This window comes from Saimiri boliviensis, chromosome 4 (assembly GCF_048565385.1).
Source record: "Saimiri boliviensis isolate mSaiBol1 chromosome 4, mSaiBol1.pri, whole genome shotgun sequence".
Taxonomy (NCBI): domain Eukaryota; kingdom Metazoa; phylum Chordata; class Mammalia; order Primates; family Cebidae; genus Saimiri; species Saimiri boliviensis.
Window position 1 is genome coordinate 165,968,788 of NC_133452.1, and position 71,369 is coordinate 166,040,156.

Here is a 71,369-nt window from a genome sequence, read left to right on the forward strand (position 1 = left end):
CAGAGGGGCCCGGCACGAAACCATCTGTGCTCATGGTTGCAGAGCTAACAGTTCCAGTCAGTGCTTTTATATGTGCTAAGGAAAGTTCTAGAGCATTTTTGAGAAAAACAGAATACTGAAGAATAAGGCAAGAGAATCAAGAAAGCAGGGACAAAGTGACAGAGAAAGAAAAAGTATGACTCTGGACATATTGTGGGATGGGGAAGACACCACACAGAGCCAGGTTGCTGCAGATTTTTTTTTAATTCAAGACAGTGATCAGAATAAGTTTAAAGTGGAGGAGCCTCAGCCTGAGGAGTAAGCCCATCATTCAGAATACAGGGACATCCTGCCCGGTTGCCACGACCTGAATGCACTGAGGGACAGGCAGCAAGGAAGGCTCCGGCTGGGTCTGACCCAGAAGGGTTTTAGGATCCACCGTCATGGAGATGTCCTTGCCTTCATGTGAGGTGGGGTTTCTGCTCCCACTCTGCCTTCAGAGGTCCTACATGAGAACTACTGGGTGGCAGGGGAATAAAGGAGAATTAAGGAGAGAAGCGTTTAACAATGCGTGCCTATCTTACAGGACAGAGGCTGTGAAGGACACCTAGGGTCTTGCTGCTAGCTCCTGCTTTCTTTAAACTTTCAGGAAGGGGAAAAGACAGATGTCACAACTTCTGGGGATTGCTTTTTTAGGGACACAGGAGAGTCTGAACCATCTACCCTAAAATACGATTTTCCTTTTGAATAGATATTTCAGGATCAAAGAGTTGGGGAGATAGATTTTCTTTTCCTTCATCTTCAGACACACACACACACACACACACACACACACACACACATACTATACATACAAACAACTATGCATATGCCAACAAATACAGTTCTACAGATCCACACACACATGCTAAGCAGCTGCTTGGGTAGTACGGGACGGTTTGGTCATCAGGAGGCTGGTTAGGCAGATGTGGAGCAAAGATGGAGGAAGAAGGATGCTTTGTTAGACATTCCTGCAGGCGGGAGGCCAGGTAGTTGCTTCTGTTAGTTGCTATCATTTCCTAGTGGGTTAGGCTTTAGGTACGCCAGGATGTCTGACTTGACTGTGCTGACTGGAATACGGTGGAACCAGCGCATGACAGGGACTCCATGGGGCCCAACCAGAAATTTTTCAAAGTTCCAGCGGATGTCATGGACTTTCATAGGCTCCCAGAAGAGTTGGTTTGATGAGCCCAAAAGATCAGAGGTCGGAGGGCAGGCGTTCTGGAGCACAGATATAAAAAGTAGAAGGATACATTTATGTCTACTTCCGTGTGGTAGTCTTATCTTCATACTAGAGAGTCTACTCATCTTTATGTATCTTAACATAATAACTACTTCGAATGCTTCCAATCAACTGCAGATACTGCAGTGTATCAATACCAATACACTAACTGCCAAACAACCAACAGTTAGAGAGTATAATAGTAAATAGACAGCATCCATTCCCTATCTTTCCTCTATTCCTTTCCTCTAGTCCAGGCGTCCCCAAACTACGGCCCGCCGGCCGCATGCGGCCCCCTGAGGCCATTTATCCGGCCCCCCTCCGCACTTCAGGAAGGGGCACCTCTTTCACTGGTGGTCAGTGAGAGGAGCATAGTATGTGGCGGCCCTCCAATGGTCTGAGAGACAGTGAACTGGCCCCCTGTGTAAAAAGTTTGGGGACGCCCCAGTCCTTTCCCTGTCTTTCCTCTATTCCTGTGATTTTATCACAGTGATTCAGTAAAAGACTGTTTTCTGTTCCCTTGGGCAAGCCATATCATTTCTACAGTTTGTTTCTTTTGCAGGAAAAAAACAATAGGTTGATATAGAGTAGTGGCTCCAGAGTTGGGGGCTTCATAGACTTCATAAGCCAGTAAAAGTTCAATAACTGTTTCGTTGGGAGATTAATGTAGAATCTCTAATACTCATTTTGCCAACAAGGCAAATTAAAAGTCTACTATAACCATAATCTAAAAATTAACGGACTTTTAAATACTATGTTGAACCACATACAATTGATTATAGCCCATTTTTGAGCAAGTAAAGGGCAATTTATGTGGGTAAACATAATAGTAATTTAATGTCAGAATAAATGCTGGTCTTATATTCAGTAAGTTGAGCTTCATTAAAAATTCTATGTTGTCTTTTTTTCCTTGTTTGCTGTGGATGAGTGAAAACTTCACCAGAACCAGCCTTGTTCTGCAGACCAGCATTTGGGGATGAGTAGACGAAGAGATCCCCAGGGGTCCTTCTGTCCCGGGATTCTGTGGTTCTTCTAACACCCTGTGACTCTAAAGGCATTTACCACATGCTATTCTCTATTATCCACGTCTGTCTCCTGATTAAATATGAGTTCCTTCAGGGAAGAGACTATACTGTATTAATGTTCAATCACTCATTACATAGTACATACTGGGGATTTGATAAATGATTGTTGAATGAATGAATCATTACCATTCAGTACAGGAGGTTAGTCCACGTCAGACCTATTGTCCATTGTGGGTTTCCTCTACTTAAAGCTAAAGCCTCACAGCAGATATTGCCATGAGCCTTGAACTTATCTGAGCATCTCTTTTCCAAGGAGTCCAACCCCAACCCTAGACATGAGCCCCACTGCTTTCAGGGCATCTCTATCTAGCCAGTCCATGCCAGGTTTATACTCACCTTCAGGAAAGTAAAGACCTTCTGTTCTTTTTCTCCATTCACATCCCCTTTCTCAAAGAGCTGGAAATTGGGTACAAAGCCGCTACCTGGACGCACATACCTGCAGTGAATCAAAGTGTTCCCAGCAAGATCCAAATTAAGACATGCATGGAAAGTAATGGCCACCACCAATTCACCATGACAGGAAAGTGAAGATAAAGAAGAGGATGTAGACAGGGAAGATAAGAAAAAATAGTCTGTGAGAAACAGAGCTTCATGCAACAGGCTTTATGGAGCCAATAGAGAATTCTAAGAAAATTGGAAGACAATATTTCGAGCTTAGGTTTCCTGACTCATTTCCATTTCTTATATTCTCTTCCTTCCCTTCTGCTTCTTTTCCAGTCAATCTTCCTTAGCCTCACCATCAAAGAATTCAAAAGTTAAGAGAATATTTTATCACTGCAGATAGGATAGATTGAACTCAAAACATAGTGATATACTTCAGCCCATTTATATACGGCCCATCCCAGAAGTTTCCAGAATGGGCAGGCATCTAGGTGGAATGTGGAACAGAAATCCTGACAGGGCCTCTGCAGGGTCCCATGCAGGCACTCACTTGAGACCAAGAAGTATCTCTGAGTTTGCTCCTGGTTCTTGTTTTCCAAACTGGTTGCAGGGAAAGCCCAGCACAATGACTCCAAGGCTCTTCAGCTCCTCCTGGAGTGCATTCAGTTCTGTAAGTGGAGAATGAACAGCCTGGGTGGGCTGCTCAGGAGTCCTGCCTCGGGCAGTGAAAGATTACTGGATGTGCCCATTTATGACATGAATAAACTGAGGACTATGAAGGGAAAGATTCATGATTGCAGAGATCAAAGGAGTAGAGAGGGGAAAAAAAGACTAGAGCACATGTTTCCAGAAATGCTTATAAATGATTGCTATTTTACAGTAGTTCCCATGCCTGGATACTCTTTACCATCCAATGAGAACTCTTATTTTTTCACACACACACACACACACACACACACACACACACACACACACTGGCTAGCCTTGTGTGGAAGTCCTGTTTGATTCTAAAGAGAAGCCAGATACGATTGCCACTGTCTTCCCTAGTTGGTGAACTGATTGATCAGAAAAACTTTGAAGGAAAAAGCAAACAAAATGGACATACTACCCACCTCTCCTGCCTCCCCACTGTCCCTCCCATACAATGTCCCATGGTGACACAACCAGATACTCCAGTTCCAGCCACGATCCCAGGAGTACTCCTTGGTGCTCTACCCTGGGAGTGGTAGAGAGAGTCAGAGAAATTTCAAGGCTATCTCTGTAACAGTCTGTACCCTCTCCTCAATTCCAGTGACTTAACTGCTGCTGGAACACTCCCTGGGACACCAGGCCACAAACTCCAAATTGCTCTTTACCACTGTCAGGAACCCTCCAACCTGTCTGTCTAGACTTGAACCATTGTTTCCATCTTCAGCTATTTTCAGGTTGGATTTATTCAGACTTCACAACCTGTACTGGCCTGTGTCATTTAGATTCAGCTCAGTCTGCTGGAAAGTCCCCTGAGAACCTCTTCTTAAACAGAGAGTGCCTTCCTATTTTTCTATAGTTATTTGGTTACTATTGATACTCATCTCCCTCTTATCTTCGGCCATCAAGAATATTTCCTTCCTATAGCAGACACACTGAACAGACCTTGATTCTATTCCTTTGACAAGTTTCTTTAACTCTCAGTTTCTTCATGTGGAGTAAAATTTGAATGAGATGCTCTTTAAAATTATGATGAACTAATTTAATAAATTATATCACAGCAACACAATGGAATATTATGCCTTAAAATGAATGAGGAAACTCACCATGTTTTGTTTTGTTTTAGACAGAGTCCCTCTCTGTCACCCAGGCTGGAGTGCAGTGGCAGGATTTTGGCTCATTGCAACCTCTGCCTCCTGGATTCAAGAAATTCTCATGCCTTAGCCTCCCGAGTAGTTGGGATTACAGGGGTATGCCACTATGCCCAGGTAATTTTTTCAATTTTTAGTAGAGACAGGGTTTCATCATGTTGGCAAGGCTGGTCTCAAAATCCTGTTGTTTGAGAGTGATCCGGCTAGCTTGACCTCCCAAAGTGCTAGGATGATAGGTGTGAGCCACCACACCCATCCCCAAGGTATGTGATCTATGTGAAAAAGCAATATGTAGAATTATTTCTATGTGTATTTTTGTGTATATGTATGTGCCTGAGAGAAAGAAAGAGAGAAATGTTTGCTGGTATACATATAACAGATTTCTGGAAATGTACACTATAAACTGACAATATTGGTTGCCTAAAGAGAAGGGAACATGGGCCGGGTGTGGTGGCTCACACCTGTAATCCCAGCACTTTGGGAGGCCGAGGTGGGTGGATCACGAGGTTGAGAGATCGAGACCATCCTGGTCAACATGGTGAAACCCTGTCTCTACTAAAAATACAAAAAATTAGCTGGGCATGGTGGCGTGTGCCTGTAATCCCAGCTACTCAGGAGGCTGAGGCAGAATTGCCTGAACCCAGGAGGCGGAGGTTGCGGTGAGCCGAGATGGCGCCATTTCACTCCAGCCTTTGTAACAAGAGCGAAACTCCATCTCAAAAAAAAAAAAAAAAAAAAAAAATCAAGAGAAGGGAGCATGGCAAGTGCCACTGTTAAACCTTTTTATAGCTTTTGAATTTTGAATGTTGCAAATGTATTGCCGATTTGATATGTACCAAATTTAAGTTAAAATTAAAGTAAATTAAAACAAATTTAAGAATAGCTTCACATTCCATAGAACTGCTGTTTACACATCACAACTTTTAAAATTTACCATATTTTTCCAGTTTAACTTTTTGAAGGGAGGAGAATTCCTGCTTGCTAAATGATACAGAGCTATTGTCTGGGCTCTTACACTTAGCTCCTGAGGTCCTATAGCGGACACACTTCGCAGACCTTGATTCCTTTGCCAAGTTCTTTTAACTTTCTCACTTGCTTTAAATGATATCAAATTGTTGCTTGGGCTCTTATAATCAAAATTTAGTCTGTAGCTTTTCAGGTTTTCCCTAGACTTGCTTGTTCATAAAAATAAAAAGTATAAAGTGAGGCCAGGTGTGGCCAGCACTTTGGAAGGTTGAGGAGGGTGGATCACTTGAGGTCAGGAGTTCAAGACCAGCCTGACCAACATGTGAAACCTAGTCTATAAAAAAAAAAAAAAAAAAAATTAGCTGGGCAAAGTGGTATGCACCTGTAGTCCCAGCTGCTTGGGAGGCTGAGGCAAGAGAATAGTTTGAATCCCAGAGGCAGAGGTTATAGTGAGTCAAGATTGCACACCTGTACTCCAGCCTGGGCAACAAAGGAAGACACTGTCCCAATAATAATAATAATAACAGAATGACATTCAAATTATTTTACATGTATGATTCTTATTCTAATCTGTACTTTTGAGAGCATCTTTTTATACAAAATTTCACCATTAAATTGGAAAAGTCTTTAACTTCTCTTGGCAAATGTGAGCCATGTGTACTTTGGAGGAGCAGGCATTTTATTAAAATTTTTGCTTAAATCATGTAGCATCCTCTGAATGTTAACTTTAAAATGTCGAAATTTGGTGAGCCAGATCTTTTAGACGTGAAATTACAATATGCTTGACTTTAAGTGTCATTTGAAAGGGATTGAATATCCATTAAGAAAATTGATAGTTTTGTATATTTTTGATCAGTTGAAAAGATAACAGTATCAATGTGTGGAAATTTTTTCTTAAGACTTGTTCATGTATAGGCTGGGTACAGTGGCTCATGCCTCTAAACCCAGCACTTTGGGAGGCCAACGCTTGCAGATCATTTGAGTTCAGGAGTTCAAGAACAGCCTGGCCAACATGGCAAAACCCCATCTCTGCTAAGAGTGAAAAAAAAAAATTAACTGGACATAGTAGTGCACGCCTGTAATCCCAGCTACTTGGGAGGCTGAGGCCCAAGAATCACTTGAACCCATGAGGCGGATGTAGCAGTGAGCTGAGATCATGCCACTGCACTCCAGCCTGGGCAATGAAATGAGACTCTGTCTCAAAACAAAACAAAACTTGTTCATGTATTATTTTGATCCATTTCTCTGTGATTTGCGGCAGCATTTGGTGCAATAAATCTTTTAAATTTATCTTGTACTATTTTTTAAAAGCATAAAATAAAGTTCTTGGCCTGTTCAAAGCTGTATCTATCTCTAGTATAATCTAGAATTTTAGATAACCTTTTCTGGATCAACAGTAATACCAAACTCTTCTCCGATAAGGGCACAAAGAAAATGGAAAACACACCTCAGCTACCACAGAAGGTTAGGCCAAGGTTGGAGAGAGACAGAGCGTTCTTCCACATTGCCAGTCACGCTAGACAGCCCTTGTACCAATCAAAGGCAGCCCAGACGGAAAACTTCATTTCCCTCTTTGTTATTTAGAGGTGCCTAGAGAACCCAAGAGCATTTTTCAGAATATCAAAGATCACTCATCTCTCCTGTTTTTATCAGAAGTAACCAGTGAGAAGCATAACAATCAGTCCTTGAAAGCCAGGTTCTGGCCTGGGAGTCACAGCTAGGCTTTAGCCCTCTCCTAGGAAACATAAACAATTTCACAGGACATCAATATCATGTAACATGTGACCATGATGAATCAAGACAAAAACAAGACCACTGTATAATTGTAACTGAACACAGACAAAGCATGGGCATTGTCCAGATCACAACAGTGACCAGCTACCACCATATTCTTGCCAATATGACTGCTGTTTCTTTACCAGTTACAGCTTTAGCCTTAGTTTCTTTCCCTATGTAGATATGATTAAGATACCAAATCATATAATTGCTCCCAGTTCTTGACACCGTCTAATCCCGAATGGAGCTTGAATTCCTTGAACCTGTCTCTAAACCACCTAACAAAAGCTCAGATTCTACAGTAAGTCCTTTCTAATACTTTCTTGTTAAGAAGCCCCACGGTCCTCTACAGTACATGTTCTCCTTCAGGGCACCAAGTAACACATCCAACTTGTTCAGCTGCAGGTATGCTTCTGGTGGTCTTTAAGTCTTTGGGAAAGTCTTAGTTCTCAAATCTGGAAATAATTCTCCTGATATTCTAAGGAGCAGAGGGAGCTGCATTTAGGGAGGTAGAGTCACCTGGCTACTTCTCCCAACACATCCTCCAATAACACGTTGGTAAAACCTCTGGAATTAGAACATGGCTAGCTGGCAGTTCTACTGCCAAAAGAGTTGAAATGTGAGTTCTTACCAGGATACTGAGCTGTCAAGCCGCAGTAGGTGGCTACATTGACAAACAGGATGGGCTTGCCTGCAAACTGCTTGAACTGGATGTACCCCTCGCCGCTGAGGGTGAAGGCTCCATACTCATAGATGGTGCCTGTCACGTTGTTGTTGCAATCCACCTGGAGTGTTACAAAAATAACCATATGCATATAAGATAAACAATAATTTCTAACATTTGTGGACTTTTTCAAAACAAAGACCCTTCATGTAATACCTTGAAATTCTAAGAAATGAAGGGAACTTTTCAAGTAAAATTTTTAGTTACAGGTGATGCCGTAGCTAGAATTTATGTCTTCTAAATTACAATCCATTGTGTTTGTGTGTGGCAAGACAAGCATTTCATAATATTCCTTCCATTCCTAGAAGATTAATGCGATTTACCTCTGATCCCTGACACCGCATTCTCCCCGATATCCTAATATCCCATTCCAGTCATGCCGTCCTTCTTTAGATACTCGTAACAGATTTTTGCAGGATTTCTCATAACATAAATAAGTTTTACACAAATATCTCACGTATATGTTCTTATATTGTAATTCCTACCCCCAAAACCAGGCCCATAACTTACTTCTCTAGATGCCATTGAAGGGCCCTTCCAGGCTTGCTAGTGGGGTACTCACTGGTAATACAGAAGGTGGAGCGGGAAGGTGCTGGGTAGAGAAAGGCAGGTCCCCGACTAGGGCTCCACCCTTGGTCCTGTGCCCATGGACCTAGGTGAGGACAGGCACGCCTGCCTTCTCACTCAAATGTTGGCTGCCACGCCCCCATCCTGTGCCTGTGAACCCCGTGAGCCCCGAGCAGGCAGGGACAGGCCGGCCGTGGAGAGCAGCACTGCAGTGGGGGGGGGGGGGCACACCTGCCCCCCTGAGGGCCGCTGGCGGCGGGAGGACGCGGAGTCTGGGCGGGTGGTAGGACAAGAGGCACGACTCCAGGGGAAAACCGTCTCCCTCTGGCTCCCCTATCTGCTGAGAGCTACTTCCACTCCGTAAAACCTTGCACTCATTCTCCAGAAGCCAGTGGGTGTGTGCTGCACGGTGCTCTCTCCGTTTAGCCGTCCGCAGGCAGCTTGTGTTAGCTCAGTTAGACCCCACGTGGAATCGGATCACAGGTACACCAAGGCAAGATCCTGGTATACAGAAAACCCTCTGTCCTTGTGGTAAGGCAGGGGTCTAATTGGGCTAATACAAGCTGCCTATGGATGGCTAAACTAAGAGAGCACCCTACAACACACGCCCACTGGGGCTGCAGCTGTAAACATTCTCCCCGAGATACTGTCTTGGGGTGGGAGCCCCACAACCTGCCTGTCTTTATGCTCCACTAGAGGTTTGAGCAGCAGGACACTGAAGAAGCGAGCCACATCCCATCACATGCCCTGTGATAGGGACTAGGGAGCTTTTCCGGATTCACTGGTACCTTCAAAGCTCATCCTTCACAATCCCTTCTTCTCATTTTCTTACTGCGGAGAAATAGCCAGGACTGCTCATGAATTAAAGTTCATAAATGGAAAGCACAGAGCAGAAAAACTTTCTACCCATAAGCATGCCAATAATAAAAGGCATACGGAACCTGGAACAAAAGGCTAAGATGATATGAGGCAAGAGAGGCTATATTCCTGACCGTGCGAAGAAACATCATAGAGTTTTAGAGTAATTTAAACTGGGCTTCACGGGATCTCAGGCCATGAAAGCCTGCCCCATGCAGTGAAGGACTTACCTGTGGGTGGGCTACTGTGGGGAGAGCGGGGCAAGACAGTCTTTATCATCTCGTAAGTCTGTCAGCAGGACACCAGGCCATAGACTCTCCTTCATTATTCCTTCTGAGTCCATACTTCTCTACACATTGTGCATATGCATTAGTCACAATACCTGGGAACATTAGCCTAAGAAACCCACCAGGATGGGGTTGTCATCTATGTGCCTGCATTTTCTTTGCCCTCATGACACCTTACCTCTGTGCTAAATAATTTCCAGCATTTGTCTTCTTGCTAATATAATTAAAAGCCATATGGAAATCACCATGTGAGCTGTCCTTCGTATGCCTCCATTTTTTTTTTTTTTTGCCTTTGTGCTACCTTAGATCTGGGTGCGAAACCTTCCAAAGGTTTGCTTCCCATTTGGATGTCACTCTGTGACATGAGCTGCAGAATCCCAAGAAAATTGCATACCTAAAGAGCTCAATCCTTCCTAGCCAGCTTTCCGTTCAGCTCCAGTTTGCTTAAGTCTGTTCGTAGAAGACAGAATATCCTAGAACACAGCTTTTAATTCACAAGATGATATTTTACAATAAGAATTCCACACCCAATCGGCAGCAGTGGCTGACACAGACCTGGATGACCCTTGGACGCTGTCCGTTCAAGTGAGCTGTGACCTTTCTTGAAGGAAGGAAGGAAGCTGTGATCTTACCACAGCTGTCAGTCTTATGGTATTTAATATGCATCATCTTACACTTCATGTGAACCCAATCACAGAGGTTAAAGCTCAAAGCTTCAGGTTTGGAGACTTGGATGAATATCAACTGGAAGCATTTTAGAAATGCAGATTCCTGCGCCCCCCTTAAAACTTACTGAATCAGAAACTCTTGGGTGGGGCCCAGCAACTATGCTTTAGCTCTCTCTTAGGTAAGCTCAAGTCTGGGAATCACTGCATTATATGATGGGCGTTTTTCTCCACCTTTTATAGAGAAGAGAAAGGGACTAACAAAAGGTAGATGATTGGCACATGGCTACCACTGAGGCTGCTTTTGAACAAATTCATCAGATTTTAAAGTTAAAATTTTCAGGTGCCTCAAGTGATCTGCTCAGTCTGCATTTTAAGACATTTGTATATATATATCTTTTACAGGGTTGGCTATTGACATGCAATGGGGGGACTTTCCTAAATAGCATCAGGAGATTTGGGAGCAACACCAAGATCTGAGAACAAAGCCTACTCGGAGCTGAGCTTTGTCTCTATCTCACCTCATTACCTTCCCTAAAATTAATATTGGCAGGCAACTATATTGGCCTTATGTGTTTTATTTTTCTAGGGGTGTAGGGCTGGGGCAGCTCCTTTCTCTGTGACCTTGAAACTCCTAGTGCAGACCCCAACACCATATTATCTCCCTCTCCTTCTGGGTTTCTGGTTGAGCAGCCTCTCCAGGAGCAGCCAGGGCAGCCTCCCTGTCAGTCTATTTGCTACTTCTTGCCTCATTTGTGGGGATCCACAGCACTACTCCAAGTTACAGACCAGCATGGAGGGGACAGGTTCTGGGCTATCAAGGGGCCACCAGGGGGAAGTAGCACAGGAGAATGTGCTGAGGCAGCCCCCTCCCACCCTACTCTGCATACATTCAGTTCAAAGAACTAGGTGCAGAGGAAAAGATGCAACTAAGACACAGTGGATTTAGGGAGCACCTCTGCTGCTAAGGACAGCAGGGTCAGGGTTTGTGAAGAAGGGGTGGGAAGGCAGATCTTGTCTTTTGAAAGCAGAGAGGAGAGGACTCCTCACAACTCTGGAGGCAGGTTGGTCATCACAGGCTGGAATCAGTTTGGATCCCCTGCCCCATGCTTACCTTCCTATCTTCAGACTTTAGGGTCTGCTGAGCAAAGCTAACCAGGAACAACGGGACAAGACAGGAGGCCTGGAAGTGCCGGATCATGGTTAGGAGGTTTAGATGACTCTGAGGTCGCCAGGATTTCAGCCCCTTTTGAGCCCCTGGCAGGGACCAGTTTGAAGAATCACCCTCCAATTGCAAAGTGGCATTCATACACACCCACCTCCACTCCCTACACACACCCTCTTCCTCTTCAGTTCTAAACCCCTTGTCATCGAGCCTGCTCCACCTGCCTTGCCTCTGCCAGGTTTGCACAAAAGGCATTCTCTGCCTCTGGAAACTAAGGTCTGGGTGGGGTGGAGTTCTTATGAACTCTCTTGGAAGATAAGGTTTTAGTTATCTCAGATTTCTGAGGTCTTTTCAAAAGTCCTATAATCTATGCCCTGATCACTGATACCTGATCTAGCCATGCAGGTTCTTAGGGCAGCATGGCAGATGCTTGCCTTTGATGGAACAGACCTGCACACATTCCCAAGCTCTTTAGCCGTCTGCTGTTTTAGCTCAAAAAAATGGCTGAAGCTTTGACTACGAAGCTATCAAAACCATTGAATGTAATACCTGTCAGTGCCACTATCTTGATTCTGAATCAAAGTTAATATGTCTGTCCCCAGTTTTCTCATCTGTGAAATCAGAATGATAATATCTACCTTGTAGGGCTGCTGTGGCAATAAAATGCGGTAATAACTATAAAGCACTCAGCACATGGCCTGACCATGGTAAACAACTAGAACTGTATTCACACAGCTTCATGTATGAGAAAACTGAAGCTCAGAGAGAGAGAGAACGTATCAAAAGTCATGGAGAGTGTAACAGAAGACAACTTCTGCTTTCTACTCCAGAGCCGTTGCTCTGGCTCCATTTGGATCATAATTGTTGTGATGAAATCTTTACTGTCTGAGACAATTTACATTTGCTCACCTTTTAATAATAAGTCCTTGAGAGGCCAGGAGACATTTCATTATAGACCTCATCAGTAGGTCAGAGGGCCTAAAACCCCAATTTCATAGGTTTTGATGTTCCCATATTCTTGATAAACTTTTGAGTATCCTGGGTCCTTGTCTCCAGCAGTGAGAAGTGAAGGTGCAGGAGCACACGCTGAACGGGAGAAAACAAGTAGCATTTCATGTTCCTGGTCCACCCGAAGGTATCTCGGGGCTGCAATTGCTCTTCTCCCATCCTCCTTTGGAGTCTTAGTTCCCTGTTAGCTCCTTCCAGGAATTTTGCTTTCATGCCTTAGCTGTCTCCTCACTTTCACGATCTTCTCCAGTCCCTATTTCCTTCACACACTACCTCTATGACTCTTCTAAAGGTCAGGTTTGTTGATATCGCACATGTTAAAGTGCCTCAATTCCTCCTGAATTCTTACACTTTTAGTTTGAAATTCTCCCATGAAGCACTCAAGGTCCTTTGTGATTTAATGTCAGCCACATTTCCAGATGTAACCCCCTTCCCTTCAGAAATGTTCTGATTCTGGCAGATAGAACTGTCTTCATCACCAAAGTCCACCTATCTGGGGTTTGATTCTTGATAATTCAGATCAAATCTTGGCAAGTACTTCAGGATCATTCCTGAGAGATTTTAGCATACACGAATTACATGTTTTTATTCAAAATGATGGATACAGCTTTGTCAAACAAGACTTTAGAGGTAACTTTCTGAGGCTTGAGTCACAAATCAGGTTCTGGTGAGCTTGACCAGTGCTGGGGCAAGAAAAGATCAGAAACACAGGTCAGTTTGTCTCCATCACCAGCAGTTTAGAAGACACACATAGACAGGATTCCAAGGAAGAGAAATGATTTGTACGAGGTCACAGGGTGTTGTGGGTTGAACGGTGCCCCCTGAGAAAGAAGTGTTGAAGTCCTAACTCCCAGTAATTCAGAATGTGACCTTCAAAATGGGGTCACTGCCAATGTGACTAGTTAAGATGAGGTCCTACTGGAGTATGGTTGATCCTAACCCAATATAACTGTTGTCCTGATAAAGAGGCAGCCATGTGAATACACAAAGGCAAGAGGAGGGTGCCCTGTGAAGACGGAGACAGAGGAGGGAGTTAGGCTGCTGTGACTAAAGGAACATCTAGGGCTACAAGAAGCTGCAAGAGGATTCCTTTCAGAGGAAGCATGGCCCTGCTAACACCTTGATTTCGCTCTTCTCACATTCAGAACTATGAAATGATAAATTTCTGTTGATCTAAGTCACCCACTTTGTGGTGCTGTGTTATGGCAGCCCTAAGAAACCAATAGACAGAGCAAGTGGGTTTCAGTTTAGAGACAAGAAGGAAGTTCTCTGATTTCTTTCCAGATTCTTCCATTGCCTTATGTCTGCACTTGTGATGTAGATATTTTCATTCTCAGCTTCTCTGATAAAAAGAAAACAAAAGTCTTTATTGTTTCTATATAGTCCTTCATCTTAGTTCTCAATAAAATTACTTCTTCATGTATCTGAACCCTCACTTAAAGATGCAAGTCTCCACTAGATTCTATCTGAAAGATTTTTCTGATGTAATCCATTTTCCTAGGTACCCAGGGCCTCGTCTCAGGGATTTCATTCTCTGCGTTACAAGTTGGAGACAGAGATTACAAATCCAGACCAGCCATAATTTTGTGATTCTATGCCACCCATATAGTAAATTGCATTTTCACATTCACCATCTCATTTTGTTCTCATCACAAGAGGAGAAATGAGGCAGAGAATTTACAAATGTGAGAGTAAGTTTAAAAATATATTTTCCCAATTTACAAATATGAGATAAGTTAAAAAGTATAAAGTCACTTGACTTCAAATCTAACTTTTCCTCTGTTTTTAAAAATCTCCTTTGAATTCTTCAAATATACTAACTGCATGTATTGTGAATTTGAAGACAGTGATGTTTTTGCTGTAGCTTCTTTTTTGTTTCTTTTTTCTTTTTTCTTTTTTGCTTCATTTTTATTTTTTTTTTCTGTAGCTTTTTTATTACACATTTATTCATGTTTGTGGCAATTAGCGCCTCATTTCTGAGGACCCCTCAGATCTCAGCTGGCTGTGCCCTGAATCTTTAGCCTTCATTAAGGCACTGGCCCTGACTCAAAGCTCTCCTCCAGGTTCTGCCACTGTTGCCCACATCTGCTCCGGGAAATATTTCTAGTGTTTGGTGAGACAGAAGGGGCAATGTAGGAAGAAGAATATTTACTTTCCTAGGTAGCACCCGTGTCTATTATTCCCACCTTAAAGTACCAGAAAAGTGCCGCTGTGTCTACACATAACTATGACCACCTAAGAGGCGCGCAACACTGACAAAAGGTAACTCATTTCGCCACAAAACCGGGTGACTCCCAAAAAGGCATAGCCCGGAAGCTTCGGTGACTTAGGCCTAGCTCCTCCCTAGGAAGGAAGGAATATGCCCGTCTTACCAACACTGCAGATCAAACTCTGCTGTTAACCTACGTAGAGGATTGGGACTAGGAAGACGACTACATTTACTTCCTTCAACATTTTATAGTCTTTTAATAGTTCCTTGTCTCTTGAGAAGTTAGAATCTCTTGATGATCTTATGTGACCCATTCTCACCTTGAGAAGGCTGAGATAAGAGAGAAACTCTAAAATTTTAGTGCTCAAATATTTGAGCTTCTTCACTTCATATATGGAAAGAAAGAGGTGCAGGAGGTGGAGTGATTCACCCTTCAAAACTTACACAGCCTTGGCTGGAGCACAAGCATTGGCCTCTATTGCTGTAGCCGTCAAATTAAGCTAAGGGAAACAGGAGATGGGGAAACTTGACTCTTCCCGTTTGATTTTGACGGCCGTGGGTTCTAGTCTGGTAGATCCCTGTAATGTTCAGTCTTCCCAGAGTCAAGTCCATCTGTTCCTCGGACCACGGCCTGGAAGAGGAAAGGTTGGCAGGAAGAAGTGGTGCTGGGTGGGGGTGGGGGGTGATTCAAGAGATAGAGTGGGGATAATGTGGAGAAGAAATACGGGAGCAATAGAGAGAGAGGAGAGAGAAATGAAAAACATAGAGGGGAAAAATAAACTATAAAGAGAAGCAAGGGAGGAAAACTAACATGTGTTAATTCCCTTTTTACTCTGTGTCAAGCATGCTTACATAGACTCTCTTATTTAATCACATCCAAAAGTATCATAAGGCTGATATTTTCCACCGTTTCATGAGTAACAATATGAATACTGAGTAAAAACATAATTTTTTCGCAGTTTCATACCTAGTAATACGTCAGACTGAGACTCACACTCAAGTTGCGTTCTCATCCAAAATCCAAATCTTTTTATTTTGATTTTTCCTGCAGTAGGGTATCTAATGGCTCCCAAAGGTATCAGGTTTTAATCCCTGGAACCAGTAAATGTTGTTTGACACGGCAGATTTTGCAGGTGTGATTAAGATAAGGCTCTTGAGCTGGAGAATTATCTTGGATTATGTGTGCAATCACATGTATCCTTATAAGAGGGATTCAGAGGGAGATTTTACTACAGAAGACAGGAGAGCTAAGGCAATGGAAGCTAGAGGGTGGAGTGATGCCAGGAAGGGGTCACAGCCCTTCCGTTTTCTGTAACATGAGCGTCCTTTCCTTCTAAGCCCTCACTTTAATGTTCTTATTTCTAACAAAACTCAGTTCAAGGCATTTTAGGCTTTTTTTGTATTTTTTTTGTAGAGACCGGGTCACACTATGTTGTACAGGCTGCTCTTGAACTCTTGGGTTCAAGAGATCCTCCCACCTTGGCCTCCCATTGTGCTTGGATGATAGCATGAGTCACCACACCTGGCCTCTAGGCTTTTCCTATGCTCACTTCAAAATCCTTCCACCTTCTACCTATTATCCCATTCCAGACGCACTTTGACATTTTCGTGAGTTTGTTACAGTAGCATCCTTTTTGGTACCATAGTCTATACTACTTTTCTGTAGCTACTGTAATTAATTACCACAAATTTGGTGACTTAAAAGAATAAAACTTTATTCTCTGATAGTTTTGGAGGCCTGAAGTCCAAAATCAGTTCGACTGATTGCATCAAGGGCAGGACTCTGGGGATGAATCTCTTTCCTGTCTTTTTCAGCTCTGGTGTCACCGGGCTTTCTCTGGCTTGTGGCTGCATCACTCTCACTGTTGCCTCTGTGGTCACATTTCCTTTTCCTCCTCTGTCTAAAGTCTAATCTTCCTTAAAGTATTTAAAAGCCGACAAGATTGTAATGGATCAGTAGAAACCAAATACTAACATTGTGTTTTTCTTACGAGAGCCAGTATCTCTCCAGGTTGAGCTAAACTTCCGATTTGAAGGCCTCCTATGGCTAAGACGGTCTGTGATTCTTCAGCCAGCAACTGGTGTCCAGTCGTTCAATTCAATTCTGACTCCAACCTCCAGCGTTCACATAGACCCCGTAGGTTAAAGGTTTGGTCCCACAACCCTGCCCCCATTTCAGGTCCATTCGTAATTCTTGGCTGGACCACCTGAACTTCTGATCAAGTAGATTGGAGGTTTCCATAATCTCTCCTGCCTGTTCAGTCTTGCTAAAACGACTCGCTGAACTCGGCAAAACATGACTTCAGTTTATTGGTTTATTATTATGAAGGCTACAACTCAGGAACAGCCAAATGGAACAGATGTATAGGAGATGGTCTGGGAGGAGTGGACGTGGAGATTGGTGTCCTCTTAGGGTACCCTCCCAGCACTTCAGGTGTTTACCAACCCGGGAGTTGTCTAAACCATGTTTTCTAGAGGGCAGTTATAGAAGTTTCATTACATAAGGATCATTCATTTAATTATTGGCCATTGGTGATTGAACTGAATCTCCAGCCACTCTCCTCTCCCTAAATCTAAATCACATCCTGACTGCAGCTGTGGTGGGGACACAGTTGTAGATTTATCTAGCCCAGGCCTTGTGACTCGAATGAAACAATCTCTAAACTTCACTGAGCATCTGCTTCTTACGTATATTGTTGCGGCCTGAAAAACATGTACTGTAAGACATATGTTTGAACGCAAAATTTATTGATTCTTACTTTTGTTTCCCAGTCTTCTAGAAGTAACCATTGGTCAGATAAGTTCCAGTGATGAGAATTTCTGAAAAGCTGAGAAAATAAACTGTCTGCCTTAAAAGGGACTTTGGTGATTTTTCTGATCCAGCTCCCTGTTTGTGCAGATAGGTAAATTCAGGCCTGTAGAGGAGTGGTCTTCTCCTTGTTACACAGTTCTGTTAAGTTGTTGGTCGCGGTTTGCAGTGTCTGCTGGTGGCATGAGGCATATTTATCCTTTCCTGGGGTGGAGCAAGGATTTGAGTCACAGACTGCAGAATTTCCAGGTGGGAGGGCATCTGGGTTTGAATGGTGTGGGTTACTCAAATTCCTGTGCGTGGGTAAGGACACAGTGCTCTCTCCCCCACGTCCCTCCCTATCCATTAAAGCAGGAGTAATAGGAACACCACCCAGGGGAGTGCATATTATGTCTCTCCCCACCTCCCCACCCCAGCCTCCAAGAAACAGAGTTCTTCCTGGAGCAGGTTGGAGGAAGAAAGCTTGGCATTAGCAACAGACCCTTCAGGAAGACTGTGAGTCAGGGCCAACCACCTCAGTGAAGGCTCAGGTTTAGGGCCAGAGCCAGCTTCAACCGTGGGTGAGTCCCAAACTTCATCATGTTTAGGGAAGAAGGTAAGAAAGTTAAGAACATGTGAGAATGAAAATGCGACGCAAAAGGACAGTCAGTGATCTCTCCAGAATTTGCTTTCATTTCTGACCACATACGTTATGAGTAATTGAGCCTCAAGCGTGAAGCAGCAAGTGGATTTGAAATTGAAACTCAAGTTTATGGTCTAGATTTACACTATTATGAGACTTTCATCAAGTCGCTTTTCCTTTCTGACCTTACTTTTCCATTGCAGATTCGAGCTAAAGATGCCCATCCTACTTCTGTAACTGGCTGATTATGAGGACTAAATGAAATTATTGATGTGAAAGAGGCTTGTAAACTATAAATTCTCTCTATATAAACATAAGTAATAGTAGCTTAAAATGGCAGACTAGGAGTAGATCCTGTGCTTCATGCTTACAAAACTAGATTAAGGAAAATCCTGGAGGCCTGGATGGAGATGCCAGTTCCAGAGGGAGATTGTCTAATTCACACAAAATAGTCAAGTAAAACCAAAGGGTGGACAGAGATCTTTAAGTCGGATTTGGGTGGTTGCAGAGGCTGTGGTTTGAATCTGAATGAAGAGGTATACTGCCCCGAGAAAGAATCAAACCTATTACCTTTCTAATCAAAGGAATCCAAAACAAAAAGGCCGATGTTGAATTTCAGGTAGGGTTAAGTCATTGCCAGAAAGGAGGACAGGGAGGCAGAAAGCCTTCATTTCAGTTTGTGAATGGCCACTCACCCACTGAGTGAGCTTGGGCAAGAAACATACTTTCATGAGAATACTACCTCAAGGAAAGATTCGAGTCTGGTAGGGAAAAGTAGGCAGTAATGATTTTTCCCACCCAGGTATCCCACCAGGCTTAAGATCATGAACTGCTTCTGATTACAGGATTCTTGAAGTCTGGGAAGTGTCAGACTTTATGGCTTAATTAAGGCCTGGCTTGGCTTTTCAGCATTAATCTATGGCTCAGGCTACAAACATTTGCACCTAAAATCTTGATAGGTAGTTGGGGCATGGTGGTTCACACCTGTAATCCAAGCACTCTGGGAGGCCAAGGCACGTGGATCATCTTAGGTCAGGAGTTTGAGACCAGCCTGGTCAACATGGTGAAACCCTGTCTCTACTAAAAATACCAAAAAATAGCTGGGTTTGGTGGTGGATGCCTGTAATTCCAGCTACTCGAGAGGCTGAGGCAAAATAATCTCTTGAACCCGGGAGGCGGAGGTTGCAGTGAGCCAAGATTGCGCCAGCCATTGCACTCCAGCCTGAGCAACAAGAGTGAATCTCCGTCTCAAAAAAAAAATTTTTTTTAATAGGTAAAGTTTGATCAAATTGTATTTCCTGTTTTTCAGTGGGAATTCCTTGTCCTGACAAATTACATATGTATATATAATTTGCATAATGTATATAATTTGAACAAGGAGAGGTAGGTTCTCAAAGTTCTCAGCACAGTAGACCTCCAAGGTCAAAAATCTAAATCCGAGGAAGTGTGTGTTGAAGAATGGAGAGAATGTAGCTGTCTGAGATTCACATGGGGAGTGATGGGAGTCAAGAATAGAAGGAGGCTAAGAGCACATCAGGAGAGCTTCAAGGCTCTGGGCTTCCAGACTACTAAGAGGGGTGCTGGCCACTTTCACAATAGCAAAGACATGTCATCAACCTAAATGCCCATCAACAATAGACCAGATAGATACCTCGCTGGAGATTCTGGATCTGATGCTGTAATAAACTGGTTAGCATCCCTGGCTCTTTATAGGAGGAGAGCTATCATCAGACAGGTGGTTAGAGTTTCCAGTGGCAGGAGGGTAAAGGAAAAAGGATGGAAATGAAGAGCCTGAAAGAGAGAAAGCATGTAGGAGATGATTTCAGCATTCCAGAAAAGCAGCAGTAGGGATTTGCTATGTGGCTCTGGCTGAAGGTGAAGAGGAGGCAGCTGCTACATGAGGCAGTCAGGGGGTGAGGACAAGAGGTGCCCTCTGTGGGCCTCCTGCTGAGCATGAGCTCCCTGCACAGAATTCTTGCCTCCAGGGAAACTGAAACGATGGAAAAAGGGCTTGGGAACGCCATTTGATCTGACCATTGAGGCCCAGTTTATGATGAAAGTTTCTCTTCTGCTCTAGAAGTTAGTTATTGTGTGACAAGCAAAGATGAAATGGCAAGGAAAGTAAGGAATTTATAAGAGCAAGGGAGGGGCAGCTGTCACTAAACACAGGCTTTGGAAAAGTCAGGTTTTCTATCTGAGCACCAGCTTATTCATCTGTTAAATTAACACAGGGTGTTTTTCTTGGGCTGGGTCCAGTGCTGAGTTTAAACTAATCTCTCTTTTTTTTTTTTTTGTCCCTAAAATTATCCCTGTAAGTTCATATTAGTCAACCAGTTTTACAGATGAGGGCCAGAGGGACAGAGAGCAGCTTGCCCAAAGTCACATAGCTTGGGAAGGATTGAAGCTTGATATTTTAATCTGCACGGTTCTTTAAACTGTGATAGAGGGGAGGAGGGCAGGAGAGTCAGCATCTGGGGCCAGGCGGTGCCACAAAGCAGGAAACCTGAAGGGCTTTGGGTGTTTTGCGGCTGGGTCAGGCATTGCATGGGTTCCACCCTCAGATTAGAGGTCTCTAAGAAGAGATCAGACACCTGAGATAATAAAAAGCTTCTGTTTTCCAGGAGAGCTCATGAATGCCCAGATTCCCCCAGACTGGCGGAGAATTAAACCCAGTGAGACTTCAAGAATTAAACCCAACTCAAGACTTCAAAGAGGTGGAGGCAGGATTTTGTGTGAACCTCAAAGAGGCAGGGTTGGTGGAGGGGGCTGGTTGAAAATGAACTTAGAACTGGAGAGGAAGAACTTTTCATTTCCTAAACATGGAAGTTCAGCAAAGCTGGGCTGGCAGTGCTGTTCCTGTGGGAGGAGGAGAGACGTGTGGGGAGAGCAATGAAAGGAAACAACCGTGAGCCTCTTCACTAACCCACAGATTTTTCAGCGTCTCCTTATCTCACTAGAACCCACTTAGTTGCTGAATTCACTCCTTTCTTGCAGTTTCAAAGCATTAGAAACAGCCACACACCAACACTTTCCAGTCTCTCTTATCTGTTCTTCTGCCACTCCTTCTAAGAGGTAGGAAAATGGCAGTGGGTTGGGGACAAAAAAAATTTAAAATTTATATAAGAGAATCCGTGCACAGCCTAATGATGGTAAATGGCATAAATTTAAGAGTTTGACTCAGTCCTTTGAAACTGAGGTCCAAATGGGAAAAAAAATGAGTAATTTTTTAAGTTTTAAGGAGCTAATAATCTCATGAGGAATATCTAAGTTTTTCAGGAATACAAATAATATGCATATTAAGCATATTAAATATACTTATGATAGTGAGGGGAAGAAGAGTGGAGTTTGGGAATCAAAGGATATAAATAATAAAGAAAACAAAATCATTTGTCCTTACAAGGACAAATGATTGTGAACTTAGGAGCGTGATTAATTAAACATTAGCGCTAGGAGTCCAAAAATTAAAACCGCATGGAGATAAAAGGGAAGACTGTCTTGGTCCATGTCCTGTGAAATCCGCAGGGATTAGCCATGTTATTTATGTGAGAAACCCAGCAATTCCTGGGGCTCCAGGCGAGCATCCATCAATTCATATATTCTAAAATTTTAGCCAAGACTACTGAGTGGTTGTTAGAAATTGTCCCTGAAAGAATGGGGGCCTGCATGCCAGTCGAAAGGCAAAGCAACCTTATTCTTAGAGGAGCTTGTATCTCATTTCCCTGGTTCTTTTGGGCTCTGGGCTTCCAGGCTATTGAGAGGAGTGCTTGCCACTATTCACAATAGCAAAGACATGGAATCAACCTAAATGCCCATCAGTAATAGACTAGATAAAGAAAATGTGGTACATATGCACCATGGAATACTACGAGGCCATGAAAAAAGATTATGTTTTTTGCAGGGATATGGATGGAGCGAGAGGGCATTACCCTTAGCAAACTAATGCAGGAACAGAAAACCAAATACCGCATGTTCTCACTTATAAATGAGAGATAAATGATGAAAACACATAGACACATAGAGGGGAACAACATCCACTAGGGCTTCTTAGAGAGTGGAGAGTGGGAGGAGGGAGAGGAGCAGGAAAAATAACCAGGGAGTCCTAGGCTTAAAACCTCAGTGACGAAATAATTTGTATAACTAACCCCCATGACACAAGTTTGAGTATATAACAAACCTGCACATATATAACAAACCTGAACTTAAAAGTTAAAAAAATAGAAAAAAAAGAGGAATGCTTGCAATTTTTGTAAATGTATCATTATTTTTAAAAAGATGTTTACTTTTTTAAAGCACTGCATTCAGAATGTCAGATTCTTGTCCAGAAAGCTGGCAACATCAGTATTCCCCATTCCCTTACGTATCTCGTAAGAGCCTCCTATACCAGACTGAGCCCAGGCTGGGAACCACCATTCCTTTTAACTTCTGCCAATCTGATAAATGCAGAATGTGTAGTTTCTTATTTATATGTCTTTGATCATTGGTGAGAGAGAACATTGTATCCTATTACAGATGCCAGTTGATTTTCTGTTTCATGCCCGTGTTTTTCTGTTGGTCTGATAGTTTTTTCTTACTGGTATTTAAGCACTTAAAAGCATTTCTAAGGCTTTGTATTAATCTGCTGTCCTTTGCATACATTGTGACTATTTCCCTTCCTCAGGCCAGTTTCCTCCCAACTCTTTGTGAGAGATCCTAGATAGCTGGCCCATCTCTTGATTTTTTTAAAAAACTCAGATAATATTAGAAGTAACATTTGGAATGTCGACACCAACCCTTTTGCTGTGACTTTACTGCAGTATCCGGAAGGCTGTGTCAGCATCTATACACTTTCATCCACTTTCATCCCTTGAGGAAAAGCAGACAGTAGTCTTTGAGGACCTCAGAGGAGTTGGCATCACCCATTTATAATTTTCCCAGAACTTATGAGTCGCAAATCCTCATTGCACTGGTGAGCACTGAGTGCTCACAGAGCGTGTGTGGGAGAGGATGTGGTTTGCGTTGTGGGAGAGGATGTGGTTTGTGTTCTGTAGTCCTCACGCCCACCTCATGCATCAGGAATCCTTGCAGCCCTGCAATTGGCCTCTGGGGGCTTGGGCTAAGTCCCTGCCAAAATACCAAAAGACTGCAGAGGTGGGCAAGGACCTCAGGCCTCCAGACTAGCAGGCCACGAGCACTGGTCATGACTGTACAGTTAAGGGCCGTCCGTCTGCTCCCCGTTCTCCTAGCCTGCTTTGTGCAAGCAAGTCCCAAGCAGAAGATGAAGGTGTGTGTGCTTCGGAGACGTGCGGTAGTCACTCTCTGTCCTGCTTCTAGATCCTGCCCTCCAGTCCTTGTAAGACTCAGACTCCTGATGTCTTCTTCTTTGCTGGTTCCCCTAAACCTTGCTTTTTTCCTCCTTGAATTTTCCTCACTGCTGTGGATGGGTGTTCCTTGAGCTGAATATGACTAGGGAAGAAAGGGTGTCCATACTGTAGGCGTTTCTCCCCTTCTTCAGGGGGAGCCCCCTGGAGACCTCTCCAGCCACATCACTTCAGAGCTGGGGCTGAGGCTGGGGCAGCGATGGGCCTTAGAGTAGGTGGGGACTGGGGTTTAAAGGAGAGGCTGAGTGGTCTCGTCTCAGACACAGCTCCAAAGAACCCCTTGCAGAGTAGGAAAAAATGAATGTGGAAGTTTTAAGGATGGATAAAGTCAGAGAGTTATGAGAGAAACATAAAAAAAAAAAAAAAAAAAAAGGCAGAGCCCTGCGATTTGGAGTCAGGCATCTTGGATTCTGGCCTCAGTTCTCTGCCCAATTCATGGCTCATGACCTTATTGATAAGACCCGTGTGTCTGGCAGCAGAAGGGGCCATTTAGGAAAGGATAATAATGAATGAGGTAACTTGTAGGCAGAAAATAATCATGAAGTAAATGGGCTTTAGACGAGTTGACCTCTGTTTTCTCATTGTAAATTTGTCAGTAACAGCAACTACCTTATGGGTGGGTGAACAACAGTTGCTATGCATATAATACATTCTACAAAATGCAGCTCTAATTAGATCTCTCCACACCTTGCCTCTAATATTAACTAGATAACTTCCTGGCTGAACTTCTATTTTGAGAACTGATGTGTTTTTTTATGTTACCTGTGGTGCTTAATTGAGTGTGGAGACTCTGGGCTGCAGAGTTTGCAGCTAGAGATAATGGATACATGTTAAATGGACTTCAATAAATTTGAAACAGCAGTTACAATATCAGAATTAAACTGTACTATAAGGAGTCTTCAAATTAAGAGTCTCTCTAAGCTCTTGTATCCTGCTACCCAACGTGACTGTGAGTGATTGTCATTGCAGTAGCAAAAGAAAAAAAAGGGCAAATTCTCACAAACGTTTAACTTGAAACTAGGCAACATGGAGATAGGAACGAATGCTTTTACACTGTATTCTCTTTATAGATGCCTCAGTTTTGATGGTGCATATAAGCATGTATAAACTTAGGGAAAGGTGTAGAAACCTGCATAGAAAGATATCTTTTTCCCCAAGAGTAAGAAGTGAGTAGCTACAACCTAGTATGCTAATGATAGAATCAGTGGGCTTACAGGACTGGACAAAAGTTGTGTTTTGTTTTGTTTTGTTTTGTTTTGTTTTGTTTTGTTTTATATTATTCCTTCTCTGAATGGGGGCAGATGGTATTCAACCAAAATTCTTAGTAGACTAATGCATTTCCAGGAAGCCAAGTTTAATCCTACTTTAAGTCTGGACATTCCATATCAGATAATGTCTTTCGGTCTTTTCTCCCGCCAGTTCCTTTCCACCTTTTTCTCACTGGATGGTTTGGACATATAGCTTCCTTTTCATATCCCTGTTGTATATATTCTGTATTCCATGAGCAATTTGTGGCAGCTTCCTGAGTATAAGAAAAGGGATCGGCATGTGCTGGTGAGCACTGTGGCCTCAGTACACTTTGGGAACTGCGTGAACCACCCTGTAAGGGTCTAGAGACAGAGGAGGAGTAAGATGAGACCTGCCTTGTAGAGGAATTTAATAAAAGAACATGCAATGAGAACTTCAGGCAGGACTAATTTCTGTTATGTGGAACTTAACAAACACATAACAAACACATAAAAAATGTTGTGTGGACATCGGCTCAACTATTAATATGTTTGTGATATTTGAGAAGGAATGGGATAGGTGGAACGGAGAACGAAGGTGGATATTAGACACCTAGAGCACAATGGGCTCAGGAGATGGGTGACTGGCAGGTTGGATGCTGCCCGACAGATTTCAGGGACTCACTTGCAGATGGACCTTAGGGTTCTCCATCTCCTTTCTTGAGAGCTACCAAAAGCTGGGATTTCACAGTATTGGCTAACACAACTACCATATTGGTAAGTGAGTGACAGGAGAAAGTAATTCAAGGTGGGGATAATATTCGATTCTAGAACATTAAACATGGAAGCCCCTTTGAAGTTCTAGCAAGAATCTGGATAAATATCTTCATTTTACTCAAGGGGAAACTGAGGGCCAGGTATGGGAATTGCCGAGGTTCACCAAGGAATTTAACAATGGAGCTGGCCTCTGATTGCCAGGGCAGTGCTCTTTATACTCTGCTTGCTGATAAGTGGAGTAAGAAGTCAGAAGAACTGGGGAAAGCGAAGCAACCAAGGTATCCTCAGAATAGGTCAGCAATTAAAACCCGCCCTTCTCAGAGAGTCCAGGCAGGAGGCCTTCTATCCAAAGCCAAGGAGTAGCCTCTTTTTCACAGAAGCATGAAAGGCAAGTGTGCTTTTCACTTTGGCTCCACTTACTTCCAGCTCCCACCATCTCAACTTATGAATCAATACTCTTTTCCATTATCTGTGCATTTCCTGGCATCTCATAGCTTTCAAAATAGACCTGCCGGCTGTGGTGGCTCATGCCTGTAATTCCAGCATTCTCGGAGGCCGAGGTAGGTGGATCACGAGGTCAGAAGTTCAAGACCAGTCTGGCCAACACAGTAAGACCCTGTCTTACTAAAAGTATAAAAAGTTAGCCAGATGTGGTGGTGTGTGCCTGTAATCCCAGCAATTGGGGAGGCTGAGGCAGGAGAATCGCATGAACCTGGGAGGTGGAGGTTGCAGTGTGCCGAGATTGTGCCATTGCACTCCAGCCCAGGCAACAGTGCGAGACTCTGTCTCAAAAAAAAAAAAAAAAAAGGAGACTTGATTCTTGTGTGTGTGTGGAGGGGGTGGGGGAGGACAGGTACAGAGTAAGTGTATATATGTATAGGGTGCAGGAAACGTTTTGATACAGACACGGAATGTGTAATAATTACATCATGGAAAATGGGGTATCCATCCCCTCAAGCATTTAGCCTTTTTTCTACAAATGATCCAGTTATACACTTTTAGTTATTTTTAAATGTACAGTTGGAGTATTACTGACTGTAGTCTCCCTGTTGTGGTATCAAATACTAGGTCTTATTCACCGTTTCTAACTGTCTCTCCTTGTACCCATTAATCATCCCAACCTCCCTCTCATTCTCCTAGTGTCTTTCCCAGACTCCGGTAACCATCTTCTACTCTCTGTCTCCATGAGTTCAATGGTTTTGATTTTTGGATCCCACAAATAAGTGAGAACATGCTATGCTTGTCTTTCTCTGTCTGGCTTATGAGACTTGGATTTTTATTTCCAAGTTACAAGAACCAAGTTTCAGTCTTGTCATTGACACTTTAGACAACTCTCATTTGTTTTCTAGGTCTTGGTTAGAACGTTTGACTTCTTTGAAAGGTTACATAGTTGCTAAAAATTCTTGTTATTAATATTATCACTTAAAAAAAATCTTCCAGATGGATTGTCACAGAGATCAAAAAGGCACCATCTATGACTACGAAGCCATCATGCTGAATAAGAAGGAATATGTTCCCTTCAAGCGGTATGTGGGCAAGCACGTCCTCTTTGTCAACGTGGCCACCTACTGTGGTCTGACAGCGCAATATCCTGGTAAGAATTCATAGCTACATCTCTTTAGGACTAAATTTTCCAGTTGATTATATTCTAAATTATACTTGGAATTATATTTTAATTCTAAGCATGTACCAAAAATAAATACTCGTAATCACATGACTTCATCCCCCTGTCAGAAGCCAGCAAGCTCTGGCGGACAGACCAAATTTGGTCAGCCTGGCTTTGTTAGCAAAGTGTTATTGGAATGCAGCCATCCCTGTTCATTTACACATCAGCTATGGCTGCTTTCATGCTGTATAGTAGAGGTCAGCAGTTGTAGGAGTAATGGTGACAGAAACTGTATGGCTCACGAAGTCTGAAATATTTGCTATCTGGCCCTTTACAGAAAAAAATGTGCCAACCCCTTCCCCATGCTCTGCCTCTGCTTTTCCCTGAGTTTTCCAGGGGAATCAATATATACGTGAGAACTAGGAGCCTCTCAGATGATTGCAGAAGTCTTCTTGATAAATACAAGAAAGAGGATCCATGTTTTTGAAACTTTTCCACAGTTTTACAGGTACCTTGCAATGACAAGGAGAAGGAGTTTTATACCTGGAACTGCATTTGACGAGCATGACGGCTGGCAGATGAGGCTGTAATAGAAGCAAACACTCCCTCTCCAACCTCGACCCCCCTTTAGGATGTAGTTTGTCCTCCCTTTTTGCACATTATTCAGGGAAGAATTTTATCATTCTCATGTTTTAGGGCATGTGGTTTAAAAATCAGCAAATAATGATCACGATGGATTATATCAGAGACAAATATACTTCTTATATTTGAAATAATAAGACCTCCTTTTTTGTTGTTTTTAATTGTGTTTTGAATAGGTATTATGTTCACAAGTCTCAAAGGCCAAAAGAAAAAAAATTAGAACTAAAGGTTTCCACCTTCTTCCCCTCCCTTTGGTAGACCAATATTATCATGTTTATAGAATACATAGATAGGTTCTTTTTTCTACTTCCCCATTCCAAACTGATAACACACGATAAATACTATTTGCTGCCTTGATTTTTTAATTAACAAAATACATTTGAGTTCAGATCATTTCCACATTATTTTTTAAGACTGAATAATATTTATTGGACCATAATTTATTTTCCCAGTTTATAGGGACTTTTAAGAATTGATTTATTCAGTTTCCACTCTGCAACTAACAGAGAACGGAAGAATATAGGGAGAGGTACTGAGGAACCCTGTGGAAACAGAAAGGCAATCTCTGTTTAAACAAGGTCTCAAGGAGGCAGCAGTTGGCTGAGCTGAATCTCAGTGGGACTGGTTAGCGTTTGTCAAGGGACTAAAGGCATCTAGCTTAGAAAGAGTTAAGAAAGAAGATGATTGTAAGAGTCTGAGCAGACAAGTTGGAAAACTTCCTGGTGGTGGAAGAAGGCAGCTGAAGTTTGTGTTTCAGCAAACCACTGAGAAGTTTTAGGAAGAATGCATCTTTATCATCTTGAGGATTGTTGAAATATGTTAGGATGCTTGACTTCAAATTTCTCTGATGCTCTTTGCCTTTATCAGTTTTACTTCCACTCCACACAGGGTGAGCCAGACTGCACAGAGGACAGAAGCTTGGTCCTCATTGTCTGTCTTTTCCCTTAAAAAAGAAAGATTCAAGCTCTCAGTTAACCAAACAGGGAAGGCAAAATAATGAGCAGTGTATTATTTATTTAAAAATCACCTGTTGAGCTTTTGAATAGTAAAGATGACTAAGCCCCATTTCAGAGGAACAGAAAATTCTCTGAAATGGGACCTGGGCATCCCCATTTTTAGGGAAGGGCCTTCAGCGGATTCTGCTGTGCCGCAGGTATGGGAAACACTGCAGCATAACAAAGGGCTTTTGAGCGCACAAGGGAAGATCCGGACTGTAACTTCATAACTTCAGCTCTGCCACTAATAGCCCTGCTGATCTAGAACTGTTTCTCTCCCTGGGCCTCTGTTGCCTTCTCTGAAAAATGGGTCACTCCAGGGAAAGATCCCTGCACAAGGCAGAATGTCTACCCAGACCAACATGTTGTCCCTCCCCTAACCGCAGAACTGAATGCACTCCAGGAGGAGCTGAAGCCCTTTGGTCTAGTTGTGTTGGGCTTTCCCTGCAACCAGTTTGGAAAGCAAGAACCAGGAGATAACAAGGAGATTCTTCCTGGGCTCAAGTAAGTGCCTGCTTGAAATCCAACAGGAGGTGCCTGTGTGCCTTTCCGCAGTCTCCAGAGGCCCTTCTAGCTCAGGAACTTCCTGGGGAGCTGTGGATTAACAGGCATTGCAAGCAGAGTATAACTTTGGCTTACCTGGATGAGAGTCTAGCAGTTTCCAGAGACTCTCTCTCCATCCCTGGCTGAGACTTGGATGATCTAGGGAAGACAGCAGGGATTGAGGAAAAGAGACGGGTTGTGGGATAGAGAGAAATAAAGTGAATCAGAGAGCCCCAAGTCAAAACATGGCTGTATTCCTCCTGCCCGCAATGATATTTCCCTCTTTCTGCCCTTTCTCATGACTCCAAATCCTAGTGTCCCATTATAACCTTTTCTTGCTATCCTGGAGCTTCCTGGGAACATTATGGCTTGTTGCAGGTATGTCCGTCCAGGGGGAGGATTTGTACCCAATTTCCAGCTTTTTGAGAAAGGAGATGTGAATGGTGAAAAAGAACAGAAAGTCTTCAGCTTCTTGAAGGTGAGTGAATTCCTGGCTAAGCCTCCTCCTCTTTTCCAATATTCCTAGCATACAGTGGGTGGGGCAGAAGTGGATCCTAGGGCTCATGCCTGGAGGTGGGATAGGTCTTTTTGGAGGAAATCTTCAGATCAGCATTCCACATTCCACATGCTGATCTGGAGATTAATCTGTGAGTTATCTCTGGGGCTCTAACTTCGTGTGGTGAAGAGAGTTGTGTGGAATGGCAGCTTTTACTAGGAACACGCTCTTTTGCTCATTGACCATTCATTCATTCATTCATTCATTCATTCTAGGAACACTGAATGGGTGCCTGCTATTTATAAAGCAGTCTAAGTAATAAGGATATAAAGATGAATAAGGCACTGTCTCTACCCTTGGTGACGTTATACTGGAGAGAGAGTTAGAAACCATCAGGTACATAGCTGGGTGTAGTAGTTCATGCCTGTAATCCCAGCACTTAAGAAGGCTGAGGCAGGACAGGAGAACTGCTTGACGCCAGGAGTTCGAGACCAGCCTGAGCAACATAGTGAGATCCTGTCTCTACAAAACAAATAAAAAAATTAGTTGAGTGTGGTGGCATAAACCTGTAGTCTCAGCTACTTGGGAGGTTGAGGCCAGAGAATAGCTTGAGCCCAGGAGCCGGAGGCTGCAGTGACCTCTGGTTGTGCCCCTGCATTCCACGCTGGGCAACCAAGCAAGACACTGTCTCAAAACAAAACAAAACAAAACAAAACAAAACAAAATAACAAATCAACAGATATGATACCGTATAGTAGCTACCTTTTATGAAACACTGATTTTTAGACATAGAGAATGCCAGAGCTGAAAGAACCCTAAAGACTACCAAAGTGAATTGTTCCTAACTCCTGGACTGTGAAGCAAGACTAGTCCATGTTAAGACTTTGTATATCCTCGGTAAATTGAAGACAATAGAACAGAGTATCGTGCCACTGCACCCCAGCCTGGGTGATAGAGCGAGACTCTGTCTCAAAGAAAAAAGCAACAGTGTAAGAAGTTATTTTATAAACTCAACTCATCTAACTTACAGGGCTTCCCTTTATTAAAAAATTATGACCCACATGCGGTTTATTCTTCCAATGGTCTTTTTAAATTAAGTGACAGAATGATGGTGTTTAAATTTTTTTTGTTGTTATTTGACAAAATATTAGTAATTCAGTGTTGGTCCCTAAAGATAATTATTGAAATTTACTGGCCCATGGAACCCTAAGACCCGGAAAACCACATTCAAATCCAAGCTATTCACTTGGAAGAAAAGAAAGCCAAAAGCATAAAAGGTAACATTTCTTATCCATGGCAGCAAAATTTTGTGATGGGGTTGTGGGGAGAAACAAAAGAGGGCAGGTTTTGCTGTAATATCTATAATGTTCTTGGTAGTTGGCATAGTGGTGATTCAAGAATTTATGGAGTTTATTAGGAATAACAGGAAGTTAAAATATCTAGGTATAGGAAGGAGTGGATTACCTGTGGGTGAAAATAGTCTGGATCATCCAGGAGCACAAATAACTTTGTTTGTCTTTTCCGTCTCTCTGCTTTAGCACTCCTGTCCTCATCCCTCTGAGATTTTGGGCACATTCAAATCTATATCCTGGGACCCTGTCAAAGTCCATGACATCCGTTGGAACTTTGAAAAGTTCCTGGTGGGTCCCGATGGAATCCCTGTCATGCGCTGGTCCCACCAGGCCACAGTCAGCTTAGTCAAGGCAGACATCGAGGCCTACTTGAAGCAATTCAGAACCAAATAGGAAGGTGGGGTTAAGGGCAGGAGCCATCCTGCTTCTCGCCTAACGACTTGCTCCCTCTCCCCACCCAAAAAAGGAACATGCATCTTCTTGACATCTTCCATGTAGGAAGAGGAACACTCTCTTCCTACATGGGCTCCCCATGAGTAACTCACCTCCACTTACTGCCAGAGTTCCACTCTCCACAAACTAGATCTATATTTGGAAGGCTACTGCTCATTTGCCCCTCAAGAGTATGTGGGTGAAGACTGAAAAAAACGGAAACCTAAAATCCCCAGACCTCTGTTAAAGGCTGAACTACTCATATCCACCAGAGGGAGATCGTCCTTCTGTAACAGTGTTTCAGCCGGCCATCACATCCTGAAGAACAGCATTCCTAGACATCCTGACTCTTCCAACTCTCTCCACCCTAGGGATGTAGAAACAGCAATGGGATCATAGTCACACAATTTAGGTTCTACTTCATAACATTTTTTGTCCCCTAGGACAAACATGTATCATCAGTTTCCAATTGTTTTGTCTCAGTTTTCATCCATGACACCCCTCCCCCCACCAGCCATTCTCCTATGGGAGCAAGAACATTGCTTCACAAGAATAGAGGGACTCTCCATGCTGGTGGGACCCAGAACCTCTCTGTTTGGCCCTACAAAAGTCTTCCTTATTGTCTGGTCTTCAGTGCCTTCAGGTTATGGCACCTGGGCAGGAATGCCCTTTATCTTCTGAAGGATGGGCTTTCCCATCTCAACCCTGGATTCCTCAGCTTCAAAATGAGCCCTGCCACTGCCTCCAATAAAATGTTTTCTGCAGCATCAAAGATCTCTATGGGGATTTTAAAATCCTATCTGGTGCTTGAACTCGTTTTATCTCCCTCCTCCTTCTTCCTCTGTCACAAATGACGTATTGCCCAGAAGATCTGATCCCCCCAGATAGAAAGATTTACATTTGGAAGGTTGTCACCGGATGGCTCTCAGTTGTCATTCCTCTTCAGGAATTGCCTCAACCCAAGTTTGTCCTTTTTCCAGGGCAGCCTGTATCCAATTACTGGTCCCTAAGAGGCATAAAGGCCAAACCCTAACGGTTCAACTTAGCACGACTTTGAAGGGCCATACTAGCTCTAAACATGCACAAGGAGTAGGCCGGTAGCTTTTTGTGCTCGCACTGCACCCCGATTTTTCCCTCTGACAAATCCTGCTTCTCTTCTTTGCCACCCCCCAACCCTCCATGTGGACCCTCAGTTAATGCCCTAGTAAAGTTCCTGAGTGCAAATATCCATCTTAGAGTCTACTTTCTAGGGAATCCAACCAGTAATTGTTGGTACCAAATATGATCTGAGAAAGATGATGCTAAGAAGAGATATTGAAGCTGAACTATTCACCGTCTGGTTGATGATGAGGAGATGGCTGAAGCACACATGAGCAGTGGCACAAGGAGCAGTGTGGTTGTCAAAACTTTTGCCAAACTTGAACTGGTGTGTTAAATCGGAGGAAGGGTATGCACCAGCAGACATGAAGTATTAGGTGCTTGAGAAACACGAGGGGAACAGATATTATAACGTAATGCAATTGGATAGCCTATGCCAGAGGAAGTTGATGCTCTGGAGAGAGACAGTTAAAGACTGAGGATGATATATTATTAAATTAAGGCTAAGCGTGAAAGTGTGCCTCCATAGGGTGTGTAAAGGACCTCTCCTGCCTACAACTTCAGAGCCCAAAAATCTAAACTTCAGGCCCAAGACTTAATCACAGGAATAGTATGTAAAACTCTAAAGAAGTTAACTTCCAGCTGGGCACGGTGGTTCATGCCTTTAATCCCAGCACTTTGGGAGGCAGAGGCGGGAGCATCACTTGGGTCTAGGAGTTCAAGATCAGCCCGGGGAACATACGGAAACCCCATCTCCTCAAATTAAAAGACCTAGCCAGGCACACATCTATGGTCGCAGCTGCTAGGGAGGTGAGGTAGGAGGATCACTTGGGCTGGGAAGTCACAGCTGCTGCAATGATCTGAGATCTCAGCACTGCACTCTATCCTCAGTAACAGATAGAGACATTGTCTTAAAAAAAAAAGTTCCCAACCTAGATCGTTTTCTATGTCAAAGTCATGGCCTTTATTGAAAAAGAATAGAACTATGAGATATTGGATGGAGACTTCTGTTTGATGTATTACAATATCCAAATCCCCAAATTTTCCAGGAACCCGAAAACTTTTAGAAGTGGCCCACTGCTTCTTATCGAGGGTTAGCATATCCTTCTTGCTTGAGAACAATGCAGATGACTGTCCTGCCAAATATTATGTGCCTCAGCTCCCACTCAGCATCTGCCTCATATCAAACTAGATTCTCAGAGTTCCTGAAGAAGGGGAGGGCAACCTGAAATTAGATAAGGAGACTTCATTGATACGGGAGCGCTCTCCCTGAATGCAGAACTTACACTGTCAAGAACCGACACACTGTTCAGATGGCTCCCACTCGGAAAAAAAGAAAAATGTCTCTCACTCAATGTAGTAGAAACACCAAAACTGTTTCAGCAGGTGGCAGAAATTGGGCATCAAGCTGGGCACAGTGGCTCATGCCTGTAATCTCAGCACTTTGGGAGGCCGAGGTGAGTGGATCGTCTGAGGTCGGGAGTTCGAGACCAGCCTGGCCAACGTGATGAAACCCCCACCTCTACTAAAAATACGGAAGAGCCGGGCGTTGAGAAAGGCGCCTGTAATCCCAGCTCCTTGGGAGGCTGAGGCGGGAGAATCGCTTGAACCTGGGGGGCGGAGGTTGCAGTGAGCCGAGATTGTGCCACTGCACTCCAGCCTGGGCAACAACAGTGAAACTCGTCTAAAAAAAAATAATAAATAGGGGATCAAAAGTTCATAAAAGTGGGCAGGTTCAAGTGGTTTCCATGCAGTGCTGGGAACGCCACTAGATATGTGTATATCACAGGAAGGCCAGAGGACATTCAGCCTGAAAAAATAAAAAATGAATGTGCTAGTGAGAGGGGCTATTTGTTATGTAGTTCAATAACACAAAAATTTTAAAAATATTTAATCTCTTTGTTAAACCTTCATAGAAAAAGCCTGACATTTAATGCAGCAAAGGTAAACAATGGATTTCTCAAGATACGAGACTTTAGCAAATTTTCAAATAATGATATTACTATTTTTCTGCATTTATTTAGCCTGCGTTGCATCTGTATATCGCAAACAGTGATTTTTGTAAAAGAAATACTCGCTCTCTGAGTGTTTCAGGGTAGCAAAGTAGTTTAACATTATTAGATTTAAAATCAGCGAGTGTCTGGATGCGGGTAGAGGTTGGCATTTCATTTAAAGCAGCAAATAGTGTAGCCGAACGCAGAGTGGAGAGACAGGAAGGGGAACAGCGGCGCTGTGAAGCCCGCGGGACTCCGAAACGGTGGATGGAAAGTGCGCGGGGTTTGAGCAGGCGGAAGACGCGCTTCTTGGTGGAGACTTCGCCCGCAATGCGGGACTGACTCGTCTATTTTACATGCAGCCATCTCAGCCTCCTGCTTTTGGTGAACCGATGTGACTTTCTTTCGTTCAAATGCTTTTAAATGATTGTCTGATTTGAGAGAAGCCGTGGGAAAATCTGAGCAGAAAATCGAGGTACCGGTGACGGCAACCGCGAGTCCCCGGGCATCTCTGAGATGGGAGGAAAAGGACTCAGGGTCAGCTAATTCCAGGGTTCCCTTCATTTTTGCTTTCAGTCCTATTCGTGGAAGTCCCGTATTAGAAGGTGACTAAAGTTCATATGATTTAATAAATACGTTAAAAAAAAAAAGTTTGAAAAGAGTTCATCTGTAATCTGTATAAGCATCTTATACCTTCCCAAATCCCTGTTATCTCCATGGCTCCAGTGGCGCAATCGGTTAGCGCGCGGTACTTATAAGACAGTGCACCTGTGAGCGATGCCGAGGTTGTGAGTTCGAGCCTCACCTGGAGCAGTTTTACTATTCTCCTAGCTGTAGAAATTCAAAAATGGGGAGAGTGTACTGAGTTTGAGATCCCCTTCAGCGATGTATGTCGTTCTCATTTAGACTGTACTCAGAACCCTCCCGTGATTTGACTTAGAATTCCCAGTTTAAGGCAAGGGATGACAGATGTAATCTCACGGTCCTTTTTGATGTCTGCCTTTGTCCAATACCTTAGCAACAGTCGCTAAGACAGCTCTTGACAGTATTCATTTCAGTAAGAAACGGACCGGGTATGGTAGCTCACGCCTGTAATCACAGTTGTTTGAGAGGCTGAGGGGAGCTGGTCTCTTGAGTCCAGGAGTTCAGGACGAGGCATGGGCAATGTGATAAAACCCTGTCTCTACAAAACATTAGCATTTAGCTAGGCGTGGTAGTGCGCACCTGTAGTTCCTGCGGGACAGAGTGAGACCTTGTCTCAAAGAAACCCGACTTTCACGGTCTATAGATCAGGAATATATATAAAAATTAATGACAAGTACTCCTCTGTGACTCTTCAACTCTGGGAAATAAGGACGATCTTGGGTTTTTAAAATCGTTGTATTGTGGGAATTTTCTTGTCTGAATCTGCTTTCCCTACTTCCGTTTCTTCACTTCTCTGGAATTCTTAATAAGCCTGTAATGTCTATAGTTATGACAGAGACACAGGTATTGAATATCAAAAAATAAACCGACGCATTACAGCCTCGGAGCGGAGCAGAAAGCCTACGTGTGGGCCACCAACCTCACCCTCTGAATCTTAAACATCTGAGACTTCTGGAGGCACAGCAGCGCTCCCTCTTCACAGATTCATGACGGGCACGTGCAGATGCTGAGCACTGCCTGCTCTTTTCCAGCTGCTGCTGCATTTTGAAGTGTTTACGTTCTCCCAGATCTCATCTTGACCTGCCCACCAGGTAAAGGTGGATTCAAAACAAGACCTACAGACCAACTTGAATTAACGCTTAGTTAAAAAAAAAAGTGATAGTGGATAATTTACTTAATTTACTTAACCAGGATGTACAATGAACATATTAATAGGAGAACTATTCACCATGTTGTTTGATAATAAATTTTAACAATTGATTAACGGCCACAAATTCCTGCCATCCCTGTATGCATATCCGTCTGTAGTATGTGTGTTTGTTTTGTTTTTTTTCAGACAAGGTTTCTATCTGTCTTCTATCTGTCCCCCAGGCTGGAGTGCAGTGGTGCAATTTTGGCTCACGGCAACCTCTGCCTCTTGGGTGCAAGTGATTCTCATGCCTCAGCTGCTAGAGTAGCTGGGATCACAAGTGTGCTCCACCATGCCTGGCTAATGTTTGTATTCTTTAATAGCAGAATCGGGGTTTCGCCATATTACCCAGGCTGGTTTCGAACTCCTGAGCTCAAGCTGTCTGCCTACTTCAGCCTCCCAGATTGGTGCAGTTACAGGCATGAGCCACCACACCTGGTCTGTCATGTGACTCTTGTAGCAGCTTTCATCAAGAGGCCAAGTCTGTTTCCCTCCCTGTTGTATGTGAGTTGACTTGACGATTTGCTTTGACCAACAGAATGCTGTGAAATGGTATAGAAATGGTGGTGTGGGAGTTCTAAGATTAGGCCTCAAGAAACCTTGTCACTAACCTCTTAGAATCTTGTTACCACCGTGTATGGAAACCTCATCAAGCGTCTTAGATGGAAGACTGCATGGAGAGAGGCTCAGCCATCTCAGCCATGTGAGGCGGTCCAGCTGACACCCCACACATGTTAGTGGGATCGTCTTGGACCACCCAGTCTCAGTCTAGCTGCCAGATGACCACAATCACATGAGCGACCCAAGGTAAAACCAATAAAAGAATTGCCCCGCTAAACACGGCTCAAATCCTTGACCTGAAGAACTGTAAACAGAAGAAACAGTTGTTGCTTTAAGCCACTACATTTGAATGAGGCTTGTTACATAGATATAAATGATGGGTATAAGCCATTAGCACAGTGCTGAGTACAAAGTAAGAGCCTAGGGTAAGTTAGGAGTTTGTTACTTTTAGGGATCTTCTAATTGCCTCAAGAAGTGGGTCCTCTCTGCTCTCACCACAGCACAGAAACTCCAGAATTATTTGGAATCCTGGGCTTTTCAGATTTACCCTTGGAGTAAAAGCTTCTGACTCCTTATGTCCTTGCACCAGGCCCAGAGTTCCTGCTCTGAATAGAGTTTCCAGATCTCTAGAGTGAGTTGAGGTATGAATGGATAGATGTGTCTCTCATTCCTTGCCTGATTTTGCAAACCAGAGTCCACAGTCCTTTCTACCTGCATTTTCCTAGTGCTGGCTGTCCCTTTGGTAGGTGTGCTGATTTGCTTTGTCACCCGTGACAAGGAGAAGAGGGTTTGGTATCCATATTGAGAAACCTTTGTATATTTAATTTTAAATAATTGAGGTCGTTTAGAGATGCCAGGCAGTCCCACTTGGTAGCTTCTTTCCAGTTTGCGTAACATTTTTTCAAGAAAATTCTGTAACAGACAATTCTTATGTGTTGCGTACTTGTCATGGTGGTTAGAAGCTGGATGTAGTCCTCTTCCAGATACACCTGAGTACCTTCCCACCAGACAGATACCAGGACCAGGCCAAACTTTTCTCTTTTTTTGCTTTGGATTTTAAACCAAATCTGAACAGAAAGAAGCATCTGCATGTTTTCTTTAGAAATGTTTCATTTAATAGAAAAAAGAGTTAAAAATGACAATTGAACAATGTCATAAATTATGACAGACAGAATTTCTTGTCTAATTTCTTAGTCAAACTATCAATCAAAAGTGAGTGTGTTATAAAGCCATTTATAGACAGAGTCCTGCTCTCGGAAAATTCCTAGAGGCTTTTCTCCACCAAAATGATACAACACTGAAAACAGGAAAACACAGGGATCCAAAACAGGAAGAAGGCAAAGTATATCCCAGGTCGGTGGAAGAAAAGCCCCAGGAAGACACCTGTGTAACATGCCTACAGAACAACCCGTCCAGATCGAAGCAGGGGGACGAAGGCCCCAGAGAGGAGACTACTAAGAAAAATATTAAAAACGATAGGTTCTTTGTGGTATTTCTCCCTACTGAGAGTTGCTTAAATTCCAGGAAAATGAATTGAGAATGAATTGGTTACATGGTCATAAAAGATAAAGTGCAAGGCACTTAATAACTGCAGAAAACTAAAAGGCACATAAATATATTCATAGTATTATATGATACAGCTGTGAATAGTTTTTATAACCAATAAACCCTGAAGTTTCAGGTATTTCCAGAGACTGACTTTCAACATGGACTGAAAAGAGCCTGGAGACCTACTCTCAAGTGAAACTAGTGAAAATTCTTTTTTTTCAAATCAACCATTTAAAAGTCTCTGGCAAAGTGCTCGGCACCGTGGCTCATGCCTGTAATTTTAGCACTTTGGGAGGCCAAGGCAGGTGGATCACCTGTCAGGAGTTCGAGACCAGCCTGGCCAACATGGCAAAACCCCATCTGTACTAAAAATACAAAAATTAGCTGGGTATGGTGGCAGGTGCCTGTAGTCACAGTTACTTGGGAAGCTGAGGCAAGAGAATCGCTTGAACCCGGGAGGCAGAGGTTGCAGTGAACCAATTGCAACACTGGTCTTCAGCCTGGATAACAGAGAAAGACTCCATCTTAAAAAAAAAAAAAAAAAAAAAAATTCTCTGGCAAAGGTCCTCTGGGCTTACAGCAAATGAAGAAATATCTATTCAAGAAAATCTACTAAAATTAGTCTGCAGTATTTGAACTAGTGTTATGGTCTGATTGTGCCCCCTCAAAATTTGTATGTTAAAACTGAGTCACCAGTATGGCAGTGTTAAGAGGTCTTTAGGCGATGACCAAATCAGGAGGGTTGAGCCCTGACGGATAGGATTAGTGACCCCCTTCCACCCTTCTGCCATGTGAGGATGCAGCAAGAGGCCATCTTTGAAGCAAAGAACAAGCTCTCACCAGTCACTAAATCTGCTGGCAACTTAATGTTAGATTTCCCAGCCATCTGAACTATAAGAAATAAATTTATGTTGTTTATAAATTTCCCAGTCTACAGTATTTTTGTTATAGTAGCCCAGACAGACTAAGACAGAGTGGATTCCTCCTTCTTTCCCTCCCAGTTCATTGAAATGAAAACTCCACCGCAGACCAGTGCAATGAAGAACACAGGGCTCCCTCGCTCCCCGGCTCTCAGTCTGAGGGCTGCTATCCTGGAAGGGCCAGGGCATCAGCATTTTTCATCCTCCCTCCAGCTACTGATTGTGAAGTTTCCAGTGACTGCATCTTAGAAGTGGCAGCATCCCAATCATCTCTTACGGGATGGATGGAAGCTCTATCTTGGGTATGTTGCCACTGTAAATATTAGGGCCCCAACCACCCTTCTTCCAGCTGGTAAGGCAGTGGTTGCATGCCGGCAGTGTAGTTTCAAGCTAAGAAGACCTGAAGACCTCATTCCACCAACCTACTAAAGCAGAGGTATTACTCAGAGAAAAGCATGGATGTTCCCACCTTCAGCTTCAGAGCACTAGCTCACAGATTTTGCCTCATGGGAGAAGGCCATAAAACAGATAATTCCTAATCTCTTTGGGAAGAGACTTTTTTTTTTTTTTTTTTTTTTTTTTTTTTTTTTTTTTTTTTTTGAGATGGAGTCTTGCTCTGTTGCCCGGGCTACAGTGCAGTGGTGCGATCTCGGCTCATTGCAACCTCTGCCTCCCGGGTTCAATTGATTCTTCTGCCACAGCCTCCTGAGTAGCTGGGATTACAGGCATGGGCCACCATGCCTGGGTAATTTCTTGTATTTTTGGTAGAGATGAGGTTTCTCCATGTTGGTCAGGCCGGTCTTGAACTCCCGACCTCAGGTGATCTGCCTTCTCAGCTTCCCAAAGTGTTGGGATTACAGGCGTGAGCCACTATGCCTGACCTAGAGTGTGTTTTTAAATGCTTCTGTACATTCTTTCACACCACATTTTTTGGGGGTGTGTCTACGTTCATCATTGTACTGGTCATTTCATGATTACAATATTGTATGTAAAACTTACAGAGTTTAAACTTGTGCAGTTTCTTGCATGGCAATTATGCCTCAATAAAACTGTTTAGAGTACACTGTCTGGAAAAATATCATTATGGCATTCTGCAAGTGTAGTTGGGAGTCTTTTCCCTCTCTTTTCTGTGCTGTGGAAGAGATCACGTCTCTTTGGATTTATTTCTTCCCTTTTGTTTTGAGACGGAGTCCCGCTCTGTCGCCAGGCTGGAAAGCAATGGCGGGATCTCGCCTCACTGCAACCTCCGCTTCCCGGGTTCAAATGATTCTCCTGCCTCAGCCTCCCAAGTCTCTGGGATTACAGGTGTGCACCACCACGCCCGGCTAATTTTTTGTATTTTTAGTACAGACGGGGTTTCATCATGTTGGCCAGGCCAGTCTCGATCTCCTAGCTCTTAATCCCCAGATAAGTGATGGGACATGGGGTTCTCAGTAGGAAGACGTTTGACAACTAATTCAATTTATTTCGTAGTTTGACTATTCATTATTGCTATTCTTTCTTGAATCTTAATGAGTCACGTTGTCCTAATAATTTTTCCATTTCATATAAATATTCAAATGTATTTGGCCAGATTCTTTCCCCTTTTGTTGTGTTTTGATATTTACTGGTTTAATTCTTTGTTCTATCTTTTATATCTTCCTGCCCAGACGATTGTTTTGACTTTTACTGGTTTATTACAAAGGGCCTTCGCTTTTTGGAGAGGCAGCTCCATCTTCTTCAAGATCTCTTCCTGGCTCGCCTCTTCTCCTGTTTCCAGATCTTGTTAGCACCTTGGTTCCTGAGATATTTTGGACAGTCACGTGAGGGACAACCCGGGAACTGGCCTGGGCGGAACACGAAAGCGTCCGGCCGCCGACCACATCACCTCAATCACTAGCAGGTGTTATGGCGAGGGTTCCTTCAGCTCTTCTAACATGTGGGAAGTTTTCCTTTCGAAAGGGGGCAATATTTAAACTGACCTCAAAAAGACAAGGCTCTCAAGATACAATTTTTTTGTGCGTCTGCGAGTCAAACTTGTCACTGAGCACCCAATGGGGACCAGGTGAACAGAACTTCTTCACCTGCACTCACAGCCCACCCAGCCGGCGGGCAGAGGGTCGGCCTGGCCCAGGGCGCGCGCTCTCCCCATCCCGCCCCGAGCTCCGGGCACCTGCGTGCCAGCCTGGCCAAGCGCTTCTTCCGAAGTACAAACAGCTGAAAGCTGGTGCGCGGGCCTCACCTGCATCACTCGCAACTCAGAAGCCATCACTGATGCCACTTTACATTTACACAAGAGAGAATTGTAGATACTTGACGTTTGCTTCCTGAAAGTGGTTGGATGCTATAATTTTGGGGTGTGGAAGGTGTGCAGTGTTGCTTGAGAGTTGGGAGCGGGAGAGTGAAAAAGGTACAACCAACCACGAAGGGATTCGAACCCTCAATCTTCTGATCCGAAGTCAGACGCCTTATCCATTAGGCCACGTGGTCCCACGGCTCGATATTTGCAAAAAATGCAACAAATGTTGTAAGTCTTGGCTATTGGCCTGGACTTTACATACATACATTGCATGATTCTACTTATATGACATGATTTCTGTTACTACCCTCATTTCAAAGATAGTGTTAATAATACAAAAGCTAAATAACTTTTCAGTGTCACACAATAACAGGTTGATGCAAAGTGAGTATTTCAATTTTCTCCAAACTCCTACCCTTAACTTGACACCGAAAGTGACACCAAATGTTGCGCATGCGCCACGGTAACAAAAAGCTGTAAAGAAAGGGAAAAAGGAAAGGATGGAATGTCCCTGTTAATCAGTACCGCACGTGGTCAGTCTGCGTTCCGCGTGGAGACCCTCTGGAAGTCAGTGGAAATCAGCAGGTGAACGAGAAAGATCCTCCCGCGACTTCTCAGCTTGGCCTCCCATTCAGCCGCAGCAGCTGCAGTCGCCGTTAAAACGTGGCCTCGCCCTCGCCTGGCCCCGCAGCTGAATCCCGTCTAGCGAGACGTTCGTTAACAGCCCGGGTTTTAACCGGCACCGAGAGAAGAAACGACGTGGAAAGCGCCTGTGATCCGCGCAGCCACCAGGTGGGGGCGCTGCCTCTTCGGGCGGGAGCCGCGCGCCGGGCCGGGTGAGTCGCGGTCCGCCCCTCCGGAGCGGGCGTGTTTCCCTCCCAGCTCCTCGTGTCACCCCGACTCGCAGGGTTCTGACCTCCCACTAGGGACGTGCCGGTGGGAAAAGCACGGGGAGGAAGGGCGCGCGCGGGGCCTGGCCGGAATCAGCGCGGCTGCGTGGGCCCTCCCGTGGGTGCCGGGGCGGGGGTGCGGTGAAAGCCACGGGGCGCGAATCCCAGGGATACGGGGTCTCCTTCGCCGCGGAACGAACGCCGACTGTGTGGACCCTCTCCCGTGGGTGCCGGGGCCGGCGGAAGCCACGGGGCGGGAATCCCAGGTCTCTGGGGTCTCCCCCGGCCTGTGGGGTCTCCTCCGGCCTGTGGGGTCTCCTCAGGCACGTGGGGTCGTCTCAGGTCTGTGGGATCTCAGGCGTGTGGGGTCTCCTCAGGCATGTGGGGTCTCCTCAGGTGTATGGGGTCGTCTCAGGTCTCTAGGGTCTCCTCCGACCTGTGGGGTTTCCTCCGGCATATGGGGTCTTCTAAGGCATGTGAGGTCTCCTCAGGCACGTGGGGTCTCCTCAGGCATCTGGGGTCTCCTCAGGCCTATGGGGTCGTCTCAGGTCTGTGGGGTCTCCTCTGGCCTGTGGGGTCTCCTCTGGCATATGGGGTCGTCTCAGGTCTCTAGGGTCTCCTCCGACCTGTGGGGTTTCCTCCGGCCTGTGGGGTCTTCTCAGGCATGTGGGGTCTCCTCAGGCATGTGGGGTCTTCTCAGGCATGTGGAGTCTCCTCAGGCATGTGGGGTCGTTTCAGGTCTGTGGGATCTCCTCAGGCATGTGGGGTCTCCTCAGGCAAACTATACATCTGACAAAGGACGAATATCCAGAATCTACAAGGAACTCATTAGCAAGAAAAAATAATCTCACCAAAAAGTGGGCTAAGGAAATGAATAGGCTTAGTTTTCAAAAGGAGATATACAAATGGCCAGAAAACATGAAAAAATGCGCGACATCACTAATGATCAGGGAAATGTGACTCAAAACCACAACGTGATACCACTTTACTCCTACAAGAATGGCCATAATCAAAAAATAACATATATTGGCATGGTTGTGGTTTAAAAAAAGGAATACTTTTAACTGCTGGTGGGAATGTAAACTAGTATCATGACTTTGGAAAACAGTGTGCAAATTCCTTAAAGAACTAAAAGTAGATCTGTCATTTGATCCAGTAACCCCACTACTGGGTATCTACTCAGAGGAAAGTAAGTCATGATATGAAAAAGATACTTGCATATGCATGTTTATAGTCCCCCAATCTGCAATTGCAAAAATATGGAACCAGTCCAAATGCCCATCAGTCAAGTGGATAAAGAAAACGTGCTATGTATTAAACATCCACCATGGAATACTACTAAACCATAAAAAGGAATGAAATAATGGCATTCACAGCAACTTGGATGGAGTTGGAGACCATTTTTCTAAGTGCAGTAACTCAGGAATGGAAAACCAAACACTGTGTGTTCTCACTTAGAAGTGGGGGCTGAGTGAGGAGGCAAAAACATAAGAATGGCACAACAGACTTTGGGGACTTGGGGAGGTGTGGGAGAGGGTAAGGGATAAAAGTCGACACACTGGGTACAGTGTACACAGGCTGGGTGATGGATGCACCAAAATCTCAGAAATCATCATAAAGAACTTATCCATGTGACCAAAGACCACCTATTCCCCAAAAACCTATTGAAATAAAATACAAAATCATGTCATCTGCAGACACAATTTAACTTCTTTCTTTCAGATTTGGATACCTTTTATTTCTTTTTTCTTGCCCAGTTGTGTTGGCTAAGACTTCCAGTACTATGCTGAATAGAAATGGTGAGAGTGGGCCTCCTCAGCTTGTTCCTGATGTTAGAAGAAAAGCAGGTTTCCACCGTTGAGTTTGTTAGCTTCGGCTAACAAATACGTATATTTATAGCCTTTGTTAGGGTGAGGTACATTTCTTCTATGTCTAATTTACTGAGAGTTTTTGTCATGCAAGTTGTTGAATTTTGTGAAATACTTTTTCTACATTTATTGAAATGATCATATTATTTTATCCTTGATTCCATGAATGTGATATATCACATTTATTGATTTGTATATGTTGAACTACCTTTGTACTCCATGGGTAAATTCCACTTGATCATGGTGCATGATCCTTTTAAGGTACTGTTGGATTCAGTTTGCTAGTATTTTGTGGAGGATTTTGGCACCTATTTTCATCAAGGATATTGGCCTATAATTATTTTGTAATGTCCTTGTCTGGCTTTGGTATCAAGGCAATGCTGATCTCATAGAAATAATGTGGAAGTATTTCCTCTTCTTTGAGTTTTTGCAAGTGTTTGAGAAGGATTGGTACTAGTTTTTTAAATGTTTGGTAGGATTCAGCTGTGCGACCATAAGGGATTTTCTGTGTTGGGAGGTATTGATTGCTGCTTCAATCTCCTTACTTGTTATTGGGCTGTTTGAATTTTCTATTGTTTCATGATTCAGTCTTGGTAGGTTATATGATTCTACAAATTATCCATTTCTTCTAAGTTATTCAATTTGTTGGCATATAATTATTGATAGTAATGTATTAAAATCCTTTGTATTCGTTAGTGGAAAAAAAAACACTCTCAAAGCGTGTTTTTTTCCCTATTCTCTCACTCAACAACCTCAACACCAATATCTTTTATGACCAATGTGTGTGTGTGTAGAGGGGTGTTCCCCACTCACCAAACAAGCAAGCAATTTTGTAGCAGAAACCAGCTCAGCGTCCTTCAACCCAGTTCAATTCTGACATTATCCACCTGGAAATAGTTTCGGATTCCACAGGTTGAGTGCTCAGTTTCATAAAGCTGACCCCACTTCAGACACAAGCCACAAGTCTGGGCCTCCAGAACTTCTGACCAACCAGCTTCACATTAAAGTTCTTATGACCCCCTCTTTGAGTTTGATTAATTTGCTAGAGCAGCTCACAGAACGCAAGGAAACACTTATGTTTACTGGTTTATTATAAAGGATATATTAAAGGATACAAACAAACAGCCCAACCAAGAGATTCACAGGGTGTGATCTCAAAGAGTCCAGAGCACAAGAGTGTTCCTTCCCATCAAGTTATGATGTGCTATCTTCCCATGACGTGGAAGAGTCCTTGTTTATATTTCTCTAAGCCTCATGAGTTCAACTGTCCAGAAGTTCTCTGAACCCAGTCCTTTTGGTTTTTATGGAAGCTTCACTGTATAGACATGATTGATTACCATTTTGGCCATTGGTACTGGGTTTAACCTTCAGCCTCTTTTCTCTTTTGAGAAGTCAGAGGATGGGGCTGAAAGTGGCAACACTAATCATGCCTTAGTCTTTCAGGTGACTATCTTCTATGTGGTCTTTTAACTTTTATACTAGATTGATTTGTATGTCATCATTACAGCATTAATTTGATTTTGACTACATGTTTACCTTTATCAGTGAGTTTTATACTTTCATATGTTTTTATGTTATTCAACGTCCTTTCGTTTCAATTTGAAGAACTCTAATCAGCATTTCTTGCAAGGCAGGCCTAGTGGTGATGAACTTTCTCAGATTTTGTTTATCTGGGAATGTGTTTGTATGTTCTTCATTTCTGAAGGATGGCTTTGCAGAGTATACTATTCTTCAACAGCAGTTTTTTTCTTCATCAGCATTTTAAATCTATTATTCATTCCCTTCTGACCTGGAAGTTGTCTTCCTAGTAATCTGTTGATAGCTGTATGGAGGTTCCCTTGTATATTATACATCTCCTTTCTCTTGCTGTTTTCAAGAGTCTCTCTTTCTCTTTGACTTTTGACAATCTGCTCATAAAGTGTCTCAGAATACTCTTCTTTTAGATCCTTTGAGCTTCATAAATGTGAATGTCCATATCTCTCCCAAGATTTGAGAAGCTTTGTTTTTTTGAGACAGGCCCTGACTCTATGGCCCAGGCTGGAGTGCCGTGCTCTGATCCTGGGTCACTGAAGCCTCAGACCTCTGGAGCTCAGGCAGTCCTCTCACCTCAGTGTCCCAAGTAGCTGGGACTACAGTGCACTACCATGTCTGGCAAATTTTGTCTATTTTTTCTCCAGACAGTGTCTCCCCAGGCTGGTCTCAGACTCCTGAGCTCAAGCACTCCTTTTGCCTTGGCCTCCGAAAGTGTTGAATTACAGGCATGAGCCATCATGCCTGGCCCATTATTTTATTAGAGAAAGTTTCTATGCATTTCTTTCTTCTTCTCCTTCTTAGACTCCCATAATTTGTATATTCATGCACTTGATGTGCCCTAGGTCTCATGTTTTCTTCACTCTTTTTCATTCTTCTCTTCTTTTTGTTTCTTGCTATGGTTTTAACGTATCTCCCAAAGTTTATGAGTCAGAAACTTAATCGCCAATGCGACGGTGTTGAGAGGTGGGATCTTTAACAGTGATTAGGCATGAGGGCTCTGCCCTCACAAATGAAGTACTGTTGGTATTGTGGTAATGGGCTCATTATCACAGAAATGGATTTGTTATAAAAGTGAGTTCAGCCGGGCACAGTGGCTCACGCCTGTAATCCCAGCACTTTGGGAGGCCAAGGTGGGAGGATCACGGGGTCAGGAGTTTGAGACCAGCCTGACCAACATGGTGAAACCCCGTCTCTAAAGATAGAAAAGCGAGTTCAGCCCTCCCTCATGCCTGTGCACCATCCCTTGCCCCTTCTGCTTTTCACCATGTGATGATACAGCACAAAGTCCCTTGGCAGATGTGGGTCCCTCAATTTTGGACTTCTTGGCCTCCAGAACCAGAAGAAGTAAATGATGGATGAGGCATGACGACTTACACTTGTAATCCCAGCACTTTTGGAGGCTAAGTTGGGAGGATCACTTGAACTCAGGAGTTTGCAACCAACCTGGGCAATATAGTGAGACCCCATCTCTACAAAATAAATAACATTTTTTAAAGCCAGGCATGGCCAGGAGCAGTGGCTCATGCCTGTAATCCCAGCACTTTGGGAGGCTGAGGTAGGTGGATCACAAGGCAAGAGCATCCTGGCCAACATGGTAAAATCCCATCTCTACTAAAAAATACAAAAAAGTAGCTGGGCATGGTAGCGCATGCCTATAGTCCCAGCTACTTGGGAGGCTGAGGCAGGAGGATTGCTTGAACCCAGGAGGTGAAAGTTGCAATGAGCCAAGATCACGCTACTGCACTCCAGCCTGGTGACAGCGCAAGACTCCATCTTAAAAAAACAGGCATGGTGGTATGGTGGTATGTGCCTGTAGTCCCAGCTACTCTGGAGGCTGAGGTGGGAGGATCCCTTGAACTTAAGAGGTGAAGGCTTGCAGTGAGCTGTGATCATGTCACTGCACTCCAACCTGGGTGACAGAACAAGGCCCTGTTTAAAAAAAAAAAAAAGAAGAAGTAGAAGTATGTATATTATTGCAAGAGTGAGTTCATTATGATGAGAGTAAATTTGTTATAAAAGTGAGTTGGACTCTGTCATTTATGAGCAAACTCTTTTGCCCTCTGCCTTCTGCAATGAGATAATGCAACAAAAAGGCCCATACCAGATGTGGCACCCTCAATCTTGGATTTGCCAGCTGCTAGAATTGTAAGAAATAAATGTATTTTCTTTATAAAATACCCAGTCTGTGATACTCTTTTATAGCAACACAAAATGGACCAAGACATTCCTCTAATTGACAACTTTCAAATAATCTGTCTTCAAGTTCACAGATTCTTTCTTCTGTATAATTGAGTTTGCTGTTGAAATCCTTGATTTAATTTTTCTGTTCTGTCACTGTATTCTTCAACTGCAGAATTTCTGTTAGGTTCCTTTTCATGGTTCCTAGTTATTAAAATTGTCATTTTGTTCATGCATTGTTTTTCTCATTTTTATTTAGCTATCTATATACATTCTCTTAAAGCTTATTGAGCTTATTTCAGATGATTATTTTGAATTCTTTGTCAGGCAATGTGTAGCTCTTTATTAGAGTTCAGTTACTAAAGCATTAATAGTTTTCTTCAGTGAGATGATGTTTGACTAATTCTTCATGATCTGTGTAGCGTTGCATTGGTGTCTGCACATTCGAAGAAAGAAAAACTTCTTCAAGTCTTATAGACTGGTTTTAGCAGGTACAGACATTCTCCTGTTGAGTTGTCTAGAAGAGAAGATACATTCCTCTCAAGTACACATGAAACATTCCTCATAAAGTCCACATTTCAGGCCATAAAACAAACCTCAAAAAAATTAAAAGGATAAAAATGATGTGATGTATTTTCTCCGACCATAATATAATGGAATTAGAAATCAGTGGCAGGAAAAAAAAATGTGCAAAACACAAAAATATGCCGAAATTAAGCAATACTCTTGTATAACCCATGGGTCAAATAAAAGATAGCAAGGGAAACCTGAAAATGCTCTGAGATGAATAAAAATGAAGACACAACATACTAAAACTTATAGTATGCAGATAAAGCAATGCTTAGAAGAAAATTTATAGCTGTAAATGCCTGTATCAAAGGAAGAAGTCAAATCAGTGAACTAACTTTCTACCTGTAGCTTTATATGTTTTGAAGTCAGGTAGAGTGAGCCCTTCTACTTTTATCTTCCTAAGCAATGAGCAGAATATTTTAGGAACATATATATATATAGCCACATAATATTTCATATATAAATTAAAAATCTCAGGAAAACCAAGGAACTGCTGAACGTGATTACCTCTAAAAGAGTGACTCTAGAGAGACAAGCTGTGGATTTAAGAAAGAATAAGCAGGTGTCACTTATGTAATACACACACACACGCGCACGCACACACAAAATATTCTTTTGAGTGATATATTCCATTTAATATGACAGATGAAATCATGAGCAGCTAACATTATCTCTGTTTTATCAATTATGCAATGATATTAAAATAACCGATTTATAAGTCACCTTCCAGCTCTAGCAATAAATAAATTGATGATAAGCAAACAAAGTTACAAAGATGGATCTGGGTTTAGGAGAAAAGAGATGAGGTTTCAAACTGAAATGTTTTAAAGAATTTTGGTATGGGAACATTTGTTTCTCTTGTATAAACTAGCTTTGTCATTTTTTTTTTTTTTTTTTTTTTTTTTTTTTTTTTTTGAGACGGAGTTTCGCTCTTGTTACCCCGGCTGGAGTGCAATGGCGCCATCTCGGCTCACCGCAACCTCCGCCTCCTGGGTTCAGGCAATTCTCCTGCCTCAGCCTCCTGAGTAGCTGGGATTACAGGCACGCGCCACCATGCCCAGCTACTGTTTTTGTATTTTTAGTAGAGACGGGGTTTCACCATGTTGGCCAGGATGGTCTCGATCTCTTGACCTCGTGATCCACCCGCCTCGGCCTCCCAAAGTGCTGGGATTACAGGCGTGAGCCACCGCGCCCGGCCGCTTTGTCATATTTGTTAAGCTGTCACAATTTGAGGAAATGGTACTGGGCAGAAAGAAAATGTTCGGACACAAGGAGCTAAGACAAAGAGAAGGAAGAGGAAGAACAGGTCAGTAACAGTGCTGTGTGCGGTGGGGCTGCGGGACACCCAGGGTGATGATCCCCAGCGAGTTTGTGAAACTGCTGGCAGACGGCTGTCCAACAAGCCTTACACAAGCTGTAGCAGGTGGCTCCCCAGAGAGCTTATTCCAAAGCTAATGAGTGATTGCCTGCATGCCAGCTCCAGCCTATGGCACCTCAGAGAACGTGAAAGCCAGTGGCAGTGGAAAGTGCTTTCCCACTTTGTTCCTGTCTTGGATGCTCTGCCTCAGGCCCAGAGGCAGTGGCTGCTCCAGAGAGTTCTCTACTCTTGCTAGACAGTGCCCTGCTACTAGTTAATAATTCTTTAAGTTGAACATTCCTTGTCCCAATTGCCACTTGGCTTCTGTCTTCTGACTAGATCTTAACTGATAACATTAAGTAGTGGATAACAGAGAAGAAAGCTGAGAGAAGGAGAAATGAAAGAGAGAGCAAAAGAAATAGGGTAGAAAGTTGAAGTGAGCAGTATGGGTCTACACAGCTTGGTGGAAAATGTTCTGACTTGGGATCAGAGTCAAGTCTCTAGAAGGAGTTTTTCAGCCCTTTCTGAGAATAGAGCCACAGTGTGTGAATCTGAGTTACCTTCGTTCAGCTCGCTAACTCTACAAAGGGTAGGACCATTTTCTCTTTTATTTGATGCCCATGGAGATGAAGTCCTCTTCTTGTGTGTAATAGGTGATCAGTAATTTTGGAGTGAAATGAAAGAAAGTAGCTTATGAAAGAGAATTGTCTTACCGAAGTCAGTTGATATGCCACCCCCTTTTCAGATGAAACACAGAGGAGCTGGCAAAAACCACTTCTGAATCAGCTGGCCTTCCCCATGAAGATGATGTGCTGATCTTTTTTCCACCTGGGCAGGCATGACCCTAGTTCTCCCACACTCTGGGGGTTAACAAACAGGACTGTCAAAAAGGTCCTCACCACAGCCTTCAGCCAATGTCTCGGGAACCAAGGCTTACCTGAGACATGGAAGGTGAGCTGATGTGGTTGCTTAGATGTTGCTTCTCATTTGTGCTGGTCCTGGCACTCTTATTGCTATGAGATTACTAAAAAGTTTCCTGGAACATGTTTTATAACATAATTAACAGATACAGTGATTTGATCTCTACCAATTATATGAATGGTAGCAAATTACTGCATGTATCCTGAAAGCAGGTGCATCTATTACGTATCAATTTTAAACATTCAAAGTAAAAGTAAAGGGGAAATAATGTATTACAATCTCTTCCTCTCTTACATATGAAAGGGTATTATACTGAGTCCAAAGGGAAATAATTTTCTTCCTATTTTTTTTGAGACGTGTTTCCCAGGCAGGAGTGCAGCAGAGATCCTTCCATCTAAGCCTCCTGAGTAGGTGGAACCACAGGCACTTACCACTACACTGGGCTAATTTCTTTTCTAAGACGGTGTCTTGCTCTGCGGTGCAGGCTGAAGTACAGTGGCACGATCTCGGCTCACTGCAATCTCCACCTCCCAGGTTCAAGTGATTCTTCTGCCTCAGCCTCCCAAATAGTTAGGATTAACCACCCACACCTGGCTCTGGCTAATTTTTGTATTTTTAGTAGAGATGGGGTTTCACCATGTTGGTCAGGCTGGTCTTGAACTCCTGACCTCAAGCAATCCACCCGCCTTGGCCTCCCAAAGTGCTGGGATTACATCCGCTGGGCTAATTTTTAAATTTTTTGTTGAGACAGAGCCTCACTATATTGCGTAGGCCGCTCTTGAACTCCTGGGCTCAAGTGATCCTCCTGCTTCTGCCTCCCAAAGTGCTGGAATTACCAGCACCACACCTGGCCAGGGAAATTATTTTCTTTCTTATTGCTTTTAACTTTAATGTTTTGAATAGATAATATGACATAGTTAATAATTATTTTAATGTAGAACAATAGTAAAATGTCTTCATCTCGCCCCCACCCCGGTGTCCTTGCCTGTCCTGGGTTCTTAAGCCCTCAGATAGCTAGTATCAGATTCAGGTGTTTCCTTATAGGCCAGTTTTTGACAGATATATTCAAACTTGTATATTATCTTCCCCACATTTACACAAATAATAGAGTGCTATTTATACTTCTCTTTACCTTGCTTTTTCATTTAACATATTCATTCAGTAGTACATGTTACTGAGCACCAACTTCATGCTGGGCGTTTTCTAGACATTAAAGATGCAATAGTAGGGTGAGGTGAATGATATTATTTCCTGCCTTTGTGGAACTGATTGTAGTGGAGAAGACATAATAAGTCAGATAAAAATGAAATATGCTAAATAGTAATGTATTCTAAGGAGAAAAGTTAGAAAAGAGGGACAAGATATGTTGAGAGGTTTGCAATTTACCTAGCGTGGTTGAGGAAAAGCCTCTTTTAGATGATTTTTGAATAAAAACTGAAAAAAATAGAGGAGCCAGCCATGAAGATATCAAAGAAAAGAACATTCTAGGCAGAGGGAAGAAAAGTGAGGATGCTCTGAAGCAGGAATGAGCCTGGAGCATCCAGAGAACCCCGAAGGGACGATGGGGTTGGGATGGGGTAAAGCAGGGTAGGATAGAAGATGAAATCAGAGAAATAAAGAAAGGGGGCCAGATCCCACAGGGTGTTGAGAATTTTCTTTACAAACACTCTTCTTGACTCAGATCTTTGTGTAATACTCTAGAGTCACAGATGCCAGTACACATGGTAGCAGCATTGTGGTTCCTATTTTTATTAATAGTTTAGAGCAGAACATGGAAGATTTGGGGGGAAATGCTAAAATCTGATTGGACAACAGATACCCAAATGAGGTACAGGTATGACTGAATATTATCAATGACCTATCTTAGAAGACAATTTAGAAAATACTAGTGGCCAGGGGCAGTGGCTCATGCCTGTAATGCCAGCACTTTGGGAGGCGGGTGGATCATGAGGTCAGGAGTTTGAGACCAGCCTGGCCAATATAGTGAAACCCCATCTCTACTAAAAATACAAAAAATTAGCCAGGCATGGTGGTAGGCCCCTGTAATTCCAGCTACTTGGGAAGCTGAGGCAGGAGAATCGATTGAACCCGGGAAGCAGAGATTGCGGTGAGCCGAGATTGCACCACTGTACTCCAGTGTGAGACTGTCTCAAAAATGAAATAAAATAAAATAAATAAAAATACTACCAAACAGTAATTGTTCTGAGATGTGCAGCAGCTGGTCAAAGATGTGAACACACTGAGCTCAGAGATGCTCAAATAAATCTAAATCCATTTTTGAAACAGGATTTGGGGCTCTTTCCCGACACTACAGTTTGTCACTGGAGAAACAAGTCCTTGAATAGCAACACGACGTTTATCAAAATTGAGTTCTAGGAAATTTCTCTACAGGCAGTTCTCCAACTAATTCTTACCAACATACACAGGGGGAAAATGTCTGAAAAGAAATTATGTCATTGTAATTAATGAGTGGAGCCTTGGTTACAGGCGTGAGCCACTGCATCCAGCCTCTGTTTACCTTTTTCCATCTCCCTGTGTTTAAAAATGTTCAATTTTGTGGCTTTTAAGCTTGTAGTTTAGAAAATACAAGTATCAGTTTTGTGCATTGATAAACTGAGCTGGTGCAGGCACTGTGGAAATTCAGTCAACATAATCTATTGCTGATACGTGTCTTGGATGAGGAGGAGAAGAAAGGATGATAAATGGGATTGCAGTTAAGCAAGAGCAATGAAAACAAGGTTGTTTTGGCAGCAGTCCCCTTTACACCCAGGTGCGTCCACATCTGAGACCTTGCTTGGCAACTTTGCATCAAGCCACCAGGTACCCCAGGGGCTGCCAGGCAGCAGCCTTGTCTCCACTTCCGGCTGTGAACTGCCCTCCCCACCTCGGGATCCTCAAGTCTTGCTACTCAGTGCATGGTTTGCAGAAAAGAAATGTTGACACCCTTTGAGAACTGGTTAGAAATGCACAATCTTGAATTCCATCCAGACCAAAAGAATTAGAATGTGCATTTCAGCAACCCTCAGGTGATTCATACACTCCTTAGAGTTGAGAATCATTGCCTTAAAACAGTGGTGCTCAAACTTTGGTATGTGCTATGATCTGAATGTTGGCTTTCCCACAAAAGTCATATATTGAAATCTCATGCCCAGCGTGGCAGCATTATGAGATGTGGCTTCTGGGAAGTGATTAGGTCATGATGGCTCCACTCTCATGAATGGGATTCGTGCCCTTGTAAAAGAGGCCTGAGGGAGCTTGTTTGCTTCTTCCATCATGTGAGGACACAGAGGAAGAGCCATTTATGAGGAACAGGCGCTCACCATCCATCAGTCTGCTGGCCCTTTGATCTTGGACTTCCCAGGCTCCAGAATATGAGCAATAAATTCCTGTTGCTCATGAATTACTCAGATACTTTGTTAACCAGCCAGAACACACAAGGCAGTGTGCTGAAGAATTACCTAAGGGCTTTTAAAAGTAGATGTTGGGCTGGGTGTGGTGGTGCACGCCTGTAATCCCAGCACTTTGGGAGGTGAGGCGGGTGGATCACCTGAGGTCAGGAGTTCAAAACCAACCTGGCCAACATGGTGCAACCCTGTCTCTACTAAAACTACAACAATTAGCCAGGCATGGTGGTGGGAGCCTGTAATCCTAGCTACTAGGGCAACTGAGGCCGGAGAATTGATTGAATCTGGGAGATGGAGGTTCCAGTGAGCTGACATTGCACCATGCACTCCAGCCTGGGTGATAGAGTGAGACCCTGTCTCAAAACAACCACACCCACAACAAAACGAGATGTTGCAGTTTCTGATTGATTAGGCCCTGGAGTGGGGCTCAAGAATTTGTATCTATAACAAATTTCCAAGTGTGCTGATCTGGGATCACCCTTTAAGATTCATGTTCCTATTGCAAACAGTGTTTTGGGACCCTCTTCACCCCATTCCCTGGTCTCTACCCATTTCCACGCAGATAACTGAGCTCTAACACTGGATAGGAAGTTGGCAGCAAAGACAAGGATTTCTGAGAAGGGGCAGTCATTCCACAATATTATTTAAATTTTTTTTAATGCACAGGGTATCACTGGATTAAAAGTTTGTTGAGCGCTTACTGAATGGTATTGGTACTAATGTGATAGATGGTATAGAGGAAAGGATGAGAGGCTGCTCTTGCTGATAGTATATCGTTATGTGTATATGAAAAAGTTATTCCTGATTTTCAGTATTGGAATATTAGCAGATAGTTTTTTTTTGGCTCTCTCCTTCCCTTTGCATATAAGGAGGCAAGCTACATGGGGCTCACAGGAATGAGAATCGTCTATTTAGGAAGAGGAACAGACGTTACATAAGATGTAAAAGTGCGATTAATTACCACAGCAACTTATGCAGAGAATGTGGTCTCTAAAGTGATTCTCAGTGAATTCCAAGTATCCTTCCCTCCTTACTCTTCTTCCCTTTTTTGTTTTTAAAGGCCATCTTAGACCCAGATTTCCTTTCTCAAAAGAAGGTCCTTTTTCATCATCTAGGTAAATCTGTCCATTTGTGGTTTTAACTGTATTCCTACTTGTCTCCTTGAAGTCTAAACACACCAGTAATCCCCATTTCTGTCTCCATTCTCTTCCTGTTATTCTCTCTCTCTCACCTTCCTGTGACATCTTTTTATACATTGCATTGAAAATACCTTCTTAATCCGCATCCTTTAAGAGGCTAAGACTTTCTGGAATTGAGGACTATATCATAGTCATCTTTTAATTCTGATTTCCTGGTAAAGTCATATAGTAAGCCCTCCATAAATATTTGTTAAGGAAATGAACGAAGCTAATATCTGTATACACTAGCTCTTCCCTCTTTATTACTTCTTAATGATTCCACTCATGGTAATGTTTTTATTACTACCACTCTAGTGAAACCACTTTGAATTGCACAGAGTAATCAATGACCTCTGTTTTTACCAAATTAATAAACTGTATTCATTAAGACTTTTGGTGTCAAATGGCAGAAATCCTAAACTAGCTTAAGCAAAAAGGAGAACTTACTAGCTCCTATTAATAGAATCCAAGGAGAATTCAAATAACTGAACTTTGGAAAGGACAAGAATATAGTTCATTCTTGGTGACAATTGAAACCTGAAACTCTAGTGATGTCAAGGGCTTTCTATTATATCTGCTTCCTTCCACTAGTCGGTATCTTTATTCTGTTCTCTCTACAGAATAGCTGTCTTAACATGAAAAACTCTCAAGTTTTATATCTTGGCTTAAGCTGAGACAGAATGTGTCCTGATCCTTTTATTTGCTCTCACATCCACCATCCTTGAAAGTCCATCATAAGCCTAGCTTATATCAGCTGTGCAACATAGAACAATCAGTTCTGGTCAGGTCAGTGCATTTGCATAAGATTTTGGTAGTTGCCAAAGTATCTAAGAGGCTGTGGGTGGGTGGGGTAGGCAGGAGAAAATAAGGGCTCCCAGAAGAAGGGCAGGAGAATTGCTGAGCAGGCTGTCCAAGTTCATTTTGCACCCATATTACCAAGACTTGATCTTACCAAAGGTTTTATATGGTTGACAATTACTCACATGTATATCTCTCATTTCTTGGCTACTTTAAAATTATTGCTTCTCAGCTATCTTCTGACTTCTTACTATTTTCTTCTCCATATCTTTTTTTGAGTCCTCTTTTTCTGTCTGACCCTTTCTTTTTTTTTATTGAGACGGAGTTTCGCTCTTGTTACCCAGGCTGGAGTGCAATGGCGCTATCTCGGCTCACCGCAACCTCCGCCTCCTGGGTTCAGGCAATTCTCCTGCCTCAGCCTCCTGAGTAGCTGGGATTACAGGCAGGCGCCACCATGCCCAGCTAATTTTTTGTATTTTTAGCAGAGACGGGGTTTCACCATGTTGACCAGGATGGTCTCGATCTCTGGACCTGGTGATCCACCCGTCTCGGTCTCCCAAAGTGCTGGGATTACAGGCTTGAGCCACCGCGCCCGGCCTCTGTCTGACCCTTATATGTGGTGTTACCAAGTGTTTGGTTGTAGAAATAATTCTCCTATCACTTCATACATTGTCTCTTAGATTATTTTATTCAGTTTCATGTTAGCCAAAAACTTTCAGTCTAGCTCCAAACTCATGATGTAGCCTCTGGTTGGAGACCTGAATTTCCCAGCAAATGCTCCCAACTCATCAAGTCAGAAAAAGATTACCTTCTTCTGCTTATCAATTCCTCCCTTGTGCTCTGATTCCAAATCAGTGAAATAGCAACTGTAACTGCCCTGAGGTAAAATACAGGCCACAATAAGGCCCAGGCAAAATTCTTATGCTGGTATGATGGAAGTATCCATGTTAAAAAACAAAACAAAATAAAACAAAAAAAACCCCAGATATTTTGAAGCTTTTAAAAGAGACCACTTATACGAATAATTACAGAGATTTTATTTGTGAAGTTAATTTTCATCTCTGTTGTTTCAGGTTATTCTCCTTCAACACAAAATTTCCTTCTCCTTTAAAAAAGGAAAAATTTGTATTTGTGTCAAGGGTTTAGACAGAATACTTTTCCTAACCCACAAGATAATTTTTGGTTTTATATATCAGTAAAATTAATTATACTATGATCAATAAGTTCATAGTCAGAGGGTTAATTAATCAGGATTAGCATGGAAATTCTTGAAAAAAAAAGCATAATTTATAACTGTAATGAAAAATTCCAAAATTCTTTAACATGTATCCTTTACAAATACAGTTTCTTGTGATAAAACATTTTACTAACAAATAGTGAAGGCAATTATTATTAAAATATTTAAATTTTATAGAAAAGCTGCTTGTTCATCTCAGCAAATAAGTTAGCCAGAAATTAAATTTCGTGAGGACTATATATATAAAACTTAAGTATGACTTTAACCTTATCTGGTAAATGCACTATACTTTTGTGGCAATTAGGATATAAATAATTTCCAAACTTCTTCCCTTTCTTTATAACAAACAGTAATGACCATTTTTTCAAAAGCACTTAGGTCAACAATCATCTTTCCCTTTCAAGATTTTTAAACTCATTGTAATTATAGTTTTAAAAATAAATTTTATTGTAATCAAAGTTGAATTTGAGTTTTTTTTGTTTGTTTGTTTGTTTTTTCTCACTCTGTCACCCAGGCTGGAGTGCAGTGGTGCGATCTTAGCTCACTACAGCTTCTGCCTCCTGGGTTCAAGCAAATCTCCTGCCTCAGCCTCTGGAGTAGCTGGGACTACAGGCGCACATCACCCTGCCCCACCGATTTTTGTATTTTTAGTATAGACAGGATTTCACCATGTTGGCTAGGATGGTCTTGATCTCCTGGCCTCGTGATCTGCCCACGTTGACCTCCCAAAGCGCTGGGATTACAGAGCCACCGCACCCAGCTGAATTAGATTACGTTAAGCCTATAGACGGATATTAATTAGACCCATCCATCACTTAATGATTTTGCAAACTCTGTCTTAGTCTTGATTTGTATTGTTGACATTTTTGGGAAATAACTTTTCAGATATTCTTAATACACATAGAATACAATTTGCAAATTAAGATTGTACTATGTAAACTGTTTTATAATCTCCTTTTCCCAGTCAACACAATATGTTGACCAGCTTCTCATGGAAGAAAATGCATCTAAATTTTTATTATTAGGATTACTTTGTATTTAAATACATGAAAGAAACACTACTTGAGTAAGCAGTTCCTCTAAGTTGGCCTGTGTAGATGGTTTCCTTTTAATCTCATAATTAGATTGTATCTATATTATATAACTCTAACAGTTCTAGTTGGTCAACTGTTTTTAAACTTTCCTATGCTTATTTCCAAATCATCCCCCTGAAAGGCTGTAAAAATTTACTGTTTCCAGCAAATATCCAGAAAGTGTTTGCCCTCGCATTTATCAATGTTGACAGACACAGAGGATTGCCAACCAAATAGCTATTTTCTGCTCTTCTTGATAACAAAATTCCTACTGCATGGTAAAGTACCCTAGTATGGGGGGGGGGGTGAATCATGATTTTTCCAAGGTGTTTTTCATGGCAATCTTATTCCCCTTAAGTAAAGATGTGTAAAGTTAAATATGTGAGCCAACTGTGGCTACTTGGTTGAAGGGGCAATCTGCTAGAGATTTTTCAAAAAGACTTTTCCTTATTGATGGAAGAGAGTTCCAAGAAAAAGCTCTTCTGCCTCATGGCACTCCCATTCTTAATTGCTTTTTGTGAGTAGCTAATACTGAGGGTGACAAAGCCCTCTTGTGACTTCCAATGATGAACCTGAGGTCAAAGGTCAACAGATGGAGGAAAGGGAAGAAAGCCGGACAAAAACACCCTGTCCCTGACGACAAACATTTCTGACCTCTTGAAATAATCCTGAGACCACTTTATCTTGTGACATAAAATATGTCTTTATGGTTTAAACTACTTTCATCAATTCTAGAATATTCCTATCCTTTATCCCAACAATTACTTCTCCCCGTTCTCTCCTTAGGAGTAGATACTGAAACTCTTTGGTTTCTCCTTCATAACCTCACTTCTTTCATTATTTTTAAATATTTCTATTCTGCTTTCAGCATCATTTTGTCAGATTTATATTTAACTAATTCCTTTATGTTTTAAACTACAAAAACATGTAAAATAATATTTATAACATATTTACAAGCCATTTACAAAAAATAATAAGTTGCTCATCCTTGTTCCCCCAACCCATGTTAAGAAAAAATGGGGCCTTAGTTGCTCTGCCAAAATCACAGTCTTCTCACTCCTTCTCTCACCCAACAGAGATAATCCCTATCCAAAATTCTGTCTTTGTGTTTTGTGGGTTTTCTCTTGTTTTATAGTTTTGACACGTAGCATCTCTAATTTATGCTGTTTAGTTTCTTCTCATAAATATTTTATAAAGTTTTAAAAATATAAATGGTACAGTATTTGTATATTCTTCTGCAATTTGGCTTTTCCAATATTGTATTGTTAAATTTAATCAATATTGATGCGTTTAACTGTAGGTCATCTATTTTTAAAGTTAATGTTATTGAGGTATAGTTTACATAGAATAAATGCACTCATTTTAACTATGCTTTGAAGATTCTTTACATCTATGCATTTACATTTATATATATATGTATACACACACACACACACACACACACATACACACACACACTACTGTAATCAAGATACAGTCCATTTCAGTATCTGCCAAAATTCTCTGTGAGTATTCATTTTCACTTCTGTATTCTAGTTGTTGAATATATATATACGTGATAGCTGCTGAATAAACATATTACAGCTGTCCTGTGAATGCACATTTGGGTTGGTACCAGTATAGGTTTTATAAGCACTGATGTTCTAAACACTCAAAGACATGGCTCCGCATGATGTATGTGAATAAGAGTGGAATAAGTGAATAAGTGAGATTGTAGAGCATGCACATCTTCAGCTTTACTAGATAATGTCATATTGTTTCCTAAAATGCTTGTACCAACATGTACATAAAATTCACAAGAGCTTGTGTTTGCTTCACGTTCTTGTCAACACTTGCTACTTTAATTTGGACCAGTCTGGTGAGTGTAATTGCAACTTAAATATGTATTTCTGTGATTACAAATAATTCTGAATATCTTTTTTTTTTTTTTTTTTTTTGATAGAGTCTCACCCTGTCACCCAGGCTGACTGCAACTTCCACCTCCCAGGTTCAAGCAATTCTCCTAACTCAGCCTCCCAAGTAGCTGGGACTACAGGTGTGCACCACCATGCCCGGCTAATTTTTGTATTTTTAGTAGAGATGGGGTTTTGCCATGTTGCCAGGCTTGTCTCAAACTCCTGACCTCAGGTGATCTACCCTCTCCAGTCTCCCAAAGTGCTGGGATTACAGGCATGAGCCACCGCCCCCAGCCTGGCTTCAAATATCTTTTTATATATCTGTTGCCCATTCAGATTTTGTTCTTTTTTGAAGCGCCTATTTTGCTAATTTTTCTATTTAGTTGCTTGTGTTTTTTTCATTGTTTTATTGTAATTTTTATATTCTGAATAATAATCCTTTGACAAGTATATGTGCTGCAGATACACACTCCAATTTGGCTTAATGGTTTCACATTTGATAGTGTTTTATGGTAGGCAGAATTTAATTGTTTTAATACAGCTAGGTTTCTTTTCTATAGTTTGTGTTTTTGTATCATAAAAAACTACTTCTTCAGGTTCAAAAATGCATTATACCATTTTTTTCTTCAAAAAGTTTTGTAGCTTTGCCTTTCACATTTAAGTCTAAAATATTTAGAATTCAGGGATCCAATTTCGTTTTCTTCCAAATGGACCATCAATTTTTTTTCTCTTCCTCACTGAGGAGCAAATTTCTGTTACATGCCAAGTTTCCTTATATCCATGAGCTTATTTCTGGATTCCCTCTTCTGTTCTAATGGTTTATCAATGGCTGTCTTAATATCATGTCTTCAGCACAATAGCTTTATAATAAGTTTTCTTATCTAATAATGCAAATTTTCTCCTGTTTTTGTTTTTAAATGTCTCTAAGCAAGTATTGAACTTTGCTTTTATATTAGATACAGTTGTATCATTGTATGAAACCTCTATTGGTGTATTTTATTTTAAAAATATATTTAATTAAAAAATGTTGAGGGTAGACAGGATCTTGCTCTGTAGCCCAGGCTGGAGAATAGTGACACAATCATACCTCACTGCAGTCTCAAACCCCTGGGTTTGCGCTCCTGCCTCAGCCTCCCAAATTGCTGGGATTACAGGTGTCAGCCACTGTACTTCGCCTCTACTCGTATTTTCAATACAGTTGCTAACTGGCACCTTTATAATATGTAGCCTTTCAAATATATCCACTTTCTTAAATCCCTACTCCCATTTCCTCAGTTCACATCATTATCATTAATCTATTCCATTACAAAATTCTTCCTGGTATCCTGGTGTCCTGCAGCATTCCAATTTATTATTTACATTGTAGCCAGAAAAGCTTTGCTAAAATGTAATTCAGGTCACCTTCTACTTACCTATCTTGTATTGACTTCCCAGTGCCTCCAGGATTGTGGGTAAAGTCAACTTGGTTCATTTTTATGAACCAGCTTTTGTTCTGGCCATCTTTTTCCAACCTACGTCATCTTGCATTCCTCTGTGCTCCTGTCACTCTGGGTTCATTTTTGGTTCCTTAGATCAATGGAAAGGTTTTTCACATAGGAAAATGGCAACTTGAAAAATTTGCTCTCCCAAAAATGCAAAAGAGATTTCAGCCACAAATTCATTTGCATTTAAATTCTAAAATAAAGCACCATATTCTTTCAGTATAAACCCTTAAAAGTCACTCAATCCATAACAACTTCAGGCTTTTCCCTTTTCATATTTTTAATAAGCCCAAGATTTGATTATCAAAACAACTATAACTCTTTCAATTGTAATAACAAATTGATCATAAATTCAATTTAACACGTCAGAATACCAAGCACACAGTATGCTCTTTAAATCAGTAAATAAATGTCTTATTCTTTACCATAATAATTTCTAATTGTATAATGTTTGGAACTTTCACAATCTTTCTATCTTGGTAAACACAGGCAAAGACATTCTGGAAGTTATTCAGGAGAGATTCACTCCAGAAAGTACATGGTCATATCAGAGAAGAGGACACTTTCTAACAGGGATCCTTTCAGAACCTGACTTAAGATTCTTTTGTCTTTGAAATATCTAAGCAGCCTGCCAAACCAGAACAGCTAAACTCCAAAAGCCCAGAGTTTGACTGCACCACTAATACCACTCAAGTAATCTTTATGCTCCTCTCTCTGCCATAAAAGCCCGACAGGGGGTTTCCCCCTCCCTTTGGTTCTTTCTCCAGCTTCCCACCACCAGAGTTGAAGGAGAAGTGGTCTTCCACCCAGGTGGCTGGGGCAATATAGAGGAATCTGGGTATAAAGTTGCACAGGCCATGAGGCCCCTCAGCTGCAATTTCCTCTTGTATCCTGCTTCCCCTAACCAGGGCTAAAGACTTCAAACACACACGCACGCACGCACGCACGCACGCACACAGGAAGCGTAAATTGGTAATTTGCCCTCTAAGCCCCAGAATTTAAGCTTTCTCATTCTTTCATGGGGAGCATGTGAGAATTCGCCAAGGTATTTGTGGGGGCCTTACCCACAAACATATGGATAGATTACCTATTTCACCTCCTTCAGTTGTCAATAGCTATAAATGCCTACAGGCTTTGTTGGTGAGTTCTCCAGGCTGGAGGACAGTTTTCCTCAATGTGACACTAGCTGAGAGGTCAGATTTAATTACATTCCTTGGTGTCACCTGATCCACAGGAAACCTGCGTATCTTTGCCACCCTAAATTGTGAGGATACAGACTGAACTACTGCAAATCTAATCACCTCTCTTCCCAACCCCACTGTCCCTTTTATTTTCCTGATCAAGTAGGCAGAAAGCAGATAAACAAGTTTGCTGCCAAATTAACACCCAATCTGGAAATAAAATACAGTTCTCTCCTTCCTGAAGGCATCATCAATCACTACCGGTGATTCTCTTGGCAGAAAGCACGATGTTGAGAGCCAGTTCTATTTCTTAACCATCCTTCAAGTTATGTCTGGGTGCTGAGCATGGGGGCAGTGAGTGGTGGTGTCTTCTGATTCTAGTCATTGTCAGATTTCTTTAGAAAGTGAAGTACTTAGCGTCTCTTGACCCATCTTTGACTCCTCCCTGGTTGCTGTTCTTTGAGTAATAGGAAAAGACCAGCACAACCTCCTGTTATGCATAAATACAATTTTTTAAAACCAGCACATATATACATGATAGATGGAAATAAACAGTACTGCATACAGTAGTCATAAGTATACACAAAATGCCTTTGCAGTATATTCATATACCACATGTGTATAGACATGTGAACTTGCTGCAAAACAAGCAGAAAATAGGAAGAGAAAAATCAAGTTACCTACAGAATCACGAATCATCAAATTCACGTTAAGAATAAGCAGTAAGATTTCATGATCTCAATAAAAAATCTCAATGAAGCTGTGCTCTAAAAAAATGTACAGTGAGACAATAAAACAGGGAGGGAAGGAAGGAAAGACATATACTCCTATGTCTTAAAAAAGGATAAAGCAATTTAGCCTCCTGGCACTGAATCATTTGCAGAAAAAATAAAAACAGGCAGGCCCCTACTTCAAGTATATGAGAAGGCTTCATACCAGTCTCAGACATCCAATACTTTATTTAATATTTCTTAGAAAGTAAGGGAGTTTAGTTCTTTTAAAATGTACTTTTAATTCCCTCTTTATTTCTTCCAGACTACATTGTTTTTATAGAAATAAATATAAAATCACCACATTGCCTTTTAAAATTAAAAGTAGGAAACAAAATACTTTATTCAATCAATAAAATAAACGGTAAAATATTTTAAAATCTCTTAGTTCCAAAATATGGTCAGATAAGAAACAGGCCATATAATTTGTCGGTGGGAAAAATCAAACCACTATCTTCTAAATCTATCCACCATTACAAGGTTTTGAAAAGCTATAAGATTTTATTAAAACAAACACACAATAAAACATAATCCAACTGAGATTTCAGGACTAAATATGAACCTTTCCTCTACTTTCAGAGGTTTAGAGGATACCTGAAACTTCCTTTACCAAAAGGTTAAATTCTTCGTAACATTTTGAACCACTAAATATTCTTCCTTTCCTTAGACTGTTATATTTATTTGAAAAGAAGCACTTACTCTAAGTTGTTACCCTGTCTAGGAAAAGATGTTTTCTTCAAGGATTCTGTCATGTTTTTATGCTAAAGAACCTGTCTTATGTGAATAGTCTGCTTTTGATCATTCTAAACGAGTTCACAGACACAAGAACAGGTATTTGTGACATGTTTCTGAATTGGCTCCAAACAAAATAGAGGCTGTTAAATCTAATTGAGGTGCCAATAATTCCCGACTTTGTCCTAGAGCACCTTAAAGGCAATCAACTCTAGTAAAATCTAGAAACCTCCTAACATGAACTTGTCAGTATGGTCCAATGCCCCCTCCTTATGAAATCAGAATTTATCAATATGAATTCAAGGCCAGAATACTATTATAAAATAAGCATTTACTCCTATTTCACTCATATTTTGTCTAAACATGCACCTACAAAACAAACTTAACATCAGTTTCCAACCTAACCACTCTGGATCAGCTTAACAAACTTACTATCTTACTGACCCGCCCTCTGCATTTGAATTCTAAGCCTACCTCATGAATTCACTTCCCTTCACCAACCTAGTCTATTTCAAAGAAAACATCCCCCATCCTGAAGTTGTCCTACAATCTTAACATGCTAATGAAATACAGTAAGACACAAATTATAAGACCAAATGTTTTAATATTAGAATCAACATATTTAAAATTATATTTTAATCAATATGACAAATACAACAGGAAAAAACTACACATTCTTAATAGAAAATATACATATAGGCAATTTATATAGAAAACTGCGATTTCACTCAACTTTTCATACTTAGAAAATTGTAACTAAAGTTTAAAGTGAAACAGCAAATTCCTCACACTGAATGCCTATATGCATACATTGAACAAACACCTTACAGATAAATATTTAAAGTGTTCAATGTGATAAGTGAGCCTGCTTCTTGCTTGTTAATTTGTCTAATCTAGGTTGGATTGATGACAGTGCTACTCTCAGGGGATAATGTATATTTAAACTGTTTCTATGTTTTGTTTTAATAACACTTAAAGTAGAGAATCCGGTCTCACAGAGGTATGTTGAGGGGAAAAGAAGAAGCAATTTTAAAGCAATCTCAGCAAGCTCAGGATATTCATTTTTAACTTTGATCCAAAATGAAGGAAGTGATGCTGTATTTTCAAAACTGATTTTCAATCCTTCATCAGTAGCCAGCTTCAACAACTTATCCTGTAGAGTTACAGTTAAATTTAAATTATCTTTTGATGAAAGAAATGGATTTTCGATCCACAAATTTCCTATGCGTGGATCTTCTTTTGGTGGAAAATAAAATTCAAAACATTCTAACAAATTTGTAAGATGTTCACTGATAACTTTTCGTAGATGTGCAATATCAAGATCATTACCTACTTCATTGATAATTGTTGTTAAATTATGGAACATGTCATAACAATCTGTAGAAATTCTGTTTTTCCAAGCTTCTAACTTTTGTTTTTGTCCTTCGACTTTATCTGCCATTGAAAAATAAGTTGCATTCTTCCCTTGCATAGAAGCATTAAGATCATTAAAAATACTGAAGATATCAGACAAATAAGCAAGTCTGGCTGTCCAATTCACATCTTTAAAAAGTTGGGACCAAACAGGTTTCTTGCCTTGCAGAAACAATAAGAGTTCATTTCGTATTTCAAACATTCTTGACAGAACTTTTCCCCGTGATAACCACCGTATCTCAGCATGCAATAACAGCTGCTTATGATCAGCTTCCATATTATCACATAATAAAGAGAATAATCTCGAATTCAATGCATTAGATTTTATATAATTCACAATTTTTACTATGTCATTAAGCACACTATTTAGTTCAGCTGATATTTTTTTCATAGCAAGACTTTCTCGATGAATGAAGCAGTGTGTTGTTTTACATTCTGGTGCAAGTTCCTTAATCTGGGTTACCACTTCAGAATGTTTTCCTGTCATTGAAGCTGCACCATCAGAACATACTCCTACACAAAATTTAAATTCCAAACCACATTTGTTAACAATATAATTCTTTACAGCTTCATATAGTTCTGAGCTAGTTGTGTTTACAGGCAAAGAGGCTGAAAAAAAGAACTCTTCCTTTATATCATCATCATGTTCAAACCTCACATAGACTAAAAGAATTATCATGTTAGCAATATCTCTGCATTCATCAAGCTGCAATGAAAAATACTTTGCTAGTTTTATTTGCTCGATGAGTTGATCTTCCATATCATTAGCCAGTTCCTGAATACGTCGAGCTATGGTGTCATTGGAAAGTGGTACCTGAGCTACCTTCTTTGCTGCAGATTCACCCAACATTTCCAAGCACACTTCTTTGATGCAGTCTTTCACTAGTGTCTCAGCAATGGTGTATGGTGTTTTAGACTTAGCAACCGGAAGTGCTACTTTATATGAAGCCCGCAAAGCGCTAATGTTTATATGAGAAACGTTGAACACCTGCTTCGGCTGACTTTTCAATTCACTACTCTTTCTTTCAAAGAATTCTTTTGGTTGTGAACTTATTTCTTTATGTTTTGAATATAAATGTCGCTTAAGCTTTGATGGTTTCATTGCTTCGTTAGCCAGTACATCTCCACAAATAATACACTGTGGTTTTAGTACTTCACCGTCAATTACAGCTACAAAACCAAACTCAATATATGAAGGATCATATTTCCGAGTGAAACTAGCATGAACTCTTTTGGTTTTCCCTTCTTCAGGATGACTCCTATTGTTACCATTTCTTTTATTACTACCACTGTGTTCAGAAAAGGCATGTCTTTTCTTGATAAAAAAGTCCAGTGAAGCTTGTTTCGCCATCTGAAAATTAGGATTAAAAGTAAATAAATAATACAAATTTTACTTTCCTGCTTTAGCTAACAATGTTAAACCACAAAATTAAAACTAGACTTGATTAAAATAAAAAATTATTTTAAAATTAATTTATAAAAACAAAGAAATGCCTTTATTTTCTCAGAATTTTATATATCTTTGGGTTATGGCTGATAAACTAAGCATAAAGTATCACATGTTGTAATGGGGACCTATTGTGTTTGACTAGTGTGTAACCCCCACCACATGTGACTCACCTTGAGAGTTTAACAGCAGTTAAATTGGTCTATATTCTATTCAGTAAGATGAGTTTATTAATCATGTGCTTGGAGGTTGCAGTAATGTCAATTGTTAAAAATGTTTCTACATACTTACCCTCAACTTTTGTACTTAATATGGACTGGAGTTTTTATACTAGCACTGGTCTGCCAATCACAGGTTGAATACCACTAGTCTAAGTCATGTGTAACCTCCATATTTCAAAACATTAACCCTACCTCGCGAAGCCTACTGATTTTAAATCTTTTTGGTTCTACTTCATGTTCTCCATTTAAATTTCCAAACTGAAGTATTTCCCAACACAAACCTCTATCCTACAAGCAAATTTATGAATCCCTACCCCCCAAAATACTTCTTCACTTGATTTGAAATGTCCTTTCTTAGCTTGCCCTCCACCCAAACTCACGTGATTGAAACAGAGAAACAAATTCATCTGTTACCAAATCCATTCTTCTGTAGAAACATACCATCATACACACTATTTACTCCCTCAATCTTAGCTTTCTCATTCCCCCAAGAAATTGCCTGACATCAGAAGGGAGTAAAAGAGATACTGTTCATCACCTCCAGAATAATATAAAAGACAGCATTCATGGTTAGAACTTTACAACTTCCAACCTGGAAAAAAAGGGGGGAGGAAGCAGTAAAAGTAATTAGGCCTTCTTTGGGGGAAATATATCCAAGGTAATGAAAATGTGCCTTCATATACCTTATCAAACAACGCTTATTCACAGTAAAGTGTAATGGACTCTTCCCTGCTTTCATCTATGGCAGATATTCAATCTTACCCAATCTCCTACTTTGTCTGGTGAAAATGGTGTCCCTGATGGCTTTAGCATTTTGGAAGGTTGAACAGGCAAACTTCTTTGAATCTCATCATGTTTTCTTTTCATTGTGCTGGTTTCATAGCAAAGGCTACAAGTTATTTGCCGACCACAGCCCTCAGTCCCATGTTGAGAGGGCACTCCACAAATTGCATGGATATTTCCATCACATGATATACAACTGTTAGCACCTGTGCATTCTTTTTCACAAACTACACAGGATAAAAATCTTAGTCTGCTTTCAGGAGAGTTTCTTTCAGCCACCTTAGGGGTGGCAGGAAGATTGTCTTCAATATCACTACTATCTGTTCCAGTCTCAATGTTCTCTTCATACTGGGCTCTTAAAGTATTTTCTAACTCTTTGTCAGCCTGATCTAATTCATTTTCTGTATGCAGGCTGGCAACAAGTTCTTCAGTTAACTGAGAATGGGACAAGCCCAGTTTAGCTTCAGAGCTAAATGCGCTTTCACATGGAGTCTGTTGCATGCTTCTGTGATAGGGTTGATTTTGGGTCATCTGAATGAACCACAAAAATTCAGCCCAATGTGATGAGTTCTTAGTTTGCATCCAGGAGAAAATCCTCTTTCGGATAGCCTCATTAGTTTGTTCTGCAGGACTCTGACTTTGGCAGGTCTGAGACTTCCCATGGACAATTTTCAATTCTGGCCAAATATTACTGAGTTCACTGACAACCTGGCTTGAAAATTCCCTCCCATTGTCAGATTGTAGGACACTGGGTGCTCCAATAATTGTAAATATATCTAAAAGAGCGTGTGCAACTTCCATTGGTCTTTTAGACTTTAGTGACCGCAAAAAACTTAACTTTGTACGAAGATCTTGATAATGCATAATAAATTTATATTCCCCATCAGGATTCAACTGCATGTCTATAAGATCTACTTGGCATCTTGAACTAACTTCCTTAATTGGTTTTGATGCTAGAACTTTCTTGAGTTTTGAATTTTTCTGTTGGCATGGTTTACAGAGGGTCAGGTATAACATTATAACTTCTTTTGTGATATTCTTGTATTTCGCTTGTAATTCTTTCTCCATGCGAGTACGTCCACCATGTCCAATGCTGAGATGCGTATCATGCAGAATGTCAAATAAGTCCTCACTGTGTAAGTAATACCGTATTTTATCCGTCTCCCCATTTATAGCCTCAATTAGCTTCTCATTTCCTTGTACAAGGATAACATCAAATCTAGCCAAGCGACGGTAGTCAACCGATTCCTTTTTTGCCTTAGCTTTAGCTTCTTTCACTTCCTTTATCAGCTGACAGTATTTTGCTTTAGAAAATATCTTAGTATTATTACTTTTGTTTTCCAGTAACACTGCTAAGCTTCTGAAGAACTTTTCTTTCATGTTTTCTAGTTCAATTTCGGCTTCATTAGTATCTAAGCTACCGAGGTTATCATCACCCATGCTTTGAGACATCATGGAAAGCCACAAAAATGACCCTGAAACAAAGGGAAAAATCAATTAGGATAATTGGGAATATATTTAAAATAAATATATTGCCAGAGGAGCCAGTAGTGCTTGAGGCATAAACAGGGGATATGGACACACAGAAGGGGGATACCATTTTTTTTTTGAGACGGAGTCTCACTCTGTCACCCGGGCTAGAGTGCAGTGGCATAATCTCAACTCACTGTAACCTCTGCCTCCAGGTTCAAGCAATTCTCCTGTCTCAGTCTCCCAAATAGCTGGGACTAAAGGCATGCACCACGACACTTAACTAATGTTTATATTTTTAGTAGAGATGGGGTTTCACCATGTTGGCCAGACTGGTCTTGAACTCCTGGCCTCAAGCAATCTGCCCACTTGCCTTGGCCTCCCAAAGTGCTGGGATTACAGGTGTGAGTCACTGCACCAGGCCAGGGGATACCATTTTGATTAAAGAGTCCAACCTAGGTGGAACAAACAGTGTAAATGAAGGACTCCAGCCAGTAACAAGAAGTTTCACACAATAAAGAGCAGAAAGTCAGGATGTGACTTTCCAGAGCAGTTTTCAGGACTGAAGCATGTTTTATGTAAAACAGGATGCAAATTAACGTTTGTTTATTTACTATGCAAAGACTTTTTTTTTTGGAGGAACCTCAGCAAGACAATAATAGATTTTTAAAAAATCTCCACACTACATGTTTTCTCTTTTATTCAGTCAGGTTAGCTATTAAATCAACATTTGAGGAGTAAGTTCCAACCTAATCTATCCATATCAGCTCCCTTTCAGGGCTATTAACTGCAAACCCAATACAAATATCTTCATTACTAATTTTAATAAGAATATGTGTGTCTACATTAGTAAAAAATTTCTGACTTAATAAAGCTTATTAAAAATTTCTAGAACAGTCACAATAACAGAAACACTAAGAATACTTCAAATGTGGCTGTTAAGGAAAAAACTATTTTGGAAAAAATAGAATAACTTGGAATTAGCATATCTCTAGATAGTTTTATAGTTGCTTGGAAAATTACTTGCACTCAAGTCAACGTCATTTATGCTATCAATTTGAATACCGAATCCTCAGAGCAGGGACTTCTCTTACAGGCCTGTCAGCTACC

The 71,369-nt window shown here is 41.8% G+C and overlaps 3 protein-coding genes and 2 non-coding genes across 5 annotated transcripts in view; 2 read left to right on the forward strand and 3 right to left on the reverse strand.

The window, feature by feature from the left end:
- Window positions 1-1,020: 1,020 nt before the first annotated feature.
- GPX6 (glutathione peroxidase 6) lies at window positions 1,021-11,588 on the reverse strand. The gene is made up of 5 exons (XM_003944739.3): window positions 11,502-11,588; window positions 7,918-8,071; window positions 3,257-3,374; window positions 2,662-2,761; window positions 1,021-1,239 (listed from the first exon to the last, which is right to left on the reverse strand). Exons 1-5 carry the CDS (start codon window positions 11,586-11,588, stop codon window positions 1,021-1,023), a joined length of 678 nt encoding a protein of 225 aa, XP_003944788.1.
- An 11,788-nt stretch (window positions 11,589-23,376) lies between these two features.
- Window positions 23,377-35,315, forward strand: GPX5 (glutathione peroxidase 5). The gene is made up of 5 exons (XM_003944711.4): window positions 23,377-23,460; window positions 27,001-27,154; window positions 29,190-29,307; window positions 29,725-29,824; window positions 31,381-35,315. The coding sequence occupies exons 1-5, from the start codon at window positions 23,377-23,379 to the stop codon at window positions 31,585-31,587; spliced, it is 663 nt and encodes a 220-aa protein (XP_003944760.1). The 3' UTR covers window positions 31,588-35,315.
- Window positions 35,316-35,437: 122 nt separating this feature from the next.
- On the forward strand, window positions 35,438-35,531 carry TRNAI-UAU (transfer RNA isoleucine (anticodon UAU)). The gene is made up of 2 exons: window positions 35,438-35,475; window positions 35,496-35,531. It is a non-coding gene; the product is annotated as a tRNA-Ile (tRNA).
- Window positions 35,532-41,977: 6,446 nt separating this feature from the next.
- TRNAR-UCG (transfer RNA arginine (anticodon UCG)) lies at window positions 41,978-42,050 on the reverse strand. The gene has a single exon. It is a non-coding gene; the product is annotated as a tRNA-Arg (tRNA).
- A 22,448-nt stretch (window positions 42,051-64,498) lies between these two features.
- SCAND3 (SCAN domain containing 3) overlaps window positions 64,499-71,369 on the reverse strand; it is a 12,620-nt gene continuing 5,749 nt past the window's right edge. The window contains exons 3-4 of the mRNA XM_003944710.2: window positions 68,769-70,264; window positions 64,499-67,689 (exon numbers count right to left, since the gene is read on the reverse strand). Coding sequence (XP_003944759.2) covers window positions 65,773-67,689; window positions 68,769-70,264 — 3,413 coding nt within the window. The 3' untranslated portion in view covers window positions 64,499-65,772. The remainder of the gene's footprint in view (window positions 67,690-68,768; window positions 70,265-71,369) is intronic.

Excerpts from the sequence above, each read along its gene's own strand:
- GPX6 (XM_003944739.3), bottom strand. The coding sequence starts at position 11,588 with ATGATCCGGCACTTCCAGGCCTCCTGTCTTGTCCCGTTGTTCCTGGTT. Across the intron at positions 8,072-11,501 it reads TAAAGTCTGAAGATAGGAAG|GTGGATTGCAACAACAACGT; the intron begins GTAAGCATGGGG and ends GTAACACTCCAG. Across the intron at positions 1,240-2,661 it reads AGGTCTTTACTTTCCTGAAG|AACGCCTGCCCTCCGACCTC; the intron begins GTGAGTATAAAC and ends TCTGTGCTCCAG.
- GPX5 (XM_003944711.4), top strand. The coding sequence starts at position 23,377 with ATGACTGTACAGTTAAGGGCCGTCCGTCTGCTCCCCGTTCTCCTAGCC. Across the intron at positions 29,308-29,724 it reads GAGATTCTTCCTGGGCTCAA|GTATGTCCGTCCAGGGGGAG; the intron begins GTAAGTGCCTGC and ends GGCTTGTTGCAG. Across the intron at positions 29,825-31,380 it reads AAGTCTTCAGCTTCTTGAAG|CACTCCTGTCCTCATCCCTC; the intron begins GTGAGTGAATTC and ends TCTCTGCTTTAG.